The following is a 72,089-nucleotide window of genomic DNA, read 5'->3' on the forward strand; positions in this document are numbered from 1 at the left end:
CTTTCTCTTTATAAACATGTATCTTTTCTCTGTTTTTCCAATGAGCGTGTATTATTTGTAATTTATTTTATTTCTTTCTTTAATGTTTATTTTTTGAGAGAGCAAGAGACAGAGCGTGAGCCGGGGAAGGGGCAGAGAGAAAAGGAGACACAGAATCGGAAGCAGGCTCCAGGCTCTGAGCTGTCAGCACAGAGCCTGACGCAGGGCTCGAACTTGTGAACCGTGAGATCATGCCTGAGTCGAAGTCGGACGCTCAACCGACTGAGCCCCCCAGGCGCCCCAGTTATTTGTAATTTAGAAGACAAACAAATGTTAAGTGTTCTGAAAGAATGATAGTCTTGTCTTTTCTTTTCTTTTTTCTTTTCTTTTCCCTTCCCTTCCCTTTTCCCTTCCCTTCCCTTCTCTTCCCTTTTCCCTTCTCTTCCCTTTTCCCTTCCCTTCCCTTCCCTTCCCTTCCCTTCCCTTCCCTTCCCTTCCCTTCCCTTTTCTTTTCTTTTCTTTTCTAAGTTTATTTAGAGAGAGAGAGAGAGCATGAGCAAGGGAGGGGCAGAGAGAGGGAAAGAGAGAATCCCAAGCAGGCTTGGCCCTGTCGGTGTGGAGCCAGACGTGGGGCTCGAGCCTACAGACGGTAAGATGGTGACCTGAGCCAAAATCAAGAGTCAGATGCTTAACCGAATGAGCCACTCAATAGTCTTTTCCTGAAAGAGTCTAGGTAGGGTTTCGGTAACAGCCACGCTATAGACTGGATAACTCAGCGAGGGGCCTGTCCCGACAGAGACTCACCAACCTCCCTGGCTTCTACCTTCTCGATTCCAGTAGCTCTCGCCAAGTCGTAACAACTGAAAATGTCTGCACACGTCGCCCTCCAAATGTCCTCTGAGGGTCCAGATGCCCACACTCACCCCACCAAGTTTGAGACTCACTCGTCTAGGGTGAAGCTTGGGCTCTGGAGGCAGCCCGGGTTCAAGTCCCAGCCCTGTCCTTGGCAAGCTGTGGAGCCTCTCCCTTTTCCCCTCTGTGCCTCAGTCTCCTCATCTGTAAAACAGGCAGAGTCCTACTGTCTTCCTGGGCAGTCTGTGAGGACAAAAGGGGCTAGTTCATGTCACGTACCCAGGACACGGCGGGAGCCACAAAAGTACCGGGGAAATGTTGTCATCGATGTGCTCAGTGTCCCCTGCCCTCTGAGACACCTTCAGCGAGAGAGCCCAAAGCCTGCTTTGAGTTCGCCCTCCAGTCTCCCTGCCAAGCCGTCAGTTGTTTGGGCCTGAGATCTGGGCTCTGGCCCTATGAATGGAAAACTCAGACCAGGAACAAGGAGAGGAAATGAGTGGCTCAAAGTCATTGTCCAGCCTGGGGAGACACCCAGGTTGAGTGCTTCCTGCCCCTTTTGTTTAAGGGGGAAAGTGAGTTTTATTTTAACTGAAAGTGGGCCGTGTAGCTACAAATACAGTTTTCTTCCCAGAAGCGGTTCCCAACCTGCCGGTGTGCGTCTTTTCCAAGAGGCAGTGACCAAGAAATCATTTTGGCCACCCTTCCTCCTCTCCCCGCACCCCTGCACGTGCATGCACGCACACACTAGCTCATCTTCCTCCATGCAAACCACGTTCCTCTACAGGACCAGCTCGTCCCCGACCCCCATCTGGTCCACATTTCACTTTGGTGGAAACTAGAAACCATATCACTTTCGCTTGAATTTTGGACTGCTCTCTGTTTCCTTAGGGTTTTTTTTTTTTCTATGTATATAGTTTCCGTTTGTTTCTTTAAGTTTTTGATTCTCCTCATCAATGCTTCTTTAATTATAAACAAATATATTTTTTAATATATGTTTATATAAATATTTAGGCGTCATTTATATTTATGTAGTATATATATTTACTTTTTATATGCATGTTATTCATAAACATTTCTATTAAAATATTTCATATACATAAGTACATAACATGTTGCATAATCTGTATCATGTATGCAGGGATATAAAGATATAAATTGTATATAGTGAAAACAGTGGCTCTCCAGGCGCCTAGCTGGCTCAGTTGGTACAGCATCCGACTCTTGATCTCAAGGCTGGGAGTTCAAGCCCCACGTTGGGCATGAAACCTACTTTAAAAAAAAAAAAACAACTTGTTTTTAAGTAGTCGTTTTTAATAGGGGCAATTTTTGCCTCCTCCCCCCTAACCTTCGGGGACATTTGTCAATATCTGGAGATTTTTTTTTTTATTTTTTTTTTTACATTTATTTCTTTTTGAGAAACAGAGTGAGACAAAGCGTGAGCGGGGGAGGGGCAGAGCGAGAAGGAGACACAGAACCAGCCCTTGAGGTCGGAACCACGCTGAGGAGCCTGAGGCACAGAGAGGTGAAGCCGCTCGCCCAAAGTCACACAGCACTGAAATTCAAACCCAGGTCTTCCCTGGCCCAAAATGATGCCCACGCTCATTATTCTGTATTGCATTTGAGTTGGACACGATACTTCCTGCCAGTTGAAGCTAGTAGTGGTACAAGCTGTAAGAGACACAGCATCAAGGGTGAAGGATGATGTACCTGCAGGAGGCGTGGCTTGAACGGGAAGGGCAGTGTGCTAGGGTGCGTGCGGGCAGTCCTGCTAAGGAGACCAGCTGATATGAGACCTCCTTACAACCCTCAAGGGCATGTCCAGTTCTGCACGCAAATTCTTATATGTTGGCCCAGAAGACCATAAAGACATCAGAATTTACGGACCAGAAAAGGTGGGTGATACCCCATGTGGCTGGTCAGAGCAGTACTTAATCTCCCTCCGGGCTTGAATACTATGCACCCCTGACACCCTGGCTCCGCTGATTTGGTTACGGGACTCCCCATGTGCCCGTGTCATCTCAGACCCAGTTTGGCATAGCGTTAAGAGTGTCGGCTCTCTGGGGCACCTGCCTGGCTCAGTCAGCAGAGCGTATGACTCTTGATCTCAGGGTTGTGAGTTCGAGCCCCACAGTGGGTGCAGAGATTACTTAAAGATAAAATTAAAAAGGGACGCCTGGGTGGCTCAGTCGGTTAAGCGTCCGACTTCGGCTCAGGTCATAATCTCACTGTTTGTGGGTTTGAGCCCCACGTTGGGCGCTTGCTGAATGCTTACTCAGAGCCTGGAGCCTGCTTCGGATTCTGTGTCTCCTCTCTCTGCCCCTCCTCCGCTCGTGCTCTGTCTCATTCTGTCTCTCAAAAATAAATAAATGTAAATTTACCATTTTTTTTTTAAAAGAGCGTGGGCTCTCCACGTGCCTGGGGTCCAGTCACAGCTTCGCCACCTGCCAGCTGTGTGACTTGAGCAAGACACTTTACTTGTCTGTTTCCTCGGCTATAAAACAGAGGATAATAGTTCAGTGGTCCCGAGGATGACACAGAGTGACCCAAATACAGTGCCACATAGTGAATGTCTAGTAAATGTAACGAATGGAATGATTGCCTCCCACGGTAGCCCAGTATCGCTCATAAGCTCTTTTTTTTTTTTTTAATGTTTATTTCTTTTTGAGAGCGAGAGAGAGAGAGTGCAAGCAGAGGAGGGGGCAGCGAGAGCAGGAGACAGAGGATCTGAAGCGGGATCCGAGCTGTCAGCACAGAGCCCCCCACGTGGGGCTCAAACTCACAAACCGGGAGATCGTGACCTGAGCCCAAATCGGACGCTTACCCGACTGAGCCACCCAGGTGCCCCAGAAGCAAAATATTCTGATCAGGAGTGAAATTTCAACTAGCCAAATGCCATCATGTCTCAGCTTTTCTCACACGGTTGCAGAAAATAGGTCTAGCCAGGGTCCAAACTTCAGATCCTGCCCAGCCCAGCAGCTAGGACATTTTTAGCCCCCTCCCCAATCTGGTAGGTGTGTTTACTCATTTACAGCCTCCGAGTCGCTGAGAGCTCCTCCTAGATGAGCTAGCTTCCGGACTACTTTCCTGACTTTACCTCCAAATCCATTCTGCACCCCCCCCCCCATCTCTGGCCTCCCTGCCCCTCTGCACACCTCAGTCATGCTCTTGCTCTTCGACCTCCGCGCTGGCTGTTCCCTCTGCGAGGGAGAGAACATCTTGCCCCAGATGTCTGCAAGGCTTATTCCGTCCCTTCCTTCAAATCTGTGCAGAGATAGGACCTTGTCAAAGCGGCCAAGCCCTGACCACCTATGTGAAATTGCAACCACCCCGCTCACTCCTACAGCCCCGCCTCGTCTCTCTTTTCTGCTTTAATAATTTATACCCTCTAATAGACGATGCAATTTCATACTTACACTTCATATTCATCATCTTTCCTCCCTGCTAAAGGTAAGCTCCACAGGGGCAGGGAACTGTGTTCTGTTCACCCGTGTAGCCCCGCCCCTGGGACGGTGCCTGGCACATACTAGGTGCTCAGTAAATGTTTCTGGAGTCAAACAGTTGAATGAGTAACTGAATGAATGAATGTTTTCATTCATACAGCTTTAGGCTAAACCCAGAGAGACAGCTATGTCGTGGTAGAAACTTCGAGTTGTCCCTCAAGATCCCATCTCTCTTTCTTCCACCCGGAGAAAAAAAACCACGGTGTTTCCAAGCCTCCCGTGTAGTTGAGGCAACGTCACGTGACTAAGTTCTGGCCAATAGGGGGTAAAGGGAAGTAGCAAGCGTCCAGGGAGTAGATCCGCTCTCTTCGGGTCCCGTCAGGCGGCGAGGTCAGCGGAGGGTGCAGAGCTCAGAAGAAGGGAGAGGATGCTTAGGTCCGGGGACTTCATAGCAGCCTTAGACCACCTACCTAGCTTTTAATGGAAAGAAAATAAACTTCTCTCTTATGTAAGGCACTGGGTTTTTTTGTTTTTTTGTTTTTTTGTTTTTTTTGTTTTTTAGGGTTTTCTGTATCCCTCTCCGCTACAAGTACGTAATACACTTTCTTAAACCTGGAATAAAAATTAAGTGAGGTTTCTGGTCAACTTCAGCGTGCAACTGACAAGCTTTTCCCACAACCCCATCTAACGGAGCGGTCTCCGCTAGCTGGTTTCTGTTGCTGAGCCACCAATTTCTAACGTTTCCAGAATCTGAGTCATGCATACACCCTGCGTTATTACACATAATAGGTTATTGTGACTTTAATCAAGGAAATGTTTTGTTGTTTTTGTTTGTTGGTTTTTTTGTTTTGTTTTTTTTTTTTCCCTATTCGACATGTTAGTGGCTTTGCTTCTGGATCATCAGAAAGGGCCGAGAATGCTAGCTAGTGTTGCAACATGTTGTCTGTTCTTTCCTCTGGGGACTGGTTTAAAATCAGATAAGCTAAGATCTAGGGAGATACTGGATGTTGCTCCATTTCTTTTCAAAAGGAATCAGTTTCCAAAGGCAGAGGAAGGAAATAAATACTATTGGGGGGGGGGGGGGTTACTACTCAAGTGATGTAATTTACATAACAGCAAAATTATAACCTAGAATCCTAAGTGGCAATTATAATGTAAAAGAAGAAGACAAAATTTTGCTCTTAAACCAACAGCAAAAATAGAGCGGAAAATGTTGGTAAACTTCACACAAAATTTAAATACTAATTTAATCTCATTTGCCTAGAAGGGGGAGGGGGGGGGAAACACCAGGCATTCTCTGGCCCTAAAATAGAAATAGAGGAGAACTCTGGCAGACAGTAAATTCAATTCTATAAGCCCCAAAGTGGGAGAATAGGTGTGGAAGGGGCCCCAAAACTCAGAGGAATGAGGTCGCAAAGAACTTCCTAAACCTAATACAGATATGTTGTTCCCCCAAACAAACAAGCAAGCTAAGTAGGAATCCGCATTTTGCCCTCGAAAACAGTCCTGTTTTATTCTCTAAGACGCACTCAGTGAGGATTTGTGACCCTCTTGTTTATTCTATGCAAAATATGGTTCACTCACCAGCCAGATTTTATTTTGTTTGTTCATTTTTTAATGTCTATTTATTTTTGAGAGACAGAGCATGAGCGGAGGAGGAACAGAGAGAGAGGGAGACACAGAATCCGAAGCGGGCTCCAGGCTCCGAGCTGTCAGGGTCTGTCCCCCTCTCTCTGCCTCTCTCCCACTGATGCTCTCTCTCTCTTTCTCTCCCTCTCTCTCTCTCTCTCTCTCTCTCTCTCTCTGTCTGTCTCAAAAACTGATTACGTTAAGGAGAAAGTCTGTGTGTAATGCTAACAGATCTTTAATGTATTTATACTATTATCTCCTATTTATGATAACTGATACTGACTTCTTCCTTTGTGGTAGTGATATGTAAAATTTCCTTTGAAAATAAATTTGCGGGCTCCTGGGTGGCTCCATCGGCTAAGCATCTGACCTCGGCTCAGGTCATGACCTCATGGTTGGTGAGTTTGAACCTCGCATTGGGCTCCGCGCTGACAGTGCTGAGCCCGCCTGGGATTCTCTCTCTTTCCTTCCCTCTCTCTGCCCTTCTTCCGCTCGGGTGTGCGTGCTCTCTCTCAAAACTAAATAAATTGACTTAAAATACATTTGTGTAAGTAAAAGAACACGAGTTAAACTGTTTTGTGTACGTTAAGTAAAATATGAGCTACTCAGATTTGGCAAAAATTATGAAGGTGCCTAGTGGGAAACACTGGATTGGAGGTCCTCCCATTCCCGTGGCCTTCTGCTTCCTTTTTATGTCTTTTAGGAGAGAACTCCAGAATTGTGGTCCACAAACTATCTCCCACTACCTATTTAACACGATGTATGGGTTAAGCACGGGTTTTCCATTTTTAAAATAATTTCTTTTTTTAAATGTTTTTATTTATTTTTGAGACAGAGAGAGACAGAGCATGAGTGGGGAAGGGGCAGAGAGAGAGGGAGACCCAGAATCCGAAGCAGGCTCCAGGCTCCGAGGTGTCAGCACAGAGCCCCACGCGGGGCTCGAACTCACAGACTGTGAGATCATGACCTGAGCCGAAGTCAGACGCTCAACCGACTGAGCCACCCAGGCGCCCCGGGTTTTCCATTTTTAAATGGTTGGAAAAAATCAAAAGGAGAACAATATTTTGTGACATGGGAGAATCACATAAAGTTTAAATTTCAGAGTCCATAAACACATTTTTCCTTTTTTTTTTTTAAAGATTTTGTTTTTAAGTAATCGCTAAGCTGACATGGGGCTCAAACTCACAACCCTGAGATCAAGAGTCTCATGTTCTTCCAACGGAGCCGGTCTGGAGCCCCTAAACACATTTTTATTGACACATAGCCTCACACGTTGTTGAGGCGCTGTGGTTGTTCTCTCCACACCAGGGCAGAGTTGAGACCCAAACAGCGCAAAGAGCCTGCCAATGGGTACATTTCCATATCCAACTATCGGCAAACTGTGGTCTGCCCACCTGTTTCACCCAGGAAAGGAAAATGGCCTGTGCAGGCCCATCGGACTATGAGCACATTTTTTAAGGTTTTAAAAAAAATGTTTATTTTTGAGAGAGAGACACACACACACACCGAGTGCAAGCAGGGGAGGGGCAGAGAGAGAGAGAGCGAGACACAGAATCCGAAGCAGGTTCCAGGTTCCGAGCCGTCGGCACAGAGCCCGTCGCAGGGCTCGAGCCCACCAACCGCGAGATCGTGACCTGAGCCAAAGTCGGATGTTTAACCGATGGAGCCCCTTTTTTAAGGATCCGTGCTTTGCAAAATACTTTTCTATGTGTCGGCTCATTTATCTGTGAGCTTGCAGCCTCTTCTAAAAAGAGGCACAAGTGAGGGGGTACACAAGATGATCCATACTGAGTAGCTGAATGCATTAAATGATAGGTCAATTAAGTATTTTATGTTTATGTTTTTACTTAGTCTATTATAAATGTAGCACCCGTTCATAGAAGAAAATTAGAAGAATATGGGAAAATGAAATAAAAAATCACCCCAAATCCTACCACTCAGCAATAACAGCTGTTCTTTATTTTTTTTAACGTTTATTCATTTTTGAGAGAGAGCGTGAACGGGGTGGGGGAAGGGCAGAGAGAGAGGGAGACACAGGATGCCAAGCAGAATCCAGGCTCTGAGCTGTCCGCACACAGCCCGATGCGGGACTCGAACTCATGAACCGTGAGATCACGACCTGAGCCAAAGTCAGACGTTTCACTGACTGAGCCCCCAGGGGCCCGAGCTGTTATTTTCATGCACATGCGTGTCAGTGTTCACTGAAGCAGATACCAACGATGAGACTAAAAACAGAGTCATTAGAAAATCAGAGTTCTCTGTGAACACTGATGAACACGAATGTTTTTAACTGGCGGTTTAGAGTAAAGAAGCTCAACTCAGGATGCCTACGGATAAGTAAAAAAGAACACAGTCTTTTATGGCGTCATTCAGCTGGATGTTAAGGTCCTTAATCGTGTTGTCCGATAAGTCTACTTGGTTTTAACTTAAAAAAAATTTTTTTTTTTAATGTTCTTATTTATTTTTGAAGGAGAGAGAGACAGAGCGTGAGTGGGGGAGGAGCAGAGAGAGAGGGAGACATAGAATTTGAAGTGGGGTCCAGGTTCTCAGTTGTCAGCACGGAGCCCGACGCGGGGCTTGAACTCACGGACTGTGAGATCGTGACCTGAGCCGAAGGAGGATGCTTAACCGACTGAGCCACCCAGGCGCCCCCCATTTGGCTTTAACTTTAAGGTCGCCCCGTTGGTGAAATACAGGCTCACATAAAAAGATAACATATTTACCAGGATTAATTACTCAGACTTTCCTCTCCTGACCTAACTTTTCGGTAGTACTTTTATTTGCATAATTAAAAGGTGACTTATAACCTGGAAAAACAGGTTTGATTTAGTTCTGAGCCACAACAACTGGCTATTTATAAAACCCACCCCTTGCTTCCAGGACGGGGTAAGACTTGTCAAACTAGTAGCACAGGTTAGGTTTCTTTGAAAATGCACAATTGGTAAGTTCCAGTTGGTTGTAATTGTCTAAGAGAAAAAGGTGATATTAAAAAACCGTGGGGGTTGGAGAACGTGAGCATAATTTTAACTTTCTATTTAAAACTGTGCTGTCTTAAATAATTAACAAACTTCTCTGTGAGTAAAATATATAGATTTATCATTTTATGTATGTATTTATTTCTTTATTTATTTTTAAATTTCTTTAACGTTTTATTTATTTTTGAGACAGGGAGAGACAGAGCATGAACGGGGGAGGGTCAGAGAGAAGGAGACACAGAATCCGAAACAGGCTCCAGGCTCTGAGCCATCAGCCCAGAGCCTGACGCGGGGCTCGAACTCACGGACCGCGAGATCGTGACCTGAGCTGAAGTCGGCTGCCCAACCGACTGAGCCACCCAGGCGCCCCTCATTTTATGTTTTTAAAGATTTTATTGATTTTTCTTTTTGGACTCATATCTATACCCAACATGGGGCTCAAACCTACCGTGAGATCAAGAATCACATGCTCCACTGACTGAGCCACCCAAATGCCCCTAGATTTATCATTTTAAATAATAAAATGACTTAGGGGACCAACAATGATGTAATTTTCTATTTTTTAAAATTACAATAGAAAACTGGGGCACCTGGTTAGCTCCATTGGGGGAGCAGGTGACTCTTGATCTTGAGGTCATGAATTTGAGCGCCACATTGGGGGTAGATATTACTTAAACAAAAAATAAATAAAAACTTAAAAAAATTAGAAAACTAACAGCATAGCCTTTGAATCTTACCGTATACAAAACAATTCTGGTTTTGTTTTTTTTATTTATAGTCTTTCTTTATTTTAATGTTTATTTATTTAGAGAGAGAGAGAGAGAAAGAGAGTGCCAGCAGGGGAGGGGCAGAGAGAGAGAGAGGGAGACACAGAATCGGAAGCAGGATCCAGACTCTGAGCTGTCAGCACAGAGCCTGACGTGGGGCTCGAACTCACAAGCTGTGAGATCATGACTTGAGCCGAGGTCGGACGCTCAACTGAGCCACCCAGGCGCCCAGAGTCCTTCTTAATTTCTATTTACATTTGAGTGGATATTTCCTTTTAATGTTATATAATATACACATAACATTCATACATATATAAATATACATATTTCTGTTTCTACAAAATGTAGATCCTATTTTTATCAGTTATCATTATATGATAATCACTTTCCTATATTGCTAAGAAGTTGTCTTCATGCTCATTTATAGAAGGTGCATATGATTTTACTGAATATCAAATGTACCCAAGCTTATTTAATGATTGCCTCATTGTTGGACATTGAGGTTTCTTTTTATTTGGGGGTAAACCATAACAAAATACAGTCTTGGGGCACCTGAGTGGTTCAGTCGGTTAAGCATCCAACTTTGGCTCAGGTCATGATCTCACTGTTTGTGAGTTTGAGCCCCACGTCGGGCTCTGTACTGACAGCTCAGAGCCTGGATGGAGCCTGCTTTGGATTCTGTGTCTCCCTCTCTCTCTGCCTCTCCCTTGCTCCCACTCTGTCTCTCTCTCAAAAATAAATAAACATTAAAAAAATTTTTTTAAGAAAATAATCTTGGGTGGGAGGGAAGGGAGGGTGGGTGATGGCTATTGAGGAGGGCACCTGTTGGGATGAGCACTGGGTGTTGTATGGAAACCAAATGACAATAAATGTCATAGTTAAAAAGTAACAATAATACAAATAAAGAAAAAAAAGAAAATAGTCTTTAAAAAATATAAAGCCTATAGAAATGCCTACAACAAGAGTAAAAATGCACATATTTGCATGTGATAAGAGCTGACAGCTGGGCCACACAGATTTCTATTTAATAAATAAGCATTGGGGCGCCTGGGTGGCTCAGTCGGTTAAGCGTCTGACTGCAGCTCAGGTCACGATCTCGCGGTCCGTGAGTTCGAGCCCCGCGTCGGGCTCTGGGCTGACGGCTCAGAGCCTGGAGCCTGTTTCCGATTCTGTGTCTCCCTCTCTCTCTGACCCTCCCCCGTTCATGCTCTGTCTCTCTCTGTCTCAAAAATAAATAAACTTACAAAAATTTTTTAAATAAATAAATAAGCATTAATTCCCTGTATCTTCGGGCTTTTGAGTCACTCAATGGATAACTGCTCATTCTCTCTCCAAATAATGACAAATCTTACCAAACTTCACTGTAAGTTTAAACACCAACTTCAGATCTACAGGAAAATTTCTCTTGCCACATCACTTTTTGTTGTAATTTATGATAATAGTTATTGAGTACCTTGTATGGACTTTATATGTGTCATCTAATTCAGGGGTCGGCAGACTTTGTCTGTGAAGGGTCAGAGAGTAAATACTGTGAGTTTTGCAAGCCTTATGGTCTCTGTGGCAACTGTGTGATCTGCTGTTAGCGTGAAAGCAGGCGAAAGAGGTGTGTAAAGGAGGGGGTGGGCTCTGGGCCAGTAAGAGTCTATTTCTAGACGCTGAAACTTGGGTTTCATGTAATTTTCATGTGTTAGGAAATATTATTCTTCTTTTGATTTTTTTTCCCCATCCATGTAAAAAAAATTTTTTTTTCTTTGATGCTTATTTATTTTAGAGACAGAGCACAAGAGGGGGAGGGGCAGAGAGAGCCTGAGACAGACTCTGAAGCTGTCAGCACAGAGCCCGACGCGGGGCTCGAACCCACGAACTATCAGACCGTGACCCGAGCCAAAGTCAGATACCCAACCGACTGAGCCACCCAGGAGCCTCTGCCTTGGCCTGTTCTAATCTAATCTTCTCAACAAAGCCATAAGTAGGAATTCTTTTGTAGCAGGGTGTGGAGACTGAGGCTCAGAAAGCTTAAATAACTTGCCCAAGGTCACCCTGCCAGAGAGTGACAGGGCCAGGGTTGAAACCCAGCTCTCGGACAGCAAAGCTCATGCCTCTACAGAGCTGGGTGGTTCGAGAGCCATCACGTAACTTCTCTCAACCTTAGTCTTCTCATCTGTAAAATGGGAATCATGAAAATGCTAACCTGGCATCAAGATGCCGGGAGACTTTGATGGAACAAAGCATGTTCTTGGCAGTAGTAAGAGGTGAACAAAGGAAAGCAGGTATTAATTATTATCTTGTGTTATAATTCCTTCTATACAGAAAGGTAGGTTAGAACAGTGGCTATAAGCGTGGACTGTGCAATTACAACAGCTTCAAATGCTGTTTCTACCAGGACCTTAAATAATATACGTAAGGTATCGCACCTTCGTTTCTTTTCTTTTTCTGTTTTGTTTTTGGGGGTTCTTCTCTTTTCTTTTCTTTTGATGTTTATTTATTTTTTGAGAGAGTGTGAGTGCAAGCAGGGGGAGGGGCAGAAAGAGAGGGAGACAGAGAATCCGAAGCAGGCTCCATCCAAGCTGTCACACAAAGGCTCACGTGGGGCTTGACCTCACCAACTGGGAGATCATGACCTGAGCTGAAGTCAGAGGCTCCACTGACTGAGCTGCCCAGGTGCCCCTGTTGTTTTCTCATTTTGAATTGCTATTAAAGATAGTTGTTTAAGGGGCGCCTGGGTGGCGCAGTCGGTGAAGCGTCCGACTTCAGCCAGGTCACGATCTCGCGGTCCGGGAGTTCGAGCCCCGCGTCGGGCTCTGGGCTGATGGCTCGGAGCCTGGAGCCTGTTTCCGATTCTGTGTCTCCCTCTCTCTCTGCCCCTCCCCCGTTCGTGCTCTGTCTCTCTCTGTCCCAAAAATAAATGTTGAAAAAAAAAAAAAATTAAAAAAAAAAAAAAAGATAGTTGTTTAAAACAACAATAGTAATGATGCATTTGCACATGTTATGGCGTGGAAATAACTACATTTGTACCTTGGTTCCTATCTGTAAAATGGGTGACACCCGTAGCGCCTACCCCAGACGTCATTAGGAGATTCAACTGGGTAAATACGTGCAAAGTGCTTAGAAGACCAGGCACAATCAGTTTGAATTAACTCCATTACTTTGAAAAGATCTCATTATATCTTCTCTTCCTGCATTTCAGTGAAGAGTCCACAATGGCAGGGTCTGCAGCCCTAACACAAGGTCAGGCACATAAACACGAGTTCCAAAAGTCGTCGCTACTGAATGAATGGATGAATGAATGAACGAACAGACGAGTAAAGGAGAAAACAAAATTGGCTTTGGAATGAGCCAAAGTCAAAATGTGAGTCGTGGTTGTCTTGATATCTGGTACCAAACAAGCCGTGTTTATTTCTCATGAAGTCGGTGATGGTCAAAATAGACGTTATCCTGTCCAGGTCACTAGTTGATGTCTGGTAAATGCTTACAGGTAGAGTTCCTAGTGTCCTCAAGAATCTCGTGGACACTCAACTGGGCAGAAACATGTTTTCTGTGTTAGAACCTGAAGACGCTGGACAGACGACCTCTTCGGGTGGTTCCCCCGGAACTGCAGGATGTCTCAGATCATTAGAATTTCCCCCAAACAATGTTTTTTGTAAGATCTAGAATTTCTGTTTATTGTACAAACCAAAGGGACATTAAATCAAAAGAGTAGCATCTACCAACATCATCATTCCACTTAAAAATGGCCCCTGGGTGGCTCAGTGGGTTAAGCATCCAACTTCAGCTCAGGTCATGATCTCACAGTTCGTGGGTTTGAGCCCCACATCTGGCTCTGCACTCCCAGTGCAGCACCTGCTTGGGATTCCCTCTCTCCCTCTCCCTGCCCCTCCCCCTCTTGCGTGGCTGTGCTCTCTCTCTCTCAAACAAATAAACCTAAAAAAAAAAAAAAAAAAAAAGAGCCTGGTGGCCGTCATCGGCTCAGGTCATGATCTCACAGTTCGTGAGTTCAAGCCCCACAACAGGCTCTCTGCTGTCAGTGCAGAACCCACTTCATATCCTCTGTCTCCTCTCTCTCTCTGCCCCTTCACTGCTCACACCCATACTCTCTGTCTCTCTTTCAGGAATAAATATTATAAATAAATAAAAAGAAAAAATATTTTTTAAAATCGGTATTGTAATACCAAAAATGGGGGGGGGGGGGGGGGGAAAGACAATTTCAGGATAAACTGAATAAACAGAACTAGATATACTTTTTAAAGACCAAAGCAAAAATCTCAAAGCAAAAATACCAGCTCTACCCACCACCTCCTTGCTCTGCGGCCTTGGGTTAAATCCCTTCCCTTCCCTTAGCCTCAGTTTACTCATCTGTGAAATCGGAAAAATACTACCAATAAACCCCGCCTTAAGAAGGCAGCTGTGAACATTCAGTTAAGACGTTGCTTGTAAGAAAGCACCTTAGCCTGGTATATACATCGGGGTGTCCCCGTCTCAGCACTGCGGGCATTTGTGGTCGCGAGACTCTCTGTTGCGGGATGTCCCGTGGTTCAGCAGCACCACTGGCCTCTGCCCACCAAGTGCCAATGGTGATCCCTCCTCCCTTTTCACACAACCGGGGAAACCAAACCTGCCGCCTTTGCCGGTGTTCCCTGGGGGGGTAGAACTGTGCCCCCGCTTTGAGAACCTCTGGTTTGCATGCCCCTCCCCCCATATCCCCCCCCCACTGAGAACCTCTAGTTTGCATGCCCCTCCCCCCGTACCCCCCCATTGAGAACCTCTGGTTTGCATGCCCCTCACCCTCACCCCCTCCCCAGTTGAGAGCCTCTAGTTTGCATGCCCCTCCCCCTGTACCCCCCCATTGAGAACCTCTGGTTTGCATGCCCCTCCTCCCGTACCCCCCCACTGAGAACCTCTGGTTTGCATGCCCCTCCTCCCGTACCCCCCCACTGAGAACCTCTGGTTTGCATGCCCCTCCTCCCGTACCCCCCCACTGAGAACCTCTGGTTTGCATGCCCCTCCCCCTGTACCCCCCCATTGAGAACCTCTGGTTTGCATGCCCCTCCCCCCATACCCCCCATTGAGAACCTCTGGTTTGCATGCCCCTCCCCCTGTACCCCCCCCATTGAGAACCTCTGGTTTGCATGCCCCTCCCCCCGTACCCCCCATTGAGAACCTCTGGTTTGCATGCCCCTCACCCTCACCCCCTCCCCAGTTGAGAGCCTCTAGTTTGCATGCCCCTCCCCCTGTACCCCCCCATTGAGAACCTCTGGTTTGCATGCCCCTCCCCCTGTACCCCCCCATTGAGAACCTCTGGTTTGCATGCCCCTCCCCCCATACCCCCCATTGAGAACCTCTGGTTTGCATGCCCCTCCCCCTGTACCCCCCCCATTGAGAACCTCTGGTTTGCATGCCCCTCCCCCCGTACCCCCCATTGAGAACCTCTGGTTTGCATGCCCCTCACCCTCACCCCCTCCGTTGAGAACCTATGTTACATGCCCCTCCCCGACACTGGTCCCAGTCCGGGTCTCACGCCCAGAACCACTGGTCCCGACCGCTCTCACGTTGGGCAGGAGGAAACCAGAGCCCCGAGCCTCGGCCTGTGGTCATATTGTGTCGGTTCCCTCGGGCGCGGCACAAATGACCTCAAACTGGATGGTTTAAAGCAGCCGCAGTTTATTTTCTCACAGTTGTGGGGAACGGAAGTCCTAAATCAGGGTGGAGGTGGGGTGATGCTCCCTCCAAAGTCTCTGGGGGAGAATCCTTCCTGATCCTTCCAGCTCCCAGCATATCCCTCCGACCGACGCGTCCATTTTCACGTGGACTTCGTCTCTGTATCTCTGCCTTCGCGCTCTCTCTCTCTCTTTTTTTTTTTTTAAGATTTTGTTTTTAAGCGATCTCTACCCCCAGCAGGAGGCTCAAACTCACGACCCTGAGTTCAAGAGCGCAAGATCTACCAACTGAGCCAGCCAGGAGCCCCTGTCTTCTCTAAAGGGCCTCTGTCGTTCGATTCAGGGCCCATCCAGAGAAGCCAGGATCATCTCATCTAGAGATCCTCAACTTTACTATCGGTGCCCAAATCCTAACTCCAAGGGATAAAAGGTCACGCTCACAGGGGTTAGGACTTGGACCTGTCTTTTGGGGACCACAGTTCAACCCCCTACAGTTTTATAGCTTTTTGGTAGTAGGGCCAGAACTGAGGCTGAAGTGTTCCGACTCCTAGGAGTTTCCTTACCCGTGCTAAACTACAATTTAGCTCCTCTGTCACATGGGCCCAACGAAGGGACCCCCGTCATCGGGTGGCTGCGTTCGTGGCACCCAGGTTGGGATGCCACTTTTACACACCGAAGTACTTTGCACAATGCCCGGCTTCCGGGACCGGAACACCTGCTAGAAGCCGGGCATTGTGCAAAGTACTTCCTCTTTTATCACTTCTGCCCGCGGATGGCGGTACACGGTGTGGAACCACGGTCCATCGTGGAAAGAGAACTGGTAAGGACGGAAAGTGCCCTGCGTGCTTTTCTCTTCGTTCCCTGTAGCCCAGCCAGACAGATGGCATTTCTCTTGTTCCACAAGTAAACTCTAAACTGGGGCGCCGGATGGGCTCAGGTCAGGATCTTGAGGTTCTTGAGTTCAAGCATCGGGCTCTGTGCTGACAGCTCAGGGCCTGGAGCCTGCTTTGGATTCTCTCTCTCTCTCTCTCTCTCTCTCTCTCTCTCTCTCTCTGCCTCCTCCCCCACTCACACTCTGTCTCTCTCTCATAAATAAACATTTAAAGAAATTAAAAATCAAACTCTAAACTCCTGACATCAGTGTTCAGCTACTTTTAAACAGGCAGGACGGGGGGGCACCTGGGTGGCTCAGTCGGTTGAGCGTCCGACTGCAGCTCAGGTCACGATCTCGCGGTCCGTGGGTTCAAGCCCCGCATCGGGCTCTGGGCTGACGGCTCAGAGCCTGGAGCCTGCTTCCGATTCTGTGTCTCCCTCTCTCTCTGCCCCTCCCCCGCTCATGCTCTGTCTCTGTCTCAAAAATAAATTTAAAAAAAAACGTTAAAAAAAAATAAACAGGCAGGACGGTCTTGGGAAGCATTTTAACCCAGAAGAAAATGTGTTCTGTGCAACTCTCACCTTCTGGAAACTTCTGACCGGGAGCGATTTACATACAAATTGATTCCATGCCCTTTTCTTTGTCAAGCTTAAGGCTCTTTAAACTTATCTCTTTCCATCTTCGGTAACCTCAATTGAGTTACTAGTTAAAATATACCCTGCCGGTCTCACAAATTTGACTCTCTGTAATTGGGTGTTGTCATTCCCGGGCATATTTTTGTAATGGAGCAGTCCTGCCTTGCAGGTGAGAGCCTCACCTTACCTCACTGGCGGCAGGAAGGTAATTGTCAAGACTGAAATACGAAGACATGGGACAATGCAGCAGAGAGTCTGGGGACTTCTGAAGTGAATTGCCACCGCCCAGCGGTTTTCCTGGAACGATACTGTGGCTGAAGTTGTCGCGTACCCACCTGCTGCTTCCCCTTTCTTTCCTCGCTAGCAGATAGAGCAATTTAATTCAGGCACCTGGAGGGGGATATTCAAGGAAAGTATCCTCCCACTACGTTTCCACCCGTCCATCGAGCCCTTCGGCCAGAGATAGTTCTAGAAGTGGGCATGTAACCTAGTTCTGGCCGCAGAGATAAAAGGGGAAACCTGCTAGGGGGCTTTACAGAAAGGTTTTCCTCCTCTGTAAAGATGGGTGCTCAAGGATAGAGGCCTCCTGTCCTGCCTTTGACCCGATAGTGGGAGGAAGTGCTGGGGCAGCAGCAGCTATCCTGTGATCGTGAGGACACCTGCACAGGGACTAAGCCAATAGGGCAGGTGATAGGCTAGAAGGCTGGAGAGGACTGGTTTCTAGATGGTACAGGTGATCTCCTGAACCAGTCCTCGAGCAGATTCTTGTTAAGTGAAGTAAAACATGGCCCTATTATTTGAGCCAAATTTAGACCATCCATTGGTACTTGTTGAAAACATCCTGATGCAGGGATATTCATAGTGTCACCCTCTCTTGGCGCATTTAAACTTTAAGGCATCTTATTATAGAGCAGGCTTGAGGCATTCACATAACTGACTTCTGCACTGGTGGCCACAGTTCAGTCCATAGCAGGAACCAATTTCCTAATTTTCAAATTTTCCATAATTTTTCTGACTGTTTTCAAAGCAAATGGAGAGATGGTTTGTGTGGCTTCCAGGCAGACAATGTAGGAAAACTTGTTAAAAAGTAAACAAAAAACAAAGGTCAGGGTGCCTGGGTGTCTCAGTCCGTTGAGCAACCGACCCCTGATTTCAGCTCAGGTCATGATCCCAGGGTCATGGGATCGAGCCCCACATCGGGCTCCACGCTAAATATGGAGCCTACTTAAGATTCTCTCTCTTTCCCTCTGCTCCTCTCCCCCGTTTGCATGTTCTCTGTCTCAAGAAAAAATAAAAGTAAAATAAATAAAAATTTTTTAAAGATCCTCTAAGCCATATCGATTTGGGCTCAAATTCCAGCTTTATCAGTTATTAGCTGTGTGACTTTGGGAAAGTTGCATAGCTTCTCTGAGCCTAAGTCTCCCCATCCATGAAACAGACATAAACTGTACCTGACCACGTCTCCTGGGTTATTGGGAGGAGTGAGGGAGCTAATATTTGTAAAGAACTTAGCAGTGGCTGGCAAATCATATACTCTTCATAGTCATGTTTCTTTAGGTTTTAAACATGAATACACTCAATCAGTAAAAATAGAGATTCAAGTTGTAGCTTAGGAAAAAATAATCATCTGTCAAGGGAAAATAAAGAGCTGTATAAGTAATTCTTAGCTATTTTTATGATTCTTTCTTGAGAATGCAAAAGGAAGATTGCTTTTAGTATTCTTTTTACTGTGACTATAGGGGTTTTTTTTCTTTAATTTTTTAACGTTTATTCATTTTTGAGACAGAGAGAGAGACAGAGCATGAACGGGGGAGGGTCAGAGAGAGGGAGACACAGAATCCGAAACAGGCTCCAGGCTCCGAGCTGTCAGCACAGAGCCCGACGCAGGGCTTGAACTCACGGACCGTGAGATCATGACCTGAGCCGAAGTCGGCCGCTCAACCGACTGAGCCACCCAGGCACCCCAAGTGACTATAGGTTTAAACGACACCCAGAGTTCCCCCAAAAGCTTAAAATTGCCTCTAATTCATTTCTGCTGAGCCAGCAAACATCACCGTATCACCCAGGTACCAGCTACAAATTCTTTCCTGGATATCTTTCATATAATGTGTACGTTAATCTTGGGACTGTTATCTTAGAATCTCAATGTGTTATTTGCAAATCATCTTGTTATCTCTCTTACAACTATTGAGCAAGCAGACCGTTGATATATTCATGACCTTCCGAAATTCAATCAAGGAATTATTGCATAAAGAAAGAAAAATGTGCTTCCCCCCGGCTGGTGAAAGTTGGCCATTCAGGCTTGTTTAGCTGAAAACCTCTTCAGTGTCATTGTCCCTTTTCTAAAATTTGCCACAATTTTCCAGCTGTTTGGGAAGGACTATACAGAGGATATTTTTTCTTACGTTTTGCCTTTTGGACTTTGATTACGTGGCATTGCCAGTAGAAACCACCTTCCTTTTTTTTTTTTTTAATTTTTTAAAATGTTTATTTTTTTTTTTAATTTTTTTTTAACGTTTTATTTATTTTTGAGACAGAGAGAGACAGAGCATGAACGGGCGAGGGGCAGAGAGAGAGGGAGACACAGAATCGGAAACAGGCTCCAGGCTCTGAGCCATCAGCCCAGAGCCCGACGCAGGGCTCGAACTCACGGACCGCGAGATCGTGACCTGAGCCGAAGTCGGCCCCTTAACCGACTGCGCCACCCAGGCGCCCCTGTTTATTTATTTTTGAGAGAGGGAAAGAGCACACGTGAGCGGGGGAGGAGTGGGGTGGGGGCACAGAAGATCCGAAGTGGGCTCTACACTGACAACAGAGCCCAGCGTGGGGCTCCAGCTCACGAACCATGAGATCGTGGACTGAGCCAAAGTCAGATGCTTAACTGACTGAGCCTCCCAGGCACCCAGGATGCTATCTTCCTTAAATGGAGCATCAAGCGCTTGGCCTGTCCTACCCGCTCTTGAATCCTCCACTGTGCAACTTTTGGTCTGTGCTTAACCTCTCTGTGCTTCAGTTTGTCACGTGTAAACTGAGGGTTCTGATAGCCACCACATGCAGGCATATGGGAGCATCAAATGATTTAATCAGCACGGAAGGTATTTAATAGAGTTCCCGGCACAGGGTAAACACTTGCATCACATGAACGTTTAACTTCCGGAAAAATCCAACCGCAGGAGCTGGGAAAAATCAAGACAGAGAATAAAGTTACAGTGCACGTGATGCCCTGACGTGACCCTGGAGGAAGAGCCTCTGACTGTGCTGTTTCTTCCAGCAGCCTTGGTTCCAGACGTCAGCGGCTCGCCTCCAGCCCAGGTGCTTAAAGATGCACTCTAACGGTATCCAGTAACCATGGGGATGGGCTGCTACTTTCTAGAGATGCCACTGACCAGGCCAGAGAGCACAGTGTATTAAAGTTGGGCAGACTGGGGCGCCTGGGTGGCTCCGTCAGTTAAGCGGCCGACTTCGGCTCAGGTCATGAACCCACGGTTCGCGGGTTCGAGCCTGGCGTCGGGCTCTGCGCTGACAGCTAGGAGCCTGGAGCCTGCTTCGGATCCTGTGTCTCCCTCTCTCTCTGCCCCTCCCCTGCTTGCACTCTTTCTCTCTCTCTCTCTCAAAAATAAACAAACATTAAAAAAAATTAAACTTGAGCAAACTGAAAGACAAAAAAAAAAAAAAGATGCACCCTAATGACTGCGTTCTCCAACCCTGTCTCAGCGGCTGTTCAAAGAGACAATCGTTCAGAGCTGTTCTCCCTCAACGGGGGGGACTTCCTAAGAGGATTTCAGAGGTACCTGTGACCCTGTATTTCTTTTTTTTTTTTTTTAATTTTTTTTTGACATTTATTTATTTTTGAGACAGAGAGAGAGAGAGAGCATGAACGGGGGAGGGTCAGAGACAGAGGGAGACACAGGATCCGAAACAGGCTCTAGGCTCTGAGCTGTCAGCACAGAGCCCGACTCGGGGCTCGAACTCACGGACCGCAAGATCATGACCTGAGCCGAAGTCGGCCGCCCAACCGACTGAGCCACCCAGGCGCCGCATGACCCTGCATTTCACTGAGTGGAAGTCAAGCCTTTCTTTTCAATGTTTATGTACGTTGAAAGAGCACACACGCATCCGTGCACATGCGAGCAAGGGAGGGGCAGAGAGACGTGGAGAGAGACAATCCCAAGCAGGCTCTGTGCTTTCAGCCTGGAGTTCCACGTGGGACTTGATCTCACGACCATGAAATCATGACCTGAGCCGAAATCAAGAGTTTGATGTGCGACCAACGGGGCCACCCAGGCGCCCCACAATTCAAACCTTTTTGCCCACTTTTTAACAACTCTGAAATGAGGATACCTCTGTAAGCAATAGTCTGTCATAGTTTCATTGAAAGCCTTTTTTCTCTTCTGTCGTGACATATAAAATAATCACACGATATATGCAACTGTTACCCTGAGTGCCGACTTTGATCCTGGGCACAAAAATCTAACTCCATTGTGAATGTCAGCTAACTGGGATTGTAACCATTTGAGTCCTTGCCAAAATCATCCGCTCCCTGAATATTCTGATTTGGGGGATGTATTCCCAACTCAGATTTCACTGTCACACAGCTCCAGCCGTGACAATCAACTTCTCCATGGCTGAATTTTTTCCATATTCGACATCCTTCTTCCTGCTGCCCCTCACCAAGATGTCCTGAAGAAAGGTAGGATGTATGGGACACAGGCTCCTTATATGAAACCTACATTCATTCATTCAAAGACAAATCAGGGGCGCCTGGGTGGCTCAGTTGGTTCAACATCCGACTCTTGGTTTGGCTCGGGTCATGATCTCATGGTCTCACGGGTTCAAGCCCCGAGTCGGGATCTGCACTGGCAGCATGGAGCCCACTTGGGTCTCTCTCTCTCTCTCTCTCTCTCTCTCTCTCTCCCTCTCTCTCTCTGCCCCTCCCCCACTCACACTCTGTCTCTGTCTCTCTCTGTCTCTCTCACTCTCTCTCTCAAAAGTAAATAAACATTAAAAAAGAAAAAGAAGACCTTGATGGGAAAAATGGACAAAGTGCCACGTGACGAACCAGTACGAAACAGGACACATGTAATTTATTAAGCATCGTTTCTATCATGCGTCACCGCTCACCAGAGTTATTTTATCTGCAGCTGATACAAAGAAACTAAATGGAATAGGTCCCCCTGCATTTCATACTGCAAATGTCCACGTCCTTCCCGAATGCTCAGTGTGCATTGCAAGCATGACTCGAAAGAACGCATAAAAGGCTCTGAATGAACGCTGGCTTGCTCCTCTGTAACTGGGGAACAGTAATAATAATTCCTATCTCCCCAGAGTTTTGCAAAGAAGACTTGTGCAGATAGTCTTTAGGCAAGCCCTTTTCAAATGTAAATCACGATGTCATTTGTGTTATCAGTAGACCATAAGAGACCTTCAGACCCATGTCATCCAGGAGAAATATAATGTGAACCACATGTGTAATTTTAAACTTTCTAGCAACTCTCTTTTAAATAGGCAAAAAGAAACAGATGAGGTTAATTTTAGTAATATATTTTATTTAACCCAATATAGCTAAAATGTCGTCTTAGCATGTGACCAATACAAAAAATTATTTTAAAGAATTTTGTAATGTCTATTTATTTTTGACAGAGAGCGCACAAGCAGGGGAGGGGCAGAGAAAGAGAGACACACAGAATCTGAGCGGTCAGCACAGAGCCCGATGCGGGGCTTGAGCTCACGAACCACGAGATCATGACCTGAGTTGAAGTCGGACACTTAACCGACTGAGCCACCCAGGCGCCCCCAATACAAACAATTGTTAATTCGATATTTTACATTCTTTTTTTTTTTTAACGTTTTATTTATTTTTGAGACAGGGAGAGACAGAGCATGAACGGGGGAGGGGCAGAGAGAGAGGGAGACACAGAAGCCAAACCAGGCTCCAGGCTCTGAGCTGTCAGCACAGAGCCCGACGCGGGGCTCGAACTCACGGACCGCGAGATCATGACCTGAGCCGAAGTCGGACACTTAACCGACTGGGCCACCCAGGCGCCCCTTACATTCTTTTCTTTATTCATACTTCTTTGAAATCTGATGGATGCTTTACATGCATGGCATATCTTGATCCAGACCAGCCACATTTCGAGTGCTGCCATGGCACGTGTTGCTAACAGTTACCACACTGGACAGACAACTTGAGAGAGAACCTGGAAGAAGGACTTTCAGCTCCTTCCCCTTCCATTAAAAAAATATTTTTTTTTTTACCAAAAATAAAAATGGAATTAAAAAAAAAAAGATCTCCTTAGGGGCGCCTGGGTGGCTCAGTCGGTTAAGCGTCCGACTTTGACTCAGGTCACGATCTCACGGTTTGTGGGTTCAAGCCTGACGTCAGGCTCTGTGCGGACAGCTCGGAGCCTGGAGCCTGCTTTGGATTCTGTGTCTCCCTCTCTCTCTGCCCCTTCCCCACTTGCTCGTGCGCACTCGCTCGCTCTCTCTCTGTAAAAAATAAATAAACATTAAAAATGGTTTTAAGTAAAAAAGATTTTTTTTAATTTTTAAAAATTTTAAAATATTTGAGAGAGAGGAAAGAGAGAGAGTATGCGTACAGGGGAGGGGCAGAGAGAGAACCCCACAAGGGGTTCAGTCCCACAGACCGGGAGATCATGACCTGAGCGGAAATCAAGAGTCAGATGCTTAACCGACTGAGCTGCCCAGGAGCCCCTAAAGGATTTTTTAACTAAAGGTTTGCAGTTGCTCAGTGGGTCCTGCCAATACGTGGTACAAAACCTCAGCAGATACAAAATTCCATACAGTATAAAGTAAACCGGGCTCCTTACTCTGTCTTCCAGAAACTGAGTTTCCATCCCCAGAAGCAGCCATAGTTAGCAGATACTCAGATTCTCCTGTCTCCTGCCAGAGACGTTCTAAACAAAAGCATAGATGTGCATACAAGTATAGACAAACATACTAGATTAGATATCCACGCGTACACGTGCATACTGTTTTTTACTCTTTTCCGCACAAATGTGAACATGCTCTACAGACTATACTATACCTTGATTTTTTTTTTGGTTAGGTCTTAGCTATGTTACGTTGGGCAAGTTACTAAACTTCTCTGTGCCTCAGTTTCCTCATCTGTGAGTGGGAGTGACAGTACTAAAATACCTATGTTATGGGTTACTGTAACATATGGGGTTTTTTTCTTAATAAATGTTTATTTATCTTTGAGAGAGAGAAAAAGACAGAGCCCGAGCAGGGGAGGGGCAGAGAGAGAGGGAGACAAAGAATCTGAAGCAGGTTCCAGGCTCTGGGCAGACAGCACAGAGCCCGACGCGGGGCTCGAACCCACGAACTGCGAGATCATGACCCGAGCCAAAGTCGGACGCCCAACCCACTGAGCCACCCAGGCGCTCCTACCTATGTTATATGTGTTAACTCGTTGAAATTTAAATAAAAACTTAGAAAAAATAAAATTCCTACTCTAGAGGGTTGTTGAGAAGATTAAAAGAGTTAAGCGCATAAGACTTAGAACAACGCCTGGCACATTCAATACGTTAGACTTCTTTTTCCAGTGGCTACAAATTATCCCGTTGCGTGGCTCGACTGTAATTGATGGAAACAGTCCCCTGTAATGGACATTTAGTTTGCTTTTCTTCCCCCAATCTTTGCTCTCCCAGGAATGCCTTAATGACCAGCTTCGTGCGTAGGTCATGGTGACCATGTGCAAGTAAACTAGAGAATAACCGCAGGATAGGAATTTCTTGGTCGGAGGGCATGTGCCTGTTTAATGTGGGTTTCACTGCCAAGTTATCCTCCCTGGAGACCTTACCAGTTGACAGTCCAGCCTGGCTGCATGGGAGGTGTGCCCGCTTCCCAGAGTCTCAGGCTCATGGGACGCGTCAACCCTGGTCCCTCCTCTGCCCGCTGAAGACACGGGAAATGTTCCAACACGGTGGTTTCTATTTGTCCCTCTCGCGCTGCGGTGAGGCTGGGGTCTTCCTGTGTCTAAGGGTTACTTGAATTTCCCTTTCTTGGAAAGACACTCTGCTCATTTTTCTATTGGATTGTTAGACTAAGCCTTTTTAAATCCCTGTCTCTCTCACTGATCCCTCCCGGGTTTCTCCCTACCCACCACCTGGATGCCTTTCCCCTGCCATCCCTCCCTGGCAGTAATCCAGACTTCCTTTCTGTCGTCCTGAGGTGTGATTTCAATGGCATATTGTTACGTTTTCACCCAGGAGTAGCACACGTCTTTGGCCAGATCGTGTCTCCGGGGCAGAAATGGGCTTCCGTGTATTCCAAGAATGACTGACACTGGGAGTATATAAGGCAGGCATTTGATGAGTACTTCTCAAGTGTATTTTTTAAAAAAAGAAAATTAGTTGGCTCACAGCTGTAGAAAAAAGAACATCGCTTTCCCAACATTTCTTTTTTCAAATTATTAAAATTATCCCATTTACTCCATCATTGAAAGTACCACACTATTAACCATTAGTAGTAGTAGTAGTAGTAAATTGTTGAAGTTGACTATTTTTTTTTTTATAAATTTTTTTTTCAACGTTTATTTATTTTTGGGATAGAGAGAGACAGAGCATGAACGGGGGAGGGGCAGAGACAGAGGGAGACACAGAATCGGAAACAGGCTCCAGGCTCTGAGCCATCAGCCCAGAGCCTGACGCGGGGCTCGAACTCACAGAGCGCAAGATCGTGACCTGGCTGAAGCCAGACGCCTAACCGACTGCGCCACCCAGGCGCCCCTGAAGTTGACTATTAAAATAATTGACTTTTATTGTTAAATTATTAAAATCCAAGGACTTTAAAAGCAAAAATAGTTTCTCCCCCAAGAGGACTACTTTTCTTCTTTTTTTTTAAACATGTTTGTTTATTTTTGATAGAGGGGAGGGGCAGATAGAGACAGTGAGAGAATCCCAAGCGGGCTCCACACTGTCAGTGTAGAGTTAACTCAGGGTTTGATCCTGTAAACTGACAGATCATGACCTGAGCCAAAACCAAGAGTCGGACGCTGAATTGACTGAGCCACCCAGGTGCCCCCAAAGAGGACTATTTTAAATAGTTTGTTAAACACCTTTAAATATTTTACCTATGGTTATACAAACATACACTAAAAATTGTAGGGATGGGGCACGTGGGTGGCTCGGTTGGTTGAGCGTCTGACTCTTGATTTCAGTTCAGGTCATGATCCCAGGGTCATGGGTTCAAGCCCTGCGTCGAGCTCCATGCTGAGTGTGGAGCCTGGTTAGGATTCTCTCTCTCTCTCTCTGTCTCTCTCAAATTAAAAAAAAAAAAAAACCCGTAGGGGCGGACGTGTGTGTATACATACATAAAGACAGAAACACACATGGTTTGGGGAGTTGTTAGCAAAAATCGGATCCTACATTTTGTTTTTCCAAATTGTAATTCTTTTATTTTGATCATTTCTTGAGCAAATATTTACTGAGTACCTACTATGTGCACCGTATTTTTTGTTTGATTGCGTGTTTATTTTTGGTGCTTGTTTTTTAGCAAGTGATTTCCATGATCAAGAAAGTTTGTGTCACAACGAGATAGTTGCAGAATCTTGAGTTTGGAATAAACTTCCAGATTTCTTTCCCCCGTCTCCAAACAGAACATCCCACACATCTAAGTCAGTCTATCATCTATTGGAATTTAAAAGGCCCTCTGGTGAAAGACTTCACTGCAATCTTCAGCGCCTCTCCTAGAGTTTGCTTACCTCTGTGTTCTTTGGAGGAAACGATCCATATAAAAGATAATAAATGATACAGCAAAGCGCTCATAGCGTGCACCTGTGTCAAGGAAATAAAACATGGTAACATATTAAATTTAAGAGAGATATTCAGGGGCGCCTGGGTGGCGCAGTCGGTTAAGCGTCCGACTTCAGCCAGGTCACGATCTCGCGGTCAGTGGGTTCAAGCCCCGCGTCGGGCTCTGGGCTGATGGCTCAGAGCCTGGAGGCTGTTTCCGATTCTGTGTCTCCCTCTCTCTCTGCCCCTCCCCCATTCATGCTCTGTCTCTCTCTGTCCCAAAAATAAATAAAAAACGTTGAAAAAAAAAAATTAACCTTGAACATCCTTTCTATTATCATAGGATAGGAGGGAGGGGCCACCAAAGCTCTGCCCTGGAATAATGCACATGATCGCTCATATAATTCAAAGAATTCTTCTTTTTCCTCTTTTCTCCCCACACACATATACAGGATTCAGGGAGGCTAATTGCACCTAGAGGTGACTGCACTCTGATAGTAACTATGTCATAGGTTTTTTCTGATCACTAAATATATAACTCGGAGCACCTGGGTGGCTCAGTTGGTCAAGCGTCTCTTGATTTCAGCTCAGGTCATGATCTCCTGTTTCCTGTGCACCGACAGCCTGCCTGGGATTCTCTCTCTCCGCCCCTCCCAGTCGCATGTGTCCTCCCCCTCTTTCAAAATAAATAAACTTTAAAATATATCTATCATGTAAGGCACCTAGTTCAGTGCCTAACACACAGTAGACATCCCACAAATGTTGGCTCTGATCTTTACCACCACAGCTACCCTACTAGAAGAAACTTTTCTTTCTTTTAAGCCAGATTTCACGCCTTGTTCCGCCCCAGGCATCCCAGCCCACTTCCAGCAAAACTGCAGACCTGAAATTCTCTCTTCTTCCCCTGAGCAGTTTCCTGGCACAGTTGATGGCACATCACAAGCCATCGGTAAACACTTGTTGAATGAATTACAAAACCTGCAATTTTATTTATTTTTTTTTTTACACATTTATTTATTTTTGAGACAGAGAGAGAGCACGAACAGGGGAGGGTCAGGGAAAGAGGGAGACACAGAATCTGAAACAGGCTCCAGGCTCCGAGCTGTCAGCACAGAGCCCGACGCGGGGCTCGAACCCACGGACCGCGAGATCGTGACCTGAGCCGGAGTCGGACGCGTAACCGACTGAGCCACCCAGGCTCAGCCCCAAAACCTGCAATTTTAAAAGGATAAGGGCAGGAGCGCTTGGGTGGCTGCCTTGGTTACGCCTCAGCCTCAGCTCAGGTCATGATCTGTGGGTTGTTGGGTTCCAGCCCAGCACTGGGTTCTGCGCTGACAGCTCAGAGCCTGGAGCCCGTTTTGGATTCTGTGTGCGTCTCTCTCTCTCTCTCTCTCTCTCTCTGCTTCTTGCCCACTTGTGCTCTCTCTCAAAAATGAATAAATAGCCTTTCGGCCAGAACCGTCATCTTCCAGTGATTGGCCAAAACGACCAACACAAGGGAAAGAGGAGAGGTACTCGCTATCTGTTCTCTGGGCCTTTTAGAAAACATGGAGTTGTTCCTTTGGCAACATACATGCGAATCTACAAGAAAGGTGATATTGTGGACATCGGGAATGGGCGCTGTTCCAAAAAGAATGCCCCACAAATGTCACCATGGCAAAACCGGAAGAGTCTACAGTGTCACCCAGCATGCTGTTGGCATTGTTGGAAACAGACACGTGAAGGGCAAGATTCTTGCTAAGAGAACTAATGTACGTGTTGAGCACATTAAGCACTCCGCGAGCCGGGACAGCTTCCTGAAGCGTGTGAAGGAAAATGGTCAGAAAAAGAAGAAAGCCAAGGAGAAAGGTACTGGGGTTCAACCCAACTGCCAGCCTGCCCCACCCAGAGAAGCACACTTTGTGAGAACCAGTGGAAAGGAGCCTGAGCTGTTGGACCCCATTCCCTACGAATTCACGGCATGATAAATGTAAAAAAAATGAAAGGCTTCAAGACTGTAAAAAAATAAAAAATAAATAAAGGGGATGTGGGCAAAATAAAGGGGTGAGGTTATCCGATAGGAACACCTGCCCATTACTGTCAAGATGAAACAAAAGAAAAGAAAAAAAAAAAGTCTGATATCCAATAAGTGTGCAAATTGGCTTTAGGAGCCCCTGGGTGGCTCAGTTGGTTGAGCGTCTGAGTTCAGCTCAGGTCATGATCTCACAATTCATGAGTTTAAGCCCCACGTTGGGCTCACTGCTCTCAGTGCAGGGCCCACTTTGGATCCTCTGTCCCCCTGCCCCTCTGCCCCTCCCCCACTCACTCTCTGTCTCTCGAAAATAAACAAGACATTCAATAAAAATTTTAAAAATAAAGAAATTGGCTTTAGCTTTTCAGAAAGGCCGTACACTCTTTCGTTTCTTCTATAACTATTTCTTATATTCCTACCTTGTGCCAGGTTTACAGTGGTAAACAAGACAGACAAGGGCTTCCATGGACCTGTGGGGAGAAAGCAATAAAGAAATATGGTCAAGAAGATGCCTTTAGGGGTGCCTGGGTGGCCCAGTTGGTAGAGCGTGTGACTCTTGATGATCTTGGGGCCCCACCTCGGGGGTAGAGATTACTTAAAAGTAAAATCTTTTTTTTTTAATTTTTAATGGTTTTTTAAAATTTATGTTTGAGAGAGAGAGAAAGAGAGTGCGAGCGGGGGAGGGGCAGAGGGAGAGGGAGACACAGAATCTGAAGCAGCTCCAGGCTCTGAGCCATCAGCACAGAGCCCGACGCAGGGCTCGAACCCACAAACCGTGAGATCATGACCTGAGCCAAAGTCGACACTCAACCGATTGGGCCCACAAACAAACTCTTAAAAAAACAAAGATGCTTTCAGATTTCAATGTTCTGGGAAGGAAATAAACAGAGATAGGACAGAGAGTGACTCCAGACCTATACAGAGATTCGGGAAAGGCCTCCCAGGAGAGGACATTTGCGCTGAGGTGTAGGGTGATAACTTAAATGTCAATGTCCAACAAGGCCAAAAATAAAAATGTGTAAAGGTTTGCACATGGTACTGTGTAAACTGAACAGCTTCATTTTCATTCTCCCCTTTCAAGAAGAGCATGGCCAAGCATTTAAAAGTCTATACCATCTTCTAGAAAAAGTACGAGCAGGGGGGCCCTTATAAACTCTCATTTGGTGGAGGGTATTATACAACCCTTTGGAGAACGTAAGACACCTAAAGTTGAAGGTGCGGGTTCCCTACAACCCAACACTTCTATGTCAAGGTACATTCATTATTTTTTAAGGATTTTATTTTTTTAAGTAATCTCTACACCCAGAGTAGGGCTTGAACTTACAACCCTGAGATCAAGAGTCACACAATCTACCTACCGAGCCAGCCAGGAGGTGGCTTTAGTTATATTTTTTGGATGAACCCTTAAAAGATCTCTTCTTAGGGAAGTAAGGAAAGGTTCTTTTCAATTCAAAATTTGAACCAAGAGACAAAAGTAATTAATTAACTCTACAAATATTTATAGAATACATATACGAGCCAGGAACTATTCAAGGCTCCGAGAAACCCACGGTGAAGGAAACCATCGAAGACCAGGCCCTCATGGACATAATGGGAAAATCACACAAGAAACAAATAAAAAGCTTTACCCTCACCGTACTCTTAATATATACCCAGTTTGTGATCCTGGTTTTATGCAAGAGGAAACTGAGTCTCAGGGAAATTGTCATTTGCCCACAGCGAGCCAGCTAGAAAGATGGAGAACATACTAGCCCAAGACCTTGGCGCCTGAACTCCACTTGGGTCAGTGTCTACCTTCCCCAGTGGAGCCTATGAGGAAGGCGGGTGTGAATTTTCCTTTCCTTTCCTTTCCTTTCCTTTCCTTTCCTTTCCTTTCCTTTCCTTTCCTTTCCTTTCCTTTCCTTTCCTTTCCTTTCCTTTCCTTTCCTGGGCACCCATTGCCTGGCTCAGTGGTTTTAAGATAAGAGCAGGTCGTGTACCATATTGGAGAACTATCGGGAAATAAAGCCTGCTTAAGAGACTGGGAATGCAGACAGATTTCAGAATTATTTACTCAGGTGTGGGAGTCAAGTCTCAAGAGATAAGAAAGGGGGCGCCTGGCTGGCTCAGTTGGGAGATACATGTGACTCTTGATCTCAGGGCCGTGAGTTCAAGCCCCACGTTGGGTGTGGAGCCTACTAAAAAAAAAGAAAAAAGAAAAAAAAAAAAGAAAAGAAAGAAAAAACAAAGAGATAAGAAGAAGGACCGTTCCTTTCTCCGAGCCATGCACCGCCCTGATCACTTCCACCTGACTTCTCCCCCTTTCTTCCTTGAAGAGAACCCCTAGCCAGTCCCTGACAGCAAAAGTGTGACCCAGATGCTCTCAACCACTGAGACAAGGACATAAGACGAGACCCTGGCAAGTGCCTTCCATAAGGGGGCAGTAGGAAGAGAAGTGAAGTCAGGCAGAGGAGAATCAAAATCAAGGGGTCCCTGTTTAATTTGTATTCTCCACTGATGAGGAAGTCATGCTTTGAGATACAGCAGCCCACAGAATGGGTGAGGAACCCCTGCATCTTCCTGCCCAGGGGCCAACCCTCCTGCTTCTAGAACAGAATGGCTCTCATAGGGACGCTCCCCTGAATTTGTCTTTTGACACATTTTTCTTCTAACGGGAAAGTTACAAATATACTAAAGTAGAAAAAAAAAATCACACAACGAACATCCCCGCACCCTTCACCCGTAGTCAACAACTCTTAACGATTCACATTCGCTTTAGGATATTCCCATCTTTAAAAATGCCAGGGACAGGGATTTCCTTTTATGTTGATTGTTCTTTGCATTTACCGTGTGTCTGTTTTTACTAAGTTCCTAAGTGAAACGTTAGCTTATTTATTTTCAGCCTTTCCTTTCCTAAAGAAACGTATTTTCCTTGTATCACGGCAAGCGTATCCCACATTTTTTCAAAGCAACTCCTGTATATATACATTTATGCATAACTGTGCCCACGATGACGCTTTCAATATCAGGGTCATTTTACGTTTTTTCCTTTCTTTCTTGATTTCTGCCAACTTCTCCCCCCTCCCTATATACTCTTCCTTCTCCCCCCATAGCCCCTGTGCAGGATCTGTCTTCATAGTTAAGTTCATATCGTCGTATGTTTCTATCCAGGTTCCAGTAATCCTAGTTTATCACCCCCTTGCTTTACCAAAGCAGGGTATTGTGCATTTGACTCTTGTCATTCAACGATACTTAGTGGCAATTCCTTTAAGACAATGCTTACAGTTTCATTTCACTGTACATGTCTGTATAATATTCCACGAATGTGCCAGTAGTTATCATTTTTGTTTTCACTTTTTTGCTACCATTAACAATGCTCCAGTACCCATCTTTTTTTTTTAAGCATGTTTAAAAACATTTTTTTAATGTTTATTTATTTCTGCAAGAGAGAGAAATGGAGTGCAATCAGGGAAGAGGCAGAGAGAGAGGGAGACACAGAATCCGAAGCAGGCTCCAGGCTGCGAGCTGTCCGCACGGCGCCGACGTGGGGCTCGAACCCATGCATCACGAGATCATGACCTGAGCCGAAGTCGGGCGCTTAACCGACTGAGCCACCCAGGCGCCCCTAAAGTACACTTCTTTGAAAATTAAAAAACAAAATCTCAGGTGTTCTAGGAGCAGAAAGTTGCCGACAGTGGCCGCTGTGACATTTGGGCATCCGTATAATACAGCAAGGGGGTCAGCTTAGAAAGGGCCAGGGTCCCTCCCTGATGATCAAATCCTCTCAGTCCCAGCAATTCATTCACCTGTAGGATCACCCAGCACAAACCAATCAAGTACCTGCAAGGTGGGGCCCCTGACCTAGGCACTGTGACTTAATGGTGAAGAGTGTGGAGAAGGTTCCAGCTCTCAGGGGGCTGCTGTTCTGGTGGACAGAAGCAGACAATAAACAGGCAGGTAAAGGACATCAGCTCCGTGCATTGAAGAGGGCTGGGGTGGCCGCACGCTGGAGGTCTCTCTGAACACACATCCACCCTGAGCTGTGACTTGTTCGAGTTCAACAATCGCAATGAATCTCGTGACACTAAGTTTGTATGTATTTGCTTCCGATCTTTGACTCAAGTGAGGGCTTTTTTGTAATCAGTATAGTTTTTAGACCTTCAGGGTCTGCTCCTGGAGATCGGAAGCAAAGTCTGAGGAATCCCCACTTCTTGAAAACATACGGGGTAATTCGATGAACAGTCAGGTTGGGGAGTGACTTTATTAGAGGACGCTCAGGAAGCACATGTGACCTGCAGACATTCAGTGAAAAGACAAAGGAGGAAGGTGAGTGGAGATTTGAATTGAAAAGAGGGCTCCGAGAACTTTCTCACCACCGCCCCCCTCCAGAAAGTCATGCCTTTCAAACTCTTAAACAGCCAAGGGACAAATCCCCCAGGGACCCCTCACCCCCCATCCTCAGGAAACCTCCTAGGACCACTTCTTGGGCTTGACTCATTTGATGTGCACTAGATATGTAAAAACAGCAGCGGTGGGCTGCCGGAAATCCAGCATAAAGAAAAATCTAGAATTGCAAATGTAAAACTGCCCGCCCTCTGACAAAGATTGTGCGGATGGAACTGAAGGCGACAACAGGAGCAGAAATGACCCGATACTGGCATATGTGTGAAGTAAAAAGTGCCAGGGTTCCTGGCACGACCCCACCCCCCCCCCACCTCCACGAGGATTCTGGGAATTAACCATACCTACCTCAGACAGATTAAAAATAAGACCGTTGTCATGTCAAGCTCTGAGCAACCCTGGGTGCTCAGTTAGGGCTTGACCCTCGATCCTCTGGTTTCTGGCTGCTCCCTCCCCCCCAGGCAAATTCCTCCAGCGTTGCCAGCGCCCCCGAGCGATCCAGAAATCCCCCTGGTTACCGTGTCCATTCCTGGGTGCTCAGCGAGTGGGCTCACCCGGGTGGCTGTAACTTTACTCCGACAACTTGGGAAAACAAACAGAGCCGTTCTGACCTTTTAGATTTCTTCTGCTTCCGCACACCCTCCCGAGCCTGCACGCTTGTGGTGACCTGCACTAACTGTGAAGAAGCTTCCAGACGCACGCGTGCCACCGCGGCACGGTCTATGGTTTTTCCTTTTACCTCCTTCAGGTGCCAGCTTTGCTGACGGCCAACGGTGTCAGCGCTGTGTGCTTCCCTTTGTAAGCACTTACCTGGTCTTCTCCCGCCAACGAGCTTAATCTCACTCTCCCTGAACCTTTCAAGCCATTTGAGGATGGCCCCAGCTGCTTCAAGGCTGAGTTGTGAAAAACAACCCCAACACGGTCCCCGGTTTCTTCTGTTTACACAACTGCGTGAGGGGCTGGGGAGCCAAGGGTTTGAAAGTCATTTCATGTAAATGTCCTCATTAAAATATATGCATATGGATTTGAATAGGCATGTTGTCGCATATGAAACGTGTGTTGTTATGAATTAAAATACATATGTAAATAGCTATTAAAATATGTACACATAGGCACCTAAGAACAAAGGATTTGCTCCAAGCGGCCCGTTGGGGTAACATGGAACCTTCCTGAGTGTCGGCCCCGAGTAGCCCCATTTGAAACACTGGGGTATTTATTTTTGCTGGTCCTGAAGGATCCGGGCACTTTATCAAAAACTTTGGACAAGGGCCATATAAAGTCCCAGCTTTAGCACTGAGGTACATTCTCTCCCAGCCTGCTCCTCACTGACCCGCACGAACCACATCATGCTGGTATCGTGTCTCCCCATGTCCACAAGCTGTGCTTAAATGGCTCTGGTAAAAATTCCAAAATGGTTTTTTGGGGGGTGGGGGGGAAGGGCGGGGGGTGGGGGGGGAGGAAAGAGGCATGACTCATTTAAAAAGCAACCACAAAAGTAAATGCAGTATTTTTATTCTATCATTTATAATCTGCCCGCGCCCCCCCTCCCACCCCCACCTCTCCATAAGACCCTTCCCCCCCTACCCCCCACCCCCCACCATCCACCTTCCCAAGGCCCTTCACACTCTGTACCTGGGATGAAGCGGGGAGGGGAATTTACAGCCCTCGGTGAAAATGTTCGGGGTCAAATTATATACTCTCTGGTAAAGAGCAGGCAGTGGGAGTGGGGGAGTGTGGTCTTAACAATTCCGAGGCAGGCTTTAGTCCTGGCCGACGAGCTTGCGTCATGATAATACAATTTTGTATGTTAAACAACAGATGTCAAACAGAAGAAAGAGATGGGGTCTTTGCTTTTCTTCTCCTGTGGACCTTGCTCCCCCAAAGCAGCCATTTTTTCAGTTGCCATGACAATGGTAATAGGAGTTCATCATTTTCCCATGCTTGCCGCATGCTAATGCGGAGACAATTCGGGAACGTTCTCCGGTTAGGCGAAGAAAGGATCCCAACCACAGGCCGCGATTGTGCTGGAGATGCAGAGTCTACCTTTGCCTTGATCCTCTCCCCACAATCCCCGGCTTCCAGTGTATGGAACAAGTTATGCAAAGCAGAAGTTTTTATTTGTCCGTCTGCCAACGTACCAGTTACAATCAGCAACAGGGCCACCGATGCCGGATGTGTGGATTGACAAAGCAAGTTGGCCATTCTTTTGAAAAGAAGTCGAATGAATATCGTCTCGATTGTAACTCTGTATAATATCTATCAATCATATATGCATGTTGAATACAGAACAATTCTGCTCTGTCTCTCAAAACATCAGGCCCATTTACACACCGAGGAGAGGAAGGCAGCTCCTTGGAGAATCACCAAAACTGAGAAAATCATATATTTATAAGAAAAACGCCTTCTCGGGGCGCCTGGGTGGCGCAGTCGGTTGAGCGTCCGACTTTGGCTCAGGTCATGATCTCGTGGTCCGTGAGTTCGAGCCCCGCGTCGGGCTCTGGGCTGATGGCTCGGAGCCTGGAGCCTGTTTCCGATGCGGTGTCTCCCTCTCTCTCTGCCCCTCCCCCGTTCATGCTCTGTCTCTCTCTGTCCCAAAAATAAATAAACGTTGAAAAAAAAATTAAAAAAAAAAAAAAGAAAAACGCCTTCTTGCGATGAACAAAGACGGCGTCGAAATTAAGCAAAATCCCATTTGCAAGGGCTTCTTCTCAACATGAGGGAAGTGTATTCTAAAAAAATTGACAAGAAGGAAAAGTGGAAAAGTAGTTAAACCCGGATGGGGGGTACACGAATGTTCCTTATGTATTTCTTGGTGCTTTTCTGTAGGTTTGAAATATTTTATAATTCCTTAAAAAAAATTGTGAATCAAAGCCTTTCTGCTTGGCCTTTAATTAATATAGCCAAATGAGGAGAAAGGGAAAGAAAGGAAAAACAAGGTAGCAGGGCAGAAGCAAAATTAAACCCCAAAGTGATTTATAGCAGACGTAGGTTTATTTCCCTCTTAATTTCTCACAGAATGTGGTGGTGGTTGGCCAGCTGATGTTTGCCTCTTTTTTTTTTCCTTCCTAATCCCTTAAAAAAAAATTCTTGCATCAGTGACCACTAAAATGATGACTTCAATTGTTGATAGAGTTTCTTCTCCAGGATTGAAAACCAGTTGCTTTTATATGCATTGTCCTCCTTATTTTTAAGGCATCTGGCACATTTTATTCCTTTTTTGTTATTTTGAGTTGTTCTTTTATCATTATCTCCAGGAAGCAGCATTAGCATGCCGCAGATAAGACCACAGATCCAGATGTGCATATCAAAGGATGAACAGCTACTTATTAAGAAAAACTTTTCTTTTTAAGCCCAGCTTCTGTTCAAAGGAATAATGAAGCCTATGGCGTTAGTGACAAACTGGTAATTCAATGCCTTGTCACCACCGTGCATTGGAATGGAGGGTAAAAAAAAAAAAAAAAAAAAAAAAAAAAAAAGGCAGGTCAAAGAAATTGGTAAGGTCCACACTGGAGAAAGCTGAAAAGACAGAACTGGTGTAAAAGTTCATCTTCTCCGGACGTATGCATTTACATCCTGCTGTGTCGGTTCACGGTTTTCTGGGAGAAATGAACGAGCCGCGAATGGGCTGGCTGGCTGGTATGATCAAGGATGAATTTTGGAAGAGTGAAATGTATTTGCATTGAAAGCGTCTGATTTCAGTGCTGTCGACCTGTGCTTCCTCTGCACGTGAAAATATGCTTAATAACACGTGAGGCGTGAGAGGCAAAAGAGACCAGTGCTGTAATCCTTTGCAAAGTAAATCTAAAAGCCCCTTTCTCGCCCCTCTGCTCCTCATGTTAAGTGGCTTCTTTATCCCTCCAGTGTGTGTGCCTCTCTGTATCTCCGACAGGAACTTACGTGCGTGGAGGCACATAGCTCCCCACATGCGTGCGTACGTCTACGCACATTTTCATACGTGTATTTAGTGTAGTTTTTATGTTATTGTATTTTACTTCATTTCGTTTCATTTTTTATTTTATTTTATTTCATTTCATTTCATTTTTTATTTTATTTTATTTCATTTCATTTCATTTTTTATTTTATAACTTTATTTCGTTTCATTTAATTTTTATTTTATTATTTTATATCATTTTTATTTTATTTTATGTTATTTCATTTTTATTTTATTTCATTTCATTTTTTATTTTATTTTATTATTTCATTTTATTTCATTTCATTTCATTTTTCATTTTATCTTATTATTTTATTTTGTTTCATTTCATTTTTAATTTTATTTCATTTTATTTCATTTTTTATTTTATTTCATTTCATTTTTTATTTTATTTCATTTCATTTCATTTTTTTATTTTATAACTTTATTTCGTTTCATTTCATTTTTTATTTTATTATTTTATTTCATTTTTTATTTTATTTTATTTCATTTTTTATTTTATTTCATTACTTCATTTTATTTCATTTCATTTCATTTCATTTTGTTTCATTTCACTTTTTATTTTATTATTTTATTTCATTTGATTTCGTTTTTTATTTTATTTCATTTCCTTTCATTTTTTAAATTTTATTATTTAATTTAAAATTTTTTATTTTATTACTTTATTTTGTTTCATTTCATTTTTTATTTTATTATTTTATTTCATTTTATTTCATTTATTATTTTATTTTATTATTTTATTTTATTTCATTTTATTTCATTTCATTTCATTTTTTATTTTATTTCATTTCATTTATTTTATTATTTTATTTTATTTATTTTTTATTTTATTTTATTTTATTTTATTTTATTTTAAGTAATCTCTACGCCCAGCGTGAGGCTCGAACTCACAACCCCGAGATCAAGAGTCACGTGCTCCACCGACTGAGCCAGCCAGGGTCCCCTAGTGTGGTGGTTTTTAAAATTAATGCTGCCATGCCACACAGGTGCCTCTTTCATTTCACTTAACCGTTGGATTTGCCAGTCTTTCCAACTTGGCGGCCGTAAGTCAGCCTCGTGCTTTTTCACTTGTATGTAGTAGTCCGCGGATTCGATGCACGGTGATGTACATAGTACATCAAAAAGCCCTTCCCTTCTGGTGGCTTTTCAAGTTTCTTCCAGTTTCCCTACGGCAAACGATGATGCAATAAATACCCTCTCGCGTCTAAATTTGTGTGCCCGTTGCGAGCTCCTTTTACTTCTGTTTCATTTTCTCTGTTGTCAAAAAACTGTTCCTTTTAGTACCTGGGAGAAGTGACGCGTCTGTATGCTTAAGTCTAAAATAAATGAGAAGTCAATGAGCACTTTGGTGCTTGCGTTCCTAAACGGCGTTCTGTAGTTGACTCAAACGTGACCTTGACTAAAGTCATTTTTGTACGCGGATCCCGGTACAAGTTAGCTGGGTCCTCCATCTATCTGTGAGGTTATCATTAGTTTTAAAAAGGTCTGACTAGTCCTTCTGTTTAGTAAAGAAACAAACAGTGAGGTAAAGAAACTTTGCCCAAGTCCACTAAATTAATGTCATCATAAAAATGAGGGTGGTCTAAATTCTACCCACAGGTACACAGGGATTGACACTGAGGCATTATTTGTAATGGGACCGACTAGAAGTTCCAAATATCCATTCGAGTTGTCTTTGAAAGTCACGGTCCGTGCAAACAACAAAATACCACTAAAATGAATGCAACGGGAGAAGCCTCCATTGTCTTGCTAATTAAAAGGCAAATTGTAAATCTGTGTGAGCTACAGAACCTACTCATGGATGCTTAGCAGGTGGGCAGATGGACGGATGGGTCATTAGTAAGAGTTATCTCCAGGGTATGGAAGTTGTGAGGAAAAAGAGGGGAGAGGTTAGGTGCTTGCATTTTTTCACATCACTTAAACTATTTACGGGAGGCAAGTAAATATTTTCCCATTAAGAAAAATCAGGTTGTCCCAAAGACTGGGGGATAGGCCGGTGATAACATTTCACTTGTTGATTTTTTAAAAGAATATTCATGAAAGAGTATAAAATTATTTCATGTTCTTGTCATTTAACTTTTCATGGGCATATATCCATATACCTCAAAATCCCAAGACTAGAGAATGGTTAAAAAGAAGTAATTCCCGTCTAAAGCCTGCCTTGCCGAACTGAGTTTTCCTCTCCAGGGCCAATCGCTGTTCCTATTTTTACACGCATTTTCCTAGATATATTTCAAACATATTCGAGGAAATGTTTGGTGCATACAAAATAAATAAACACGCACACATATGTATACAAAATAAAGTGGATATAAGATAAGTATAAAAGAATATAAATATATATATATATACACACACAAACTATATTAAAATATTTCTTTTTCTCCTACAAATGGTAGCCTACTATTCAAATTGGTCTGTATTTTGTTTTTTGTGGGGTTTTTTTTTTTTTTTTCACTTCACAGACTTTTCAACCACTCGGTCCTGGGTTCATATCTAAACCCTACCACCCTCTGTAGGGTTTAGATATGTGTCTAATATGTACGACTTAAGCGTGTTTACCTCGCTAAACCTCGGTGTCTCTGTCTGTCAAATGGGGATGCTAACAGTCCCTACCTCCCAGGGTTGTAGATGAGAACGTGATGTGAAATGTCTCCTCGCCGCCCTGAAGGGAGGAGGTACATGGGGGGGAGGGGCAATTCATATTGTCCCACGTTCTTGCATATGCTTCTCACCCCGCCCCCTCCCCCTGTGAATACCCTCCTGGAGAGCTGCTTCAGGCCTTGCATGAGTTGTGTTCAGCCTGGATAATGTCTGAGCAAGTAGTCGGCTCTTAGGCTGTAAGACATGTTAAATTTCAAATCGATGCCCTTGGGGAGGACTACAGCCTTGATTCTCTAACTTGAGCGTCAGAATCGTGCAGAGGGTCTTTTAAACCCCAGATTGCTGAAACCCACCTCCATAGCTTCAGATTTTGTAAATCTGGGATGTGAACCGAGGAATTGCATTTCTAACAAGTTCCCAAGGGAGTGCTGACCCTGCTTAGCAGAGGACCCGCTTTGATGATCTCGGTTTGGAGTGTGTGCTCCAGAGACAGGCTACCTGGCATCTTATTCTACCTTCGCCACTCACTGGTTATGTGGTCCTCGCCAAGTTGTCGAACCTCTCCCCAGCCTCCGTGTTCCCATCTGTGCAATGGGAACAATAGGAATACACAGAGGCTGGTGTGAGGGTTGGTGGGTTCATATGCACGGAAGTGTCCCAGCAGAGTCATTGGAGCCTCTTGTTTGTACCTGGCACTGCCTCTGAAAGGTGTTTAATCAAATGCCCTTCTCTTCTATTCTTCTAGGAATAATAATAACAGCCAGCATTTCACTGAATGCTTCCTCTCAAAGTAGGCAAATTAGATTCCTGTCTTATACAGCAGAATCATTTGCTTTGAAAGGGCACTATAACTCTCCTGGGGAAGAGGAATATATATATTCCATGTAATATATTATATGTATTACATTGTATGTGCGTATATGTGTGTGTATATAAACACACAAATATAATGTAACATATATATAATATATAGTGTGTATATGTACACACTATGTATTATATATAATATATAATGTGTGTATGATATAATATATAATATTAATGTATATTAATAGATTATATTGTTATAATGTAATATATATAATAATGTAATAATGTAACACGCACACATCCGATCACTGATCTGACACAGCCCAATATTGTCTCAATGGTAGAGGCACATCTTATCTCTGATGGGTGACATCTTGAGCCTTCTAGGTTTTACTCTAATGGATGCCACCTAAGCTAATATTTAATTAAGCTAATAGCTTAATTCTCAGAGGACAGAGCTATGAGCGAAAGGCTAATTCTAGGTAGATGGAGGTAAGGGCAAAGAATGGGAAAGCCAGATAAAAGTGGGGGCCCACAAACTGGGAAGGCCCCCCTTTCCTTTCTGATCTCACCTTGAAGTTGAGATGGTCAAGTGGGGCGTCTGGAGTTGGACCCCTTATATTTGACTCCACCCAGAACCGTCTCATCTTGGGCAAAAGCGTGCCCGGTCTCCTCATCCAAAAACTGGAGCAAAGCTAGAAGTGCCTAATGGCAAGGATTTTCCCAGAATGCAAAGGGTAAAGGAGACGATGTTGGCCAGCAAAAGTGCATTGAAGAAACAGTGATAGAGAGTGACTCAGGGGAAGGGGACCGTTTTCAGCAAGGTGGTCAGGGAGGGCTTCCTGGAGGAGGTGTCATTTGAACTGAAACTGAATAATGAAGGCCATGCGAACATCTTGAGGAAGACAAGCAGCAAGGACGGATGCCCTGAGGAGGAAACACGCTAGAGTTGGAGCTCCTCAAGGAAGCCCAGGGCGGTCAGAGCCAGATTGCATGTGGAGGGAAGCCATTGGAGGGGCTTGGGTTGTTGTTTAGATGTTTTTGCGGTTTTTTTTTTTTTTTTTTTTTTTTTAAGTAATCCCTATACCCAGCCTGGGGCTCATACTCACAATCCCGGGATCAAGAGTTTCACACTCTTCTGACTGCGCCACCCAGGCGCCCCTCTATGCATTTTTTTTATGTGTATATTTTTTATTTTTGACAGAGAGAGAGACAGAGCATGAGCAGGGGAGGAGCAGAGAGAGAGAGGCAGACAAGGAATCCAAAGCAGGCTCCAGGCTCTGAGCCGTCAGCACAGAGCCCGACGCGGGGCTTGAACCCACGAACCATGAGATCATGACCCGAGCTGAAGTCGGACGCTTAACCGACAGAGCGTCCCAGGCGCCCCCCCCCCCCATTCTGTGCATTTCTTAATAAAACAATTAAAACTTATGAAGTTATTTTTACCAGTTCCTAACATCTCGTAGCCTACAGAGGTAACCTTTATTGTTTTAAAGTCTCTGTCCACGACAAACTTCAATGATGCTTTAAGTCAAAGTGGACCTTTTATTGAAATCAAAATGCAATACTTGTACTATTTAACTTTAGAGGAGCCAATGATGTGAAAATGATGTGTGCACAAGAATTCTGTTAAATGGGGCACTTGGGTGGCTCAGTCGGTTTAGCATCTGAGTCTTGATTTCAGCTCAGGTCATGATCTCACGGTTTGTGGGTTCAAGCCCCACGGCAGGCTCTGTGCCGACAGTGCAAAGCCTCCTTGGGACTCTGTCCCTCTCTCTCTCTCTGCCCCACCCCACTCACGCGCTCGCTCTCTCTCTCTCTCTCTCTCTCAAAATAAACTTAAAAAAAATTTTAAGTAAGTATATTAAGTGCATCTTTATTTGAAAATCACCACCCAGGCATTATCATGCTATAAAACGAGATCATGAGCAATTATAGCCTGAATTACGTACCAGCCGTAAGACTGGAAAGAAGAGATCCATCAAAATCCCTTTTCTAGAGAAGACCCGGGCAGGCGTCTTGTCATGGCTGTGGGTGTCCAGGCCCGGCTGCTGGAATCAAACCGGGATGTGACCCTCGATCTCTGAGCCCTCCCCCATCACCCTCCTCCTTCCCGGCGATTCCCTGGTACTCCGGGCCTCTCCGGGCTGCAGGTGGAACAGCAGCAGCCAAATTGCACGTGGGAAGTGCTGGAACCTGACCTGGACGTTGCCCGGTCATTGTCTGATATGGTCATCGTCCCGTCTTAGTTCACTGGAGCTTCCTCTCCGTGGCCAAAGCTGCCAACCACCTTTCCCAGAGGCGGACGCGACGGCAAAGGGTCTTTCCAAGATGCATTCACGCACTGTCCGGCCCCTGCCTATTTATCCCCTTCCCTGTGTCCCGCGTGCTTGGGCATGCAGAGAAGCAGATCTCAGAGGAGAGCGTCTCGTTTGGATAGGACAAGGCGGTTCTCTGCGACTCCTCGTCGACGGCGCGGGCCCCCTCCTTCCAGACGTGGCGCATCTGACGCGGGGAGTTCACTTGTCTGTGCACTTGGAGCCGTTTCTTCTCGGCTTCCAGGCAGCGTGTTTCCTCCCCGGGGTGGTTTTCTCAGAAGCCGCTTTCCCTGCCCTTGAGGTCACCCGGGCACCGTGTGAAGTTTCAGGCGTCGGCGTGTCACTTTCGGGCTGTGAATTCTCAGACCGCAAAGACGTTCGCTCAGTTTGGAGACTTATCTTCTCCGCGCCTGTTAACCGACGCTTTTAAGTTAGCAGCAGAAAGGGAGCCTCTTCAGCTGCAGACAGACAGTCTGGGTTCCTGCTTCTCTCTTTTCCTCTCCCTCCAAGTCCCCAGCCTCCACGCGGCCTTCTTTAAGGAGATGGGCCTGTGTGCGGTCTCCAGTAGGGTCTCGACTCAAGGATTCAACCGGCTCCCTTTCTGGTTTGGGATCTGCCGCATCTGTGTGGTTGAGTGGTCCAGCCCTCCTGCGACTTTCAGTTTCTGTCCCCCTGGACTTCGATCCCTCTGTTTCTTGGGAGAGGAGCTCTAGACTTTGCCGAAGAGGAGTGTGTTGGTTCCAGCCATCCGTTGTTTTCTCCTCGCACGTTGTTCTGAGATGTTTTCAAGATGCTTTCTGCATCGGTCCCTTGGGATCGGTGGCGTTCTCACGTGCGTCCAGGTGACCCTATCTGTCCTTGAGGACAAGTCCTCAGCAGCTGTGAGATGAAGGCTGAGAGGGGGGCACCTGGGTGGCTCAGTCGGTGAAGCGTTGGCTCTTGGTGTCGGCTCAGGTCTGGTGAGTTCGAGCCCCCGCATCGGGTTCCGTGCCCACAGTGCGGAGCCCGCTTGGGATTCTCTCTCCCCCTCCCTCTCTCTCTCTGCCCCTCCCCTGCTCATGCTGTCTCTGTCTCTCTTGAAATAAATAAATAAACTTAAGAAAGAGGAAAAGAAAAAAAGCCGAGGAGTCTCATTTCTCTGTACTTCTCCAGGAAAGCCTTCCGTGTTCTCCGCCTGTTGGATTTGTTCCGATTTGTATTTAGTGCCACCAAGCACAGGGTTCCTAGTGGTGGAGGCTCCGGAGGCTGTGCTGTCTTCTTCCTGACCTGTGCCCAGACTTCGGCCAAGGCAGAACACCTTTCCGCCAGCCCTTGCCCTCTTCTTCGAATATGTCAGCTCTTTACTATAAAACCTCATAGCAGCACAGAGCAGGGGCTCCCAGGGAAACCCCGAGAGACCTCAAGTCTACAGACGTCACCAGCAGCGCACCTCACAGCTGTTCCAGGACCAGCGGGGAAGACATTTCGGTGGCGGGCATCAGGCCCTCCCCAGTCCCATAGGCACCGAAGCTCTTCCTCTGATGGCCAGTGTCCTGTGGGCCACACCTGATCACACGGAACCCTGAGGGGTGCCCTGTCTGTAACACAAACAAGTGCCCAGCAACCAGGAGAGACCATGATTAGCACCGGGGGAGAGGGAAACCAGCCAGGTTCTAGAAAACAGTGCTTTCTAATTGCTTCCTCGCTGCACAGATAGCAAGTGATATTACGTGTTCGGTACGTTGGGAAAGTGGGAGGGCCTGACTGCAGCCGGGAGCTGTGCTCGGCCATGCCGCCAGCCTGGAGGGTCCAAGCAGTGCCATGCCATACCCCCCTCTCTGCTCACCAGCGTGTCAGAGCAGAGTGGTGAGGCTCATCCTCCGGATTTCAAATTTCCTTCTGCCGCAGGGAAGGCTGGTCCTGCCTGTAAAGGTCCCATAGACCTCTTTCCCCTAAGACTCCCTCTCTCTCTTGTGTTTGGTCAACGTCTGGACGAGGGCACTGGACCGAAGGATCTCCCGGAACGGACTAAGAGACCCGAATTACGATCACGAGAACTCAGGAGAAACCAGTCACAACGGGCAAGGTCTTACAAGTTCATGGATTTTCTGTGTACTTTGCCAGCATTCAATCCAAGGGTTCCTAGATGGGTTGACTCAGGGACCCAGACTCCTCCCCAGATATGGCCCTGCCAGCCTCAGCTCATGGCCCTCAGGCTTGCCCTGGGGACAGTCATCCACACCCAGTGCCTCTGCATAGGGTGTGGCTCCCTCTTCTGCTTAGCTTCGCCCAGCTTACAATTTGCAGTAATGTTTATTATGTAATTAAATACATGGGAAATCTTTTAACATTTCAAAAAAAAAGTCTACGAGAGAGAGAGAGAGAGAGAGAGAGAGAGAGAGAGAGAGAGAGAGAACAGCACAATTTAAGAAACAAACTTCCAAAATCATCTAGATTTTAGCAACCATCTTTAAGACTTCCTAGATGAGCTACTTTCTCTCTCGGAGCCTCAGTTTGTTCGTCTGTAGAATGGGCTCGATAATCATGCCCACCTCACAGGGTCCTAGTGGGGGTTAGATATTAAGCATTCAGTAAACGGTACCTGTCATTACACTCACTATTACGATGATCACTGTTAAATTCCTTTAATTTTTGTTTTCGACCAAGTCTGTCTGGTGAGTTCTCTGCTGTGGCTCAGAGTCAGAATCCTGAAATGAGGAAATGGCTATCCCACAACTTCCGTGGACATCGAAAGTCCTCTGGAAATAAGAGGGTGTATAACATGTCGCGTGTTAACAGGCTCCGGTTTTCAAGCGGCACGTCTACCTCCGTGTTTCCTAGGAGGTCAAATGGCCTCCAGATTTCATTTAAGTTTTCTATTATTCTCCGCTGAAAGGGACAATGGAGCTCTTGTTTGCACAGCTTTGGGGAGCCCCAAGGAAAAATTGGTCATTATAAGGAGTACAAAAGATTCACTTTCCATACATTAGTTTGTCAATCGCCTTCCTGATGGAGGAGTGCTGAAGGTGGGGGAGGCAAAGAGATTATTTTGTCTCCATGGCTGGATGTCAATATTCGGCAGGAATAAATGGAATGTAATATCACCTCTTGGCAAAGATACAGTCTGTGCAAGGAAGAAATCCTGCGAAGTCATCCATTCTCCCTGTGCGCTGACTTTTCACCGTTCACCGTGCTGTGTTCGGTTATGTTATTAGGTCACAGGAAGACAGAAGTTACAAGGCATTGACTTCCTTGAAATGCTAGCTGTGACTCTTGTCCCTTCGCAATAAAACACACACAACAAACAAAACGAAAGCCCACGTGGGGTAAAGCTGCAAAGCCGAGCGAGCATCTGGGAAAGCAGCATTTTCTGGTAAACTCAAGAAGATAGTTTCTGGTTGTATGTACTTTTCTGTCAAAAAGAAATAGGCATCCAAAGTTGTGGTTTTATACTTGGATTGTATATTTCTATTTCAAAAAGCAGGGGGACAAAATGCCTTGTCTGTTCTGGAGAATAATTGTTCAAATGAATCCACTCTGGTGACGGAAATTCTCTAATATATAAAGGGGGGAATTGATTGGGGCTTTATCTTAAAAACGAACATCAAAAAAAACCCAAAAACAAAACCAAAAACGAACATCAAGGCTACAAAAATAAGCGATTTAATGTTATTTTTAACCGCATGCAGCTCGTAATGACAGCTCTACATTAATTCTGAGGACGTCCTCGAGCATGAATAAGGTGTTTGTTCTTTTGTTTGGGGGGTTAGCTACTTTTCCGGACAGAATTGGACGTTAGTATCGCAAGATCTTCTTCTCTTGACATTCAATTTTGCGCTGGGTCATAAAGAAGGTCGGTTTTGAAAAAAAACATTGAAAAAATAATACTCAGAGGCATAACTGGTTTTCCCAAGGGACGCTGGTGATCTTTTCAGGCTGAAACTGTACTCTTTCTCTTTTAAAAAAAAAAAAAAAAATGGAAAATATTTCATAAAATTACTATGGAAAATGTTTCAAACACATGCAACAGTAGACAGACAAGTATATGAACCCACATGTACCCAGCTTCAGCACTACCAGCCCATGTCACTCTTAGGCACCCCAGCCCCCCATCACCAACAGACCTCCAGACGCCATATTGCTTTATCTGCACACACGTTCGTATATATGTTGCCAAGAGGACTATTTCCTTGCTAGAACCACCACGTGTTATTACCCAACACTTCCTCAATGTCATCAGATATCCAATCGATATCCAAATTTCTGTCTCCTCGATGTCATTATTTTTTACAGTTTGCTTATTTGAAATGGGATCCAAATAAAGTCCAAGAAATTGGCTCTCCCTCTCTTTTTGAACCCTTGCAATGTATTTATTGAAGAAAATGCTTGTCTTCATTGTCCTTGTTGACTTTTCTCTTCTGTGTCCCACGAGGCTAGATCATCCCTTGGCTTGTTCGTTTGTTTTTTTGTTTTTTTTTCAAGGAATGCATTTCTTTATTTTTTTAAAATGTTTTATTTATTTATTTTTCAGAGAGAGAGAGAAAGAGCACAAGCGGGAGAGGGGTAGAGAGAGGGGGAAGAGAGAGTCCCAAGCAGGCTCTGAGCTGTCAGTGCGGAGCCCAGGGTAGGGCTTGAACCCGTAAACCGTGGCCGAGATCAAGAGTCAGATGCTTAACCAACGGAGCCACCCAGGAGCCCTGAAATGGCTTTGCCTACAATCGGAAGGGCTCCCAACCTCACTCTCGCTGACTTCATGAAATCTTGCATGCTTCTTAAGATCTACATTTTCACTCTGCTAGTGACCAAACCTTGTGCTTGTACTGTTTTGTTAGCCGTGTGGGGAGAGAATGTTGGATCGATGGAGGTTAAGGAGAGGCTGTTACTACCCAGGGAAGGATGGATGTTGTGCACCGGGGAAGGACCGACACCCTCATTCCCGGCGATCGGTGCTCAGAATTGCTCTTGGCTGGATTCGGATGATTCTCCTGAACTTCTACCCCAGTCCCCAGGGTCAGCCTGCGTCCAAAAACTGGATACAAACACGCAGCCTCTGGGACAGCTGTGAAGGGCGTCCCCGTTCCAGACCCCAAACAGGATCCGCTGAGACTTCTTCTGCAAACACACTGCCAGTCAGCCTCTCCCTCCACTCTTGGCAGGTGTTGTGCCCAAAGTCACTCCCTAATAAACTCCGTGGGCAAGTCTCCGAGAGTCTGCTTCTAGAAAACGTGACCTAAGACAGGGACTGAATGGGGGCGCCCGGGTAGCTCAGTTGGTTAAGCATCTGACTTGATTTCGGTTCAGGTTGTGATCTCACGGTTTGTGAGTTCAAGCCCCATGTCAGGCTTGCTGCTTACAGCCTGCCTGGAATTCTGGAATTCTCTCTCTCTCCTTCTCTCTGTGCCCCCTCCCCCCTCCCAAATAAATAAACACTAAAAAAAAAATTTTTTTAAGACAGGGACTGAATGAGTATTTTCATTTTATAATATATTTTGCTTCTCAATCCAAAAACACTCCCAACTGTGGAGACTTGATTAATAAATTCTTGTAAATCCCCCCTCATTCCCTCCCCACCTTGAAAAAAGACTGGAAGAAAATGAACCAAAACATTTGCTGTAATTATCTCTGGAAGTGGGATTCTGGGTAGGTTTTATTTTTCAGATTTTCTTCAATGAGCCTGCATTAACTTTATTATTGATATTTTATAATGTTTGGTTTGTTTTTTTTTTTTTTTTTTTTGCTTACAGAGATGGGAGAGAATCCCCCAAGAGAATTTATTCTTTTTTTTCTTTAATTTAACACATTTATTAAACAGGTGCTTGCTGTTTGTTGACTTTTTTGAACACATCACAAGTTGTAAACTTTTATTACAAATTAAAAATGAGGTTCTTAAAAATCTCAACTTGACCAGATGTGAAATAATTTAAAAACCTTTAAAGGTGTATTGAGAAAAACCAGGCTTCTTCTTCTTCTTCTTTTTTTTTAAAACACGTTTGTCATTACCAGAAAGAGCCACCTTTAGGTAAAAATAATAAAAACCCCATATGCATAGATAATGCAGATAGTTCTAGTTATCTGCTCAATGGGCAAAAAGCAAGCCCTTCAGGTTTTCAGCTCCAATCTTTTGTTCATTTCTTCTACACTTTGTGTGCTCAGCGATAAATCTCTGCGGAACAGGGAAAAGATGCATTGCATCACAAATCTTGGCTTTCCTCACCTTGTTTAATTTTTTCTCTTGACAAAAATTAAAAATCTAAATAGAAAGGAAGAGTGGGCTTCAATTCTTTGCCCCAAAAGAAATACACGATGACAGGGAGTTTGACCTATACTTTTTAAAAAAATATTTGTTTATTTTTGAGAGGGGGGAGGGGCAGAGAGAGAGGGAGACACAGAATCCGAAGCAGGATCCAGGCTCTGAGCTGTCAGCACAGAGCCCGACACGGGGCTTGAACTCACGAACCTTGAGATCATGACCTGAGCCGAAGTCAGGCACTTAACCATGACCTGAGCCAAAGTCGGATGCTTAACCGACTGAGCCACCCAGGTGCCCCTGACCTATATACTTTTTGAGAGATTTAAATACTAAGAACAAATAATGCATTTATGCTTAAGAATGAAGCGTTTTAATTGCTTTTAGCCATGAACTGTAAGTACAAGAAATAGTTCCCTGTTTCGGCAGAGACCTGGAAATTTTTGAGTGCCCAGGGCTCTCTCCCCACCAGTTTCAGAGACCGAGCGTATGGCCGCATCACAGCATGATTTCTTTATTGAAAAGATTTTATATTTAAGTAATCTCTACACCCAACGTGGGGCTCAAACCTATGACCCCGAGATCAAGAGTCACACGCTCCACCTACTGAACCAGCCGGGCGCCCCACAGCGTGATTTTCTAAGCGGGCAGTTTCCTTAATACTCTCATCAAATGCCACTAATTTCCCAGTCATTCTCATTTTAACTTCCATTTAAGTCCAAACACAAGGGGGAAAGTTCACCAGTCCGTGTACGTGTGTGCACATATACGTATCAATTTCCCAAATGCTGGAACAGGAGGCTGAACTTTAGAATGACCGCTTTCCTCCACAACGCCCTATTTTCATCGTGTCTTGTGGCCGCTCCTATCCTCAAGGTGTGTCTCATACAGGGGGAATGACCGAGTTCCCAAGAAACAAGACAAGCAGGGTTTTCTGTAGATCGACTCTAGCTTTCCCCCAGCTTTCTCTGTGAGATCAGTTATGTTTCGTTAAAGAAAATCAGATGACTTTCAATAACAGATTTCAAGGGAATCTGAGAAATCCTGGCCTTTGAGGTCACACATACCACGTTTAGACCCCCACTGCCATGATTTATACGATGTTGGCCACACCGTGCAACTGATCAGAGCCCCAAAAAAGGGATCATGATCCCTGTGCAAAAAGGGATCATGATCAAGGAGCCCGCAGCCATGCCTGAGTTTTGTGTGCAAGGGGCTCAGGGCTGCAGTCTTGTCGTGGGGGTGGGGGGTGGGAGTGCAGATATGAAGAGGCTTATTTTGTTTTTGTTTTAAATGTTTATTTTTGAGGGGGGGGGGCACACAGGAGCAAGGGAGGGGCAGAGAGAGAGGGGAACAGAGGATCCGAAGTGAGTTCTGTGCAGAGAGCCCGATGCAGGGCTCGAACTCACGAACCCGTGGCATCATGACCTGAGCCAAAGTCAGATGTTTAACTGACTGAGCCACCCAGGCGCCCCAAGGGGCTTGTTTTGAAACTGTGTTTCCGTGATGAGCTTTCTCTCTAAACTTAAATGGTAAGTGTATTTGGAGTGCCTTTGTGGGCGAGTCGAGTGGGAAAGGCCAAAAGAAACAGAAGCATGTTGTGAGTTCCTGGGATCCCATTACTGACTTGGTGACACTTAAGTGAGATGCCACGTGCAAACCAACCGGCAGGGGATGATGGCACGGGTAGCTGTGACAGTTTGTTATTTTATGGTACATTACACTTTACTCATATACAAATTCAGACCGCCAATTATGATGTGTGGGGGGAGGGTGCATAAACTTAAAAAAAAATTTTTTTAATGTTTTATTTATTCTTGAGAGAGCAAGCGTGAGCGAGGGAGGGGCAGAGAGAGAGAGGGACACAGAATCAGAAGCAGGCTCCAGGCTCCGAGCTGTCGGCACAGAGCCCGACGCGGGGCTCGAACTCACCAACCGCGAGATCATGACCTGAGCTGAAGTCAGACGCTCAACCGACTGAGCCACCCAGGCGCCTCTAAACTTTTTTCTTTTTTTAAATATTTATTTATTTTGAGAGAGCAAGTGAGCAGGGGAGGGGCAGAGAGAGGGAGGGAGAGAGAATCCCCAGCAGGCTCCACACTATCAGTGCAGAGCCCGATGCACAGCTCAACCCCACAAACCATGAGATCATGACCCGAGCCGAAATCAAGAGTCAAATGTCCAACCGATTGAGCCAGCCGGGCACGCTGGGGTGTGCATAAACTTAATTGTTTTGAACACGTTAAAAATTCACAGGGTTCGTGATCAAAAGGTACGCAAGGTACAGGAGGGAATGAAGTCTACCCACTGACCATCGGCCCCGGAACGAAGCTCACCTGTGCTCTCAGAGATATTTTATGCGTACATAATCTAACAGATGTACATATTTTTTCTCTCTAATATACAAATGGTAGCTTATGCTACTTCTGTATATATAAACAATAGACCTTGAAACTCATTTCATATCAGCACATAGAGTCCCCCTCCTCTTGTGCAGAGGACCATAATTTGTTTCGCTGGTCCCCTATGTTTTTAAGATTTTTAAAAATATTTTGTGTTTATTTTGAAAAAAAGAAGGAGAGGGAGAACACTTGTGTGTGAGTAGGGGAGGGTCAGAGAGGGAATCCCAAACAGGCTCCAGACTGTCATTGCGGAGCCTGATGCGGGGCCCAGGCTCACAAACTGTGAGATCACGGGGCCACCTGGGTGGCTCAGTCGGTTGACTGTCTGACTTCAGCCCCGGTCATGATCTCGCGGTTCGAGAGTTCGAGCCCCTTGTCGGGCTCTGTGCCGACAGCTCGGAGCCTGGAGCCTGCTTCGGATTCTGTGTCTCCCTCTCTCTCTGCCCCTCCCCTGCTCTTACTCCATCTCTCTCTTTCTCAAAAATAAATAAAAAAACATTTAAAATAAATAAATAAATAATAAAAAAACCCAGTAATAATAAGGCATGCGACTCTTGATCTTGAAGTCATGAGTTTAAGCCCCACGTTAGGCATAGAGATTACTTAAAATCAAAAAGTAAAGAGAAGACCCTGGAATATAAAGTCATTTCTATCATTTTGGGTGTGTGTGTGTGTGTGTGTGTGTGTATACAACGCTCCTGTGATGTGAGCCCCACCATGGTGGCCTTGTTCCCCTTGCCAAGTCATTGCCTTAGGAAAAGGTACATGAGACAACTTCGACCACCAGGTATGAAGGGGAGCCTGCCACGAGGCTTTGCTCCTCACCCTCGAAGGGGAATAAAACGTGGGGACTTTTTTGGTCGCCCCTCGACATCACCGTCCCCCTGTGACTCCCAGATCCCTGCAGCCTGGGGGCCTGGATGGGAGGCAGACGGAAAACAAGCTAGAGTTGGGAGAGTGGGAAGAAGAGAAAAACCCAGGCTCCCAAATTAACCAGATCACCAGCCCTGGGGGAGGCTACCCTGCGAAAATCCTTGATAGACGGTTAATCAATGACCTGATTGTTCAGGCCCTGCTGAGTTGTGTTTTCCATTATTTGCAGCCCTCCTCACATTCCAGCTTCTCCAAAATACTGAAACATCTAGAACTTTCTCTAGGCTCTGAGTATGGAGCAGAGTAAGAAGGGAACTTTGTTAAACTCAATAGGTCAAATGAAAATATAAAAATACAGGGTATCACTGGGTATCCAACCCAAACCTGTCGGCCTCAAGTGGCGTCTCAGAGAGCAGGCTACTATTTGTTTCCTTATAACGATACTTACCTGCTTCTAACATTACCATTGTATTATTTGCTCTTGTCACTTTAAAGTAACAGAAAATAGGTTAGGAGTCACTCCGAGTGTCGTAGAGCTTACTTTGCTGAGACAGGAAATCACTCTAAAGATTATAAAAAGTCAAAGCAAGCGAACCTTTTGAAATTCCCTACAGCACTGGTTTCTACCTCGCTGTACGTTGAAATCATCTAAGAAGGAAAGAATGTGTATTTATTTATTTTATTTATTAAGTAGTCTCCACACGCAATGTGGGGCTGGAACTCACAACCTTGAGATCAAGAGTTACGTTGCTCTTCTGACTAAGCCAGCCAGCCTCCCCCCTCCAAAAATTGTTTTTAAATACTAATGGCTGAATCCCACTCCTGGATTTTCTGATTTTATTATTCCAGGGTATGGCCTGAGCGCCAGGATTTTTTTAAGCTTCTTGGGTGTTTATCATATTGTGTCAATTTTATAATATTTTCCCTCAAGCCTTTATATTGGAAAACTTTAAGTTGTGGGATAGTGAAATGAAGTTCATTCCCTTCACCTTGATGGTTGACATTTAGCCACGTTTGCTTTGAATAATTCACTTTATGATTCCGTGTAGTCACTTTTATCCATTTTAATACATTTATAACAATAGAAATGAGGGGCGCCTGGGTGGCACAGTTGGTTAAGTGCCCGACTTCAGCCAGGTCACGATCTCGTGGTCCGTGAGTTCGAGCCCCGCGTCGGGCTCTGGGCTGACGGCTCGGAGCCTGGAGCCTGTTTCCGATTCTGTGTCTCCCTCTCTCTCTGCCCCTCCCCCGTTCGTGCTCTGTCTCTCTCTGTCCCAAAAATAAATAAACGTTGGAAAAAAAAAAAAGATTTTATTTTTAAGTAATTTCTACATCCAACACAGGTATCGAACCCACAACCCCAAGGCCAAGAGTGTCCCACTCCACCGACTGAGCCAGCCAGGTGCCCCTTATGCACTCTCCTAAAGCAAAATTATCAGGTACCACTGTTATCGTCCCAAAGCACCTATTTCTTTAAACAAAAACAACAACAAAAAAAAAACCTTTATTTTTTTTTTTTTCAACATTTATTTATTTTTGGGACAGAGAGAGACAGAGCATGAACGGGGGAGGAGCAGAGAGAGAGGGAGACACAGAATGGGAAACAGGCTCCAGACTCCGAGCCGTCAGCCCAGAGCCCGACGCGGGGCTCGAACCCACGGACCGCGAGATCGTGACCTGGCTGAAGTCGGACGCTTAACCGACTGCGCCACCCAGGCGCCCCAAAACCTTTATTATTTTTTAAATAATAGTTGAAAAAAATAAAAACACAGAGCTTAACATGGACCAAAAAAGTAATAATAATAATAGTTGATATACAATATTATATTGGTTCCAAGTGTACAACATAGCGATTCCACGTTTATACCCAGTACGAAACGCTCGCCAGGATATGTCTCATTACCACGTGTCGCCATACAAAGTTATTACAATATTATTGACTTAAATTCCTTACGCTGGTGCTTCACATCCCCGTGACTTATTTATTTTATAAGTGGGAGTCTGGACCTCTCAACCCCCTTCACCTAAAAAACAATTTGAAGGAGGGGCGCCTGGGTGGCGCAGTCGGTTAAGCGTCCGACTTCAGCCAGGTCGCGATCTCGCGGTCCGTGAGTTCGAGCCCCGCGTCGGGCTCTGTGCTGACGGCTCAGAGCCCGGAGCCTGTTTCAGATTCTGTGTCTCCCTCTCTCTGACCCTCCCCCGTTCATCTTTGTCTCTCTCTGTCTCAAAAATAAATAAACGTTAAAAAAAAAAAACAATTTGAAGGAAAAGAATTCCCCTCTGGTGATTAAAACGCGATCAACTGCGAAAGGTTAATGATGAAAAGCAAGGCTGCCCCGCCCCCAGGTTCAGGCTTCTGAGAAAAGCACTTGAATTCTTCCTGAGCGCAGTTGTTCTAATTCCTACCTCTGAAATCTGAGTGGTAGGGTTACACCTCCGCTTGTGGAATATCAACTGAAGAATGTAATCTCTTGATTTCCTGCTGGAGACGATGAAGCCTCACCTCCTTTTCCTCTCCCCTGTATGGACAGAGGTACTTTGATACAAGATCACTGTTTTCTAGCCACGTAGATGCTGAGGATGATTTGTGTGTTGAGTGAAAAGTAGCCCTTTCGAGTGTTTATAATCTGCCAAATGCTTCTGGAGAAAATAGTCTCTACTTAGGCTTCACTAATGTGGGTAAATATATTGTTTGGTTGAGCTGTGTAGTAACAGACCAAATCTTAGCAGGCTCTTTTTTGCTCCAGGGTTTGAGAGATGACACTCTTGGATTACCACTGAGCGTGGATGTATGTCCATAGGCTTTTGTACCCTTGTAAATAGGTAGCCCAACAGATCAAAGTCGAAAGAGCTGTTATTATAGTCTTAAACCATATCTTTATTTATTCACTCAACAAACACCAGGAAGAGCCAGGAGCTCATGATCCCAGGACAAGGACGACTCAGCTGTTTAATGAGTACAGGGTTTTATTTTGGACTGATGAAAATGTTCTGGAACGACATAGAGATGGGGTTTGTACCACATTGTGAATGTGGTAGATACCACTGAATTATTCACTTTAAAATGGTTAATTTTATGTATGCTTATTTTCAATAACAAAAAAAGTGGGGGGAGGCTTCTGTGGTGAGAGAGCTTGGAGAAACATTCCATCGTGTAGCATGTCAGATCTGTGTGCCGCGTCTCTTACACCACAGCATCTGAGAAGTCTTACAGCAAATTCTCTAGCTTCCTCCAACCCAGGGTTGCAGCATAATCCCACCCCAGAGTTTCTTTCAACGCCTGTTAACATTCTTTGGAAACCACTTTGGGAGATGCTTTTAGGGAAGTTTATTGATTGACACGGAAAGATGTTTATGATAGTTTAATGCACAAAGCGGCGGCAACATAGTTTGTGCAGTATGATCACCTTTTTGCAAAAATAGGCAAGCACAGGGGCGCCTGGGTGGCTCAGTCAGTTAAGCGTCCGACTTCAGCTCAGGTCGTGATCTCGAGTTTGTGAGTTCGAGCCCTGCATTGGGCTCTGTGCTGATGGCTCAGAGCCTGGAGCCTGCTTCGGATTCTGTGTCTCCCTCTCTCTGTTTCTCCCCTGCTCGTGCTCTGTCTCTTTCTCTCTCAAGAATAAATAAAGGTTAAAAAAAATTTTTTTTTAAATAGGTAAGGATACTCAGGCATAGAAAACATACTGAGAATTTATAACAACAGTAAGTATCTGTTTCATATTCTAACAATTAGGGCTTTTTCCCCCCTTTTTATCTGTATTTTAAATTTTGTCTACAAGAGTAGGTATTATTTGTGTCGATACATTTTTTTTTAAAAGAAAAGGACTCTCCATTTATATTTATTTTTGCCCTGTCCTAACTAAAAAAAAAAAAAATCCTGATTTTTGTCTTTACATTGTTTTAGACTTTATAAATTGGATTGTGTCATTAAAATAACAGGGAAGGGGGCGCCTGGGTGGCTCAGTCGGTTAAGCGTCAGACTTCAGCTCGGGTCATGATCTCGCAGTCCGTGAGTTTGAGCCCCACATCGGGCTCTGTGCTGACAGCTCAGAGCCTGGAGCCTGCTTCAGATTCTGTGTCTCTCTGTCTCTCTCTTTGCCCCTCCCCTGCTCATGCTCTCTCTCTGTCTCAAAAGTGAATACAAACATTAAAAAAAATTTTTTTTAATAAAATAAAATAACAGGGAAGGCAAAACTTCACAATATGAACACAGCTTCAGATCTGGTTCTTTGGAGAAGCGTGGATTTGCGTAGTCCATGGTCTCCTACTCTGTGAAGTAGATTCACCTGCTCGGTTATTATGGCCCACGATTCATTAACAACTGCATAACGCAAATAAAACCCGAGGCTCTTCCTAGTCTCGCCAATGCAAGGAGACACATTTAAAGAAGCACAAAAAGGCAACAGAAAGGTAATTTACAAAGAAGGCTTACCTTTCCCCCCGCCATCTACCAACACTTAAAGAAGGGACTTTAAAAGGACTAACACGACTTTCTCTCTTCTCCCCAGTCCACGCACAGTCCCTGTATTGGTTTCCTGTTGCTGCTTTAACACCTCAGCACAAGCTCAGTGGTTTGAAACAACACGAGTTTACTTTCCTATAGGTCTGGACACCAGAAGTCCAAAAGGAGTCTCTTTGGACTAAAGGCAAGGCGCCCGCAGGTTTGGTTCCCTTCGGGGTGTCTAACAGAAGATCCTTTCCCTTTGTCTTACTCTAGCTTCCAGAGGGCGCCAGCACCCCTTGGCTACTGGCACCTTCCTTCCATCACCCAACTTCTGGCTTCTGTCGTTACATCTCCTATTTCCTTCTTTGACCTGCTGCCTCCCTCTTACAAAGACCCTCGTGATAACCTTGGACCCGCCCGACTAATCCAGGATACCTTTTGAATCTCAGGGTCCTTAATTTAAGCACATCTGCAAAGCCACTTTTGACATCCTCACAGGTTTCAGGAATTAGGATGTGGACTTTTTTTTTTTTTTTTTGAGACCAAGAGAGCGCGGGCGTGGGGGAGGGACAGAGAGAGAGGGAGACACAGAATCCAATGCAGGCTCCAGGCTCCAAGCGGTCAGCACAGAGCCTGACGCGGGGCTCGAACTCACAAACTCGAGATCACGACCTGAACCGCAGTCGGAGGCTTAACCAACTGAGCCAGCCAGACGCCCCTAGGATGTGGCATCATAGGAGTGGATATTATTGAGCCTACCACAGTCCCCTATTATTTTGCCTTCTGCTCTACCAAGCCCTGCAAACTTCTTCCCCACACTCTGCCCCTGTTTCCCCCCGAGTGATCCACCGAGACTTCTGCCCTTGCCCACCTGTCCTGCCGGAGTTCTGTTTCCAGCAGGGGACCCGGCAGCTTCAGGTGGGTGTTTCCACCCTGACCCTGTTTCTCGTGCGCACAGCCCATGCAGGGCACAGTTATTCTCTTGATCTGGTGCTTTTCCTATAGAATAGCCTGATAATAGAAAGTGCTAAGTTACTCACTGCATTCTCCGTGTGCAGTGCTGGGTCCTCTATCATTTATCGGTTATGTTACTGGTTATCGATCCAAAAGCAGTAGTGTATCCGTTATTTATAAGTCATTTCGATGATGATGATGTCGACGTCTCAAGTTTCCATCCTGAGGCAGTGTAAAGGAATGCTTGAGAGCACAGATACCCAAGCTACGCTCTCCGAGTTCAAATCCCAGCTCCCCAGATCATTAGCTGTGTGACCTCTGTTAAGCTCTCAGTTTCCTCGCCTGCTGAAAGGTGATGAAAAATATCTACACGATCAGGTTGTTTTGAGGAACAAATAAGATAAAGGATGTAGTGTGCCTCGCACACAGTAGGTCCAAAGCATATTTTGATACCCTTCTCCTTAGAGATCAGACATGGTATATACCAGGCCAGGATTTCTCTGAGAGTGCTTGTAGCCAGTTCCAATCTATGAGATAGTAGTCTTTATTTCCATTTTTATAGATAAAAGGACTTAGTGATGATTTACTTGAAAGAGTAAGCAGTGAGTGGAGAACTTGCTTAGGGCAAAAATTCAGTATAGAAACACACACGTGTATGTGTGTACATGTATGTGTTTGTATAAGTTTGGGGGGAAAAATAAACCTTAGGAGAGTAGAATGAATGAAATGACAAGGACTGTTAGACATTTTTAAAAAATTAAGTACTTGGGGCGCCTGGGTGGCTCAGTCGGTTAAGCGTCCGACTTCAGCCAGGTCACGATCTCGCGGTCCGGGAGTTCACGATCTCGCGAGATCTCGAGTGATCTCGCGTGAGTTGGAGCCCCGCATCGCGCTCTGGGCTGACGGTTCGGAGCCTGGAGCCCGCTTCGGATTCTGTGTCTCCCTCTCTCTCTGCCCCTTCCCCACTCACGCTCTGTCTGTCTCTCTCTCTCTCAAAAATAAGTTAAAAAATAATAGTAAGTACCCACCCGAAATGAAAAGCTTCCATCTAAACGGAATCACTATTAGCATCCTAGCAGCCTTTCGTCACGCATTGTGCTGAGCGTGTTTCATCTTGCTGGGTACGTCCTGTGTACCCACCACCCTGCCGTCTGTATCTTCCAATTTCAACAGGATGCCATGGCATCTTTTTACGAATCACTGTATTTATTCTTTCCTTTACAAACTAAGAGATGCCCTCTTAAATTTTTTTATTTTTAAATAATTATAGGCCACCAGAAGCATAAAAATGGCGCAAAAAGGTCCCATCCCCTCACTTCCCCCCATGGTGGCATCCCCCTGTAACTACAGAACATTTATCAAATCCAGGGAACTGACATTGGAATATACTTAAGGAGACTACAGGCCTTACTCAGTTTTCACTAGTTTTGACATGCACTCATTTTAATTTTTTAATATGTCTTTATGTGTAGATCTATTACATTTTTAAGCATTTATTTAAGTAATCTCCAAAAAAATAAATAAATAATGAAATAAAATTAAAAAAAAAAAAGTAATCTCCACACTCAGTGTGGGACTCGAACTCATGACCCCAAGATCAAGAGTCACTTGCTCTTTCGACTGAGCCAGCCAGGTATCCCCAGATCTGTGGCATTTATTTAAGTTGATTTATTTATTTTGAGAGAGAGAGTGTGCAAGTGGGAGGGAGGAACAGAGAGAGAGAGAGAGAGAGAGTAAATCCCAAGCAGGCTCAGCACTGCCAGCGTTGACCCTGATACAGGGCTTGAACCCATGAATCGTGAATTCATGACCTGAGCCAGAAATCAAGAGTCAGACTCTCAACCAACTGAGCCACCCAGGTGCCCTAGATCTATGACATTTTTATCTCTTTATGGCCTATTTAAAAAATGCAATCAATACAGAAATATAAAGGGCAAAATAGTCCAACCCAGTGTGATGTTTGGGGTTATTTTCTCTGCGTATCTGAGGATTTTGAAAACAGTAACAACAGAAAGGATCCTCTGAACTGTATATTATATTTAAGATTACCTTTTGGGGCGCCTGGGTGGCCCAGTCGGTTAAGTCCGACTGTGGCCCATGTCATGATCTCCCGGTTGGTGAGTTCGAGCCCCGCATAGGACTCTTGGGCTGACAGCTTAGAGGCTGGAGGCTGCTTCAGATTCTGTGTCTCCCTCTTTCTCTGCCCCTGCCCCACTCGTGAGTGCGCGTGGTCTCTCTCTCTCTAAATAAATAAATAAACTTAAAAAAAAAAAAAAAAGACAACCGTGGGCATCTTGCCACATTAGAACAGATTTAGGCCTGCTGCAGTGTGAAAATGTTTCCGGTAAAAGAGCTACACCGTAGCTGTTGACTTGCCGGGGAAATAGCAACCCAGTTTCAGCCCAGGCTCTAAATGTCTGGAAAACTTGATGTGCCCGCACGGTCAGAACATCAGAACCCGAGCTGCTGGGTCCGTGCCCCTCCCTGGCACCAAGGAGAGGAACGGCTTTCTCTGGAGCCGGCTGGGCCCCCCGTTCGTGCTCCGGTCGCCCTGGCCGTGTGTGCGGCTCTCACACCTGCTCAGGCCTGAATTACTGTTAACATTTACTAAACATTTTTATGAGCCCTCCGCCTTCACGACCTGCAGGGAAATCATTCTGGCCCCGCCCCCGTTCCCTTCCCTCCTCCCCCCCCCCCGCCCCCCTTCCCCCAGGCCAGTGCAGTTTATCCCAGTTTGCGGTGCACCGGTTCCATTTCTGTTTTTATGCATTTGGCGTAAATATTTCTTGCAGCTCATAAACACCTTGGCCATTTTACCAGCGTCGTGAAAGATGTTTATGACCCAAATATGAAAACTTTGTGAGAATTAACGCTGGGGCAAACAGGCTGTGTTATTCTTGGAAAGCAGTATCTTCTAAGGAAAACCCAAAGCAGGCAGGGCCTGTATGGGAAAATGCATGAGTGCTGGCATACCTGTTTACAATTCCAAGTGCCTCGGCCTCCGTTCAGCCTCTCCTGTGCTTTTCAGTAAGGGGTGGGGGGTGGCGGGGGCCTTGCGGTTTCCATGGGTTATCAGCTTCCTGTTTGGGTGTTTTTACAGCATTATTATGTTGCCAAGTGAATGAGGCAAAAGAAAATAGGAAAAGAGATTTTGGACCAGGAGGTTAATAAAAATCCATTTTGTCATTCGACAGCCTCCCCCAAGTGCAGCTTCCTTTTCCAGGGCCCTCGGAGTCTCTTTGTATTGATAGATGCCATTTGCCCATTTACGACGTGATAATAAAAACCTTCAGCCTTGCTCAGTGTTATTCTTTTCCTCCCCTGACAGGAGGGAGCCAAATGGCTTGTAAGTCACCCTCCACAGGCATTTTTTCATTAGATAACTTTACAATGAACAACCTTCAAACGGCGTTTCAGAAAAGGAGGGGAATTTGGGGGGGGTGGGGGGAGAGATCTATGGAAACACGGTGAGCCCTCAGATGGACCCAGAAATCGTTGTGTTGGTACAATGACCCGGATTTTACACACACACCCAGGCGAATCTCTAACAAGCACCGGGGGATGATGAACAAGGATGAGCCAATGCTACGACCACACAACCGTGGATGCGTCATTTTGCGGAAGGCTCCTCCCCTTTTTGTAATTGTGTTATTTGTATACAGTAAGGCATGTAAGCAACGGCTAACTAATATCAGAAACGACTAGTTTCTTACACAGAAACATTTTCCTTCATTTCCTATCATTAATGTGTACCTGGCATTGGACGCTGAAGACCACTTAAAATGCACTTCAAGGGCTCGGAGGTTTTAATTCCAGAAATGTACCACATTTTATAAATGTTCACGATTCAGCAATCGTTTGCAAACTTAAATTCTTTTCGCCGGCGAAGCAATCTGTGGTTTTTTTTCTCTTTTTCTTTTTCTTTTTTTTCTTTTTCTCCCTTTTTTTAAATTTAAATTTTAGGTAAAGTACCGTGCAATATTGATTTCAGGAGTAGAATTCAGTATGTTGGTTTTTTTTTTCTTAAGACATATTGTTATTAGTGTTTCTTAGTTACTGGTTCAAATCATAAATTAATTAAACCCACTAGTGTAAAACTAGACCCTATTAGACTCAAACTGTTCCTTCCCTGTATGTGTCATAAGCCATAAATGAGATGTGTTGGTAGGCGACAGATGTTTTTAAAAGAACATAGATTTGGGGCGCCTGGGTGGCTCAGTCGGTTGGGCATCCGACTTCGGCTCAGGTCATGATCTCATGGTCTGTGAGTTCAAGCCCCACATCGGGCTCTGTGCTGACAGCTCGGAGCCTGGAGCCTGTTTCAGATTCTGCGTCTCCCTCTCTCTCTGACCCTCCCCCGTTCATGCTCTGTCTCTCTCTGTCAAAAATAAATAAACATTTTAAAAAATTTCCTTTTAAAGAACATAGATTTCTCTGCTGTGTTTTCACATTAACTCTCTAGAGTCTGAACAGAAACATTTTTATAGATCACCAATTCTTGCGTATCTTTCCTGAAGTGCTTCATCTACAAATAAACCTATTATGAGGTCCGTTCTTGGTTGAAAGCACAAATGTGATTCACCATATACTACATAATCTGCCATTTGTGAGTTTTGTGGGCTTTTCTCACTGAACCGTAAATAGGGCTATTTCAGTAATATGTTTCAAATTCGGTCTGTTTAAGAAATATGTTGATTTCAGGGCGCCTGGTGGCTGAGTCGGTTGAGCGCCTAACTCTTGATTTCGGCTCGGGTCTTGATCTCCCAGTCAGGAGACTGATCCCCGAGCTGGGGTCCAAACTGATTAGCACAGAGCCTGCTTGGGATTCTCTCTCTGCCTGTCTCTGCCTTTCCCCCCACTAGTTCTCTCTCTTCCTCTCTCAAAACAAATAGGGGTTTTTTTTGTTTTTTGTTTTTTTTAATATGTTGACTCCTAGGGGCACCTGGGTGACTCAGTCGATTAAGAGTCGGACTTTGGCTCAGGTCATGATCTCACGGTTCGTGAGTTCGAGCCCCGCGTCAGGCTCTGGGCTGACAGCAGGGAGCCCACTTCGGATCTGCTGTCTCCTCTTTCTAACTCTTCCTTGCTCGCGCACACAAAATACTAATAATTATTCTTTCTGTCTCTCTCAAAAATAAGCATTAAAAAAAGTTGATTTCTATTATTGGCAATGACAATAATGGCTATAATTATTGAGCATGTAGCCTGTGCCCAGCCTAATTCTCAGCCCTGTCTGACCATTCATTTATTTTGTGTTCATCATCAACCAATAAGTATTTGGACTATCCTTGTTCTCCAGGGAAAATGGAGGCACCAGGCAGTTAAGTGGCTGAGAAAAATCACCTACGGTCCTATTAATGGTGCGCTGTAGCCAGTCTTTCTCACAGTGCATTGGTGAGTGTCCTCGCACATCTCTTTTACACGCCCCGGTCTGATTTTTGTGGGCTTAAATGCTAGGTGTGGAGTTGATGCACCTACAGCCAGGTGCCTTTTTCTTACTGGGAGGTATCAGTGCCGAGTTATGTGGGCTTGGTAGTTATTCTTGCTGTTTTGGGTGGACCGCTTTTAGCTGAAGTCATCATGTCGTTCGATGGATGATGCACGGATGCATGGATGGCTGGCTGGATGGTTGATCAGGTGGAACCCATTTTCTTTTTTTTTTTAAGTTTATTTATTTATTTATTTTGAGGGGGGGGGCTGCGCAGAGAGCGAGGGAGAGAGAGAGAGAATCCCAAGCAGGCTCCTTGCTGTCAGCACAGAGCCCGACGCGGGGCTCGAACTCACAAACTGTGAGATCGTGACCTGAGACAAAACCAAGACTCAGACGCTCAACCGTCGGGGCCACCCAGGCGCCCCCACAGAACCCATTTTCTAAGAGTTTCTGAACAAACAGCGTTCCCTGCTGGTTCCCAGCACCACCCCAAATATAGAGGCTGGCCTAAAGGATTGGGATGGTCTTCCCAAAATTATGGAAAAACTATTTGTAGGGTATCGATCTCCACTGTTTTTCATTTCATCTCCATTCTGTTAGCAAGTTCCAGAAACTTCTAAAATTTGGTTGTTTTCTTTTTCTTTCCTTCTCTCTCTCTCTCCCTCCCTCTCTCTCTCTCTCTCTCTCTGTCATAAATTCATCCTGAGAGGGAACATGTCAAATGTCAAGTCCCAGCAGGGCCCACGCTGGGAACAAGGAGAGACTCCACGAGTTTTAAGCAGGAGTTGTCCCCTGGAAAAAACACTTTGGTCATCAACATTCCTGGTGCCCCCTCCCCTTTTGCAATGAGCACAGGACAGCTGCAAACTGCTTTTACTTCAAAAAAGCAGAGCAATCCGAAATGAGACGGGGCCTTCGAAATTCACAGTTCAACGCTCATAAAATCTGAGAGTGAGCAAGAAAGCCCTGAGTGTCTGCACACCTTCATACTCAAAGAGACAGAAACCCACTTTAGCAATTCCTGATGACCGTGGGCAGCTCGTCATCTGCGAGCTGGGAGATCAAAGGCTCAACTCCAGGACGGGAAATGGGGAGAATTAGTGTCCCACTAGGAGCCTCTCGCCCTGCCGCAAGCCCGGTGGTTCCTCTTATGATCATGAGCTCTTTGGCTGTTAATTTGGGGTTTCATTAAGGACATATCCACACTTGAACAAGGGGGAGGGAAGTGTGCAGTTTCTTTTGAAGTCCAGCTGTTAGAATGAATTGCGATCCCGAACTGTCCATGTTCGCAAAAGCCCGTAGCTCAGTGCCTGGTGCTCCGTGAACTCTTAGTCACTTTGGCCATTACTATCATCATTAATACAACTTACTGGCAAAATTACCTACATGGTTCAAATAAATTGATCTGATCCTGCTTTTGTGGGCTTTGGAAATTTCTAGAACGGAGTGTGGTGCCTAGAGGAGTAACTATTTTTTGTTGTTGTGTGAATGACTCAAACACTCCTGGATGGTAAGATGTGGAGCTGGCCCATTACCCCCCTGGGAAGCTGGCTGAGGCTCAGAAAGCTGGCGTCAATTGCCCAGGGGGATTTAGACCAGGCCTTTGGAAGTGTGCCCTGCCTTTACTCGTCTCTGCTCCTAAACTTACAAAGCTGAACAACTGAATTTAACCGAGGCTTCCATACTCTTTCTAGTGCAGCCAGTATGTGGAAGAGATTGCTTGGCACACGTCAGTGACGGCCAGGCTTGGCCTGCTTGCAAACCCAGACTTCGGAACCCCACGGACGTGGCCTCTAAGGCAACCCTGACCCTCTAGCTGTGTGATCCTCAGCAAATTGCTTTACCTGTCTGAACCTCAGCATCCTTAAGTGCAAAGTAGAGATAATGATACACACATTCCAGGATCCTTATAGGATTAAACAAAATACTATCTGTAAAGAATCTGCACCCTATTGGTTGTGGCAACACAGCTCTCTCCGTAGCCCACGAAGTCCCCAAAGATGTGCCTGTCTCGGGCCCCGGGAACCCGTGACTATATTACGTCACATGGCAAAGGAGAAACAAGGTACCAGATGCACTTAGGGTTGCCTCTCAACGGATCTTGAGATGGAGAGATTGTTTTGCATTATTCCAATACAACCCATGAGAGCTTCTGTTTGTTTGTTTGTTTGTTTGGTGTATACCAGGGGGCAGCAAATTTTTCCTGTAAAGGGCCAGATAGTAAATATTTTAGGCTTTGTGGTCCAAGAGGCAATGTCCTCAACGCCTCAAGCAACTGTTCTTGCCAAATGACTGCATAGTCTTTTTTTTTTTTTTTTAACTTCACGATTAAAATGTAAAAACCATTCTTAGCTAATGGACAGTCACAAAACCAAGAGGGGACCTGATGTGGCCAGTGGGCTCCAGATTGTTAACTCCTGCTATGTGCAAATGTACATGCATATATTTTATTTCCAAAAAGAAGCCAATGCTATATATATATATATAATATATATATATATATATACAAATTTTTATCCATTTAAAAAAATTTTTTTTTTTCAACGTTTATTTATTTTTGGGACAGAGAGAGACAGAGCATGAACGGGGGAGGGGCAGAGAGAGAGGGAGACACAGAATCGGAAACTGGCTCCAGGCTCCGAGCCATCGGCCCAGAGCCTGATGTGGGGCTCGAACTCCCGGACCGCGAGATCGTGACCTGGCTGAAGTCGGACGCTTAACCGACTGCGCCACCCAGGCGCCCCTTTATCCATTTTTTAAAACATACCATATATTGGGGCGCCTGGGTGGCGCAGTCGGTTAAGTGTCCCACTTCAGCTCGGGTCATGGTCTCACGGTTCGTGAGTTCGAGCCCCGCGTCGGGCTCTGTGCTGACAGCTCGGAGCCCGGAGCCTGCTTCGGATTCTGCGTCTCCCTCTCTCTCTGCCCTTTCCCCACTTACACTCTGTCTCTCCCTCCCTCTCTCTCTCTTTCAAAAACAAACATTAAACATTTTTTTTTAAAAATAAGAGAAATGAATAGAGACAATACAAAATGAAGAGACCTTTGAACCCTCAAACTTCTACAGGCAGGAAGCAGGCTGCAAAACTACTTAGCTGCCAATAAGATCTACCTTTTATGAGAAGAGAAAAATGACTCACAGTATATAGATCCATGAGTCTGGAGGATAGATCCAAGAAATTTAGTCACTCATTCTAGGCCAGAGAGTTAATAAGATGTAGAGTCAGGTTTCAAACTAAAGAAATTTGGTTCCAGAGTCCACTGTCTTCCCTTCCCTGTTATGTCATATCTTTAATGGATGGATAGATGGATGGGTGGATAGATGGATGGATGGATAGATGGATATGGATGGACAGATGGATGGATGGATGGATGGATAGATGGATGGATGGATAGATGGATGGATGGATGGATGGATGGATATGGATGGACAGATGGATGGATGGATGGATGGATAGATGGATGGATGGATAGATGGATATGGATGGATAGATGGATGGATGGATGGATGGATAGATGGATATGGATGGACAGATGGATGGATAGATGGATGGATGGATGGATAGATGGATGGATGGATGGATGGATAGATGGATGGATGGATAGATGGATATGGATGGATAGATGGATGGATGGATGGATGGATGGATATGGATGGACAGATGGATGGATGGATGGGTGGATGGATAGATGGATGAATGGGTGGATGGGTATGGATGGACAGATGGATGGATAGAAGGATGGATGGATGGATGGATGGGTGGATGGATATGGATGGATGCTAGAGGAATGGGTAGATAGATAGATAAACGGTATAATTTTGGTTCCCAAGTGTGATCATGTAAGCACACAGAGGGTTAGAGTTTCAGACACCCTGACCTGGCATGTGTTGATCTGATGCTTGATTATCTCTATGATCATTCACTCAATGATAGTGTAGCCTCTGTTCTTGAGTCTTTTCTTTGAACACAAAACAAAATGCTAAGGAAGGTGTTAAAGATAAGGAAAGACAATAACCTTACTTGCCCAGGTGTAGAAGTCTGTACCTCGTTTTATCTTTAGCACCTTGGCGTGAGTCTACCTCCTCGGTCTTTATGTAATGTTTCATTCTTGTTTTTGTCTTTGTTATTTTTTCCTTTCATAGGTAGTTATAATCTATACGATCATTGTAAGAAAATCAGAACTTACCAAGAAGCAAAAAGAAAACAAAGATCGCTCAAGAAATAGCTACCTGCTACCTTCATAGTAGATTTCCCTTTCAGTTTTGTTTTGTTTCGTTATTTCAAATATACATTATATTTTGTTATATTTGCAGGATTTGTTCCTGAGGGGCCAGTTTGGTTGTACCTGAACATTATGTTGAAAAGCCGTCAGCTTCTTTTTTTCTTTTCTGGTTTGCCCAGAAAGATTCCTACACCTATAGACATTTTATTTCTTCTTTCTCAATAATCGTGGACTTAGGTAAACACACAACAGCATTTTTTCAGCCCGGGTGGGTTTCCAAAGAAGATGACCTGGGAAGATCTCCTTTAAAATCTTCACAGTCTTTTGTTTTGCTGCCAAAAGTCTTACGTGACACAGTGTCTGTGCAATATAAGCGTAACTAATTAAAAAGTAGATTTACTTAGTCAACCATTTGTTTGGATTACATGACAAATGGTTGATGGTTTTCCTCAACTGACTAGATGGTTGGTATTGGGATTCTTTTTTTTTCCCCCTTACCAAATTGACAAGTTGTTTTGAAATTGTGCGGACACTGCCTGAATAACCACTCCGTCTCCTGGGGAAAACTGAGTAAATGATGGACTTTTCTAGATCACCAAGGAGTGTATGTGGGTTTATGCTGGCTACTCCGCCTTTGGAAGGGAGATCTTTGGCACCGGTATGGGTGCTTTAGATGTTGGCTCTGAATTCACTGTAACCATTACATCTTTTAACATAAAAACTGATCTTCATTGGGTTTTCCCTCAAGAGAGAGTCAGGCTTGGTGAAAAAAAGATGAGAGTACAGCAACACGGAGGACAGAGGGTGACCGTCTTCCCTCCACCTGCCCGCCAGGTAACACGGTTCTACCATCATTCATTTCAATGCTTTATTTTTTTTTTTAATTTTTTTTTTTCAACGTTTATTTACTTTTGGGACAGAGAGAGACAGAGCATGAACGGGGCAGGGGCAGAGAGAGAGGGAGACACAGAATCGGAAACAGGCTCCAGGCTCCGAGCCGTCAGCCCAGAGCCCGACGCGGGGCTCGAACTCCGGGACCGCGAGATCGTGACCTGGCCGAAGTCGGACGCCCAACCGACTGCGCCACCCAGGCGCCCCCATTTCAATGCTTTATATCGTGACCCTGTTGAAACAGTTTCTGCAGTTCCAGCAGGAAGGGGTGTGTGCACGTGTGTGTGTGTGTGTGTGTGTGTGTGCGTGTGTAAACTAGAATGCCAGCATGTTAAAGGTGATTGTTTCAAGAAGATGAGATGATGGGTGATGGTTTTTCTATTCCCTATTATTTATTTTTCTACAACAAATATGTGACTTGTGTAGTTGCAAAGAAAGTAAATGAGCTACAAAAGCCAGTTTAATTCATTGTGTGTGTGTGTTGTGGCTTATGAACGAAGGATGATAACTAACCGGCCAACCATAAACCATAGTTGTGAAGTACACACTGAGCTTCTGTTCCCATTGTCATGAGTTCATGAGACAACGTCTTCTCCTTCTTCCTCCTCCTCTTCCTCTTCCTGTGCCTCCTTTTTTTTTTTTTTTTTTTTTTTTTTGGTAGGCTCTACACCCAATGCTGGGCTGGACTTGAACTCACAATCCTGAGATCGAGACCTGAGCGGCTATCAAGAGTCAGACACTTCACCACTTAACCGACTGAGCCACCCGGGCGCCATTGCCTCCTCCTTATTTTTAATGGAATTATTAGTTGTGATACTTTCCGGACGATCTCAAAGCATCACAATCCTGTTTGAAAAACTGACGCTCCGGTGACTGAGGGAAACAAACTGCATAGTCTATCACCTTCCCCAGAACGATAAACACCTTTCTCACATGGCGTTAGCTCCTCTTGAATCTGTCAGGTAAATACTCCATGAAGTTTGAGGTTATGAGAGCCAGCTCCGAACTAATGTACTCATTTCTGATGGCTTATATTCAAATGTAATAATAACCACAGCTGTCACTTTTTGAGGCCTTGCTATATTCCAGCATTGGGGTAATTAATCACCCTGGGTGCTTGCCTGACCTCCCTTAGAATTACCATGTGAGGTGATAGCTCCCCTATCTCCTGGCTGTGCAACCTTAGGCGAATTACTTGACCTCTCCGTGGTTCTGGCTTCTCACCTATACGCTGGGGACGGCCATGTTTTTCATAGGGTTGTGGTGGGCTTAAATGAATTACTACATTCAAGGCACCTAGAACATTGCCGGACACATTGTAAACAGTAAACTTAGCTATTATTGTTCTTATTGGCCTCCTTTAAAAGGCAGAAAGACTTAAAGATCTTAAGGACTGTGCTGAAGGTCATACAGCTAGGCAGGGCTGGATCCTGGATCTGGGCCTGCCTCCTTCCAACATTCACGGCATTAATATCTAAAAGGTCACATCGTAAATATTTCAGGCTTTGCCGAACAGATTGTCCTTGACCTAACTGCTCAACTCTGCCTTTGCAACTTGTAAGGAGACCTGGACGATAAATACATAAAGGAATGGGTTTGGCTGTATGCCAGTCAACTTTATCTGCAAGAGTAGGGGGAGGGCCGGATCTGGCCCACGGGCCTGAGTTTGCCCGTCTCCGTGTTTACTGCGTAACAGGCACCTACGATGTCAATTGACTGCCAGGCGTTAGCTGCGCTGGAAAGAATCACTTCTGGACGTGGGTTTCTCTCTGCTTCTGCCATGTTTGAGTTTTGCCATTAGCAGAGTGAAGGTTTTGTGAATCCTTAAGGAATGCACTATCAGGCTGGTAACCATTACTGTTTGATTTTTATCCTACAGGAAAATACGTAGACGTGCGTTCCATGGAATCTCATTAGAGTGTGCGTTTAAAAGCAGTGTTGCTCTAAGTTCGGCCACGCTCTCTTGACTGACAGGACTAAACTGCCTGCCTGCTGAAGGCAGATAAACAGAGATAGGTCAGACATTTAGATTTTTAATCAATACAGTCTTCTCTGGGTTTAATTCCATCCCTTTGTCTCAGCTCTCCAAGTTCCTTGAGAATTAAAATTGTCAGCATTAACCTCCTTGGTCAATGCTCATAACCAGGGTTCTTTTTTTTTTTCCCCATGGGTGAGTTTTGGCAACTGTGAGAATAAGGCCATTCTTGGAAGCTTTCTGGAATTTTTTGGTGTTGGAAGATACTCCGTTTGCATTCTGAAACTTGAGGCTGTTCTAGATAAATGGGAATCCCAGATCTGCGTGATAAACTGGAATGTTTGATCCTACACTCTTGTATTTCATCGTATAGAAGCCTGTAAAATGTTGCGTTCGTGGACTCGGATACTTCAGACATTCCTTCATCCAAAAGGAAATTCATTTGGTGCCTGTGGGTCACGTGCATTCACGACCAGTACTGTCTTCGCAAGCTTCAGTATGAAGTCATAGCTGAAAATATTAAATTTCAGAGCGCAACTAGAAAACTTGGGAGACAGGCAGGGAGAGGGGGGAAGAAAAAGCTATGGTTATACTTTGACTCTCTTAATTTATCTCCCTTTATGGAAGCCTCCACCCAGAAAGTTAACTATTCACATTACAGATAATACAGTGAAATTTGATCCCTTGAACCAACAGAAATGGGTTAACTCGTTAATCAGCCGCATCCCTTATCTCCAAACTCACCTTCCCTCTCCTATTTTGAAAAGTAAACAGAGGACTTAGGAGAAGAAGTTGGGTGGGTCCCTGGGGGCGTTGGAATATCTACGTTCTGGAATAATCTTTATCAGAATAAAATGAAGGAGGGAAAAGACAATAACCACCAGTTGCTCTCACGGGGAGATAAAGGAAGCCATCCCGCCCTGTCCTTACGTGTACAAAGCGTCTAAAATGTGGACTTTTGACATTATCTTCAAATGAGGTCTCACTCGAGTCACAGAGAAGCATGGGGAACACAGAGGCCAGTGTGCCCTATACACCTCTTGCCCTCAAAATGCTCCTATGCTCTCTTGAACACCCTCGTTTGTACTACACATGAATATATCAAACACAAATGTAGTCCGTAATATTCCTCACAGCTCCCAAGCTTTCTTTTTCCTTTTCATTAGGAACACTTGCAAATATGCAGAAAAGTACAGAGTTCGTATCCAGACGCACACACCCGAGGTCCAGATGCAATAATCCTTGTCAGCTTGCCATATTTGCATCAATCATTTCTTTTCCCTCAAGTGTTTCAGATGACAGACCTCCCGACTTTTGTCCCTAAATCCCTCAGGTTGTGTCTCTCAACCAATAGGGAAGTTTTTAAACTACGATCACAGTTTTCCCCGAAATATCCTTTAGGGTTGATTTATCCATGCCAGGATTCCATCAAGGACCGTGCATTACATGTGGTCGTTGTATGTCCTGTGTCCCTTCTAAAATCCAGCATACCCCTCACTCCCACCCCGCCCTTTTTTCCCCCATGACATTAGTGTTTCTGAAGAACCCAGGCCAGTAATCTTGTTCAATAATCTACCTTCAGGGGGCGCCTGGGGGGCTCAGTCAGTTAAGCGTCCGGCTTTGGCTGAGGTCATAATCTCACGGTTCGTGGGTTCAAGCCCCGTGTCAGGCTCTGTGCTGACAGCTCAGAGCCTGGAGCCTGCTTCGGATTCTGTGTCTCCCTCTCTGTCTGCCCCTCCCCTGCTCACACTCTGTCTCTCTGTCTCTTAAAAATAAATAAACATTGGGGCGCCTGGGTGGCTCAGTCGGTTAAGCGTCTGACTTCAGCTCCGGTCACGATCTCGTGGTCCATGAGTTCGAGCCCCACGTCGGGCTCTGGGCTGATGGCTCAGAGCCTGAAGCCTGTTTCCGATTCTGTGTCTCCCTCTCTCTCTGCCCCTCCCCCATTCATGCTCTGTCTCTCTCTGTCTCAAAAATAAATAAATGTTAAAAAAAAATTTTTTTTTAAATAAATAAACATTAAAAAAATTTTAATAATCTACCTTCAGGAAGATTTCA

The 72,089-nt window shown here is 45.2% G+C and overlaps 1 pseudogene; it reads left to right on the top strand.

Annotated features, from left to right (window-relative positions):
• The first annotated feature begins 16,068 nt into the window (after positions 1 to 16,068).
• Positions 16,069 to 28,553, top strand: LOC122466904 (annotated as a pseudogene).
• Positions 28,554 to 72,089: the final 43,536 nt, after the last annotated feature.

Source organism: Prionailurus bengalensis, chromosome A3, assembly GCF_016509475.1.
Source record: "Prionailurus bengalensis isolate Pbe53 chromosome A3, Fcat_Pben_1.1_paternal_pri, whole genome shotgun sequence".
Taxonomy (NCBI): Eukaryota; Metazoa; Chordata; class Mammalia; order Carnivora; family Felidae; genus Prionailurus; species Prionailurus bengalensis.